Source organism: Myotis lucifugus, unplaced genomic scaffold, assembly GCF_000147115.1.
Source record: "Myotis lucifugus unplaced genomic scaffold, Myoluc2.0 scaffold_33, whole genome shotgun sequence".
NCBI classification, from domain to species: Eukaryota; Metazoa; Chordata; class Mammalia; order Chiroptera; family Vespertilionidae; genus Myotis; species Myotis lucifugus.
In genome coordinates, this window is record NW_005871081.1 from 7,448,691 (window position 1) to 7,500,864 (window position 52,174).

At 35.4% G+C, this 52,174-nt stretch overlaps 1 pseudogene; it reads left to right on the forward strand.

Moving 5' to 3' along the window:
- Positions 1-17,844: 17,844 nt before the first annotated feature.
- Positions 17,845-25,078, forward strand: LOC102441092 (annotated as a pseudogene).
- The last annotated feature ends 27,096 nt before the right edge of the window (positions 25,079-52,174 follow it).

The window sequence follows — 52,174 nt, forward strand, 5'->3', positions numbered from 1 at the left end:
GAGCAAGCAAGCCTCCGTGTTCGCTTCAGTGCATGGCTGCCGGACGCCATCTTGGCTGACAGTTAATTTGCATAAGGATATGCTGATTAGCCAATGGGAAGGGTAGCAGTCGTACGCTAATTACCATGTTTCTCTTTTATTAGTGTAGACTAGAGGCTCGGTGCACAAAAATTTGTGCACTGGACTGGGGGAGGGGATGGTCCCTCAGCTCGTCCTGTGCCCTCTCGCAGTATGGGACCCCTCAGGGGATGACCACCTGCTGGCTTAGGCCCACTCCCCTGGGGATTGGGCCTAAGCTGGCAATCAGACATCCCTCTGGCAGCCCCGGAGCCCTTTAGGGGATGTCCACTTGCCAGTGGAGAGCAGGCCTAAGCTGCAGGCGGACATCATTAGCGCTGCTGAGGAGACAGGAGAGGCTCCCACCACCACCGCTGTGCTGGCAGCCATTAGCCTGGCTTGTGACTGAGCAGAGGGTCCGTTTGCATATTACCCTTTTATTATATAGGATAGAGGCCTGGTGCATGGGTGGGGGCTGGTTGGTTTGCCCTGAAGGGTGTCCTGGATCAGGGTGGGGGTCCCGCTGGGGTGCCTGGCCAGCCTGGGTGAGGGGCTGATGGCTTTTTGCAGTTGGTCACACCCCCTTCAGTGTGGGGGTCCCCACTGGGGTGCCTGGCCAGCCTGGGTGAGGGGCTGATGGCTTTTTGCAGCTGGTCACACCCCCTTCAGGGTGGGGGTCCCCACTGGGGTGCCTGGCCAGCCTGGGTGAGGGGGTGAGGGGCTGAGGGCCGTTTTCAGGCTGGCCAAGCCCCCCAGCAACAGAAGCTCCCAGACTCTCCTTTTTTTCTTTTATTTTTATTCTGGGATTTATTCACCTTCTATAATTGAAACTTTGTAGTTTTGAGAGGAGCTCAGAGCTGACTAGGGCAGGCGGGAAGGAAGCTTGTCTTCCTCCATCATCAGGGGCAACCAAGCCTCCTGCTCACTCCAGCTCCATGGCCACAGCCAGCTGAAAGCAGGTATCTGGGGTTTATTTACCTTCTATAATTGAAACTTTGTTGCTTTGAGTGGAGCTCAGAGCCCGCTGCGGCAGGCAGGAAGCTTGGGTTCATCCATCATTGGGGCAACCAAGCCTCCTGCTTGCTCCAGCTCCGTGGCTGCAGGCCGCCATCTTGGTTGGGTTAATTTGCATATAGTTGCTCTGATCAGCTGGTGGGCATGGCTTACGGCATAGCAAAGGTACCGTCAATTTGCATGTTTGTCTTTTATTAGTATAGATATATATCATATACAATTTAAAAAATCATAAATAGGTATGTATATTTAACCATATTAGACACAATAAATATAATTGAACATATTAAAATCTAGAGGAATAGTGTGATTAACCACACAGAAAAATGTAAAGTTATCTTCATCCTACATTATATATCAAGAAACAAATTTCAATGAATTATATCAGTAAGGGTAAAATTACAATTAAATGCAAATAAAAGATAAGTGCATATCTACTTACTGATGGGAAATATCATTAAAGGACATTCTGAGCAAAAGTCTTAATATAAAGAGAAAGTTGATAATGTTAATAATTTAAACAACATATAAACTTGTTTAAAATGTAAGAATTAAAATTAAATTTGGTACATCATTTTAGTGAATATTATCCAGGGTATTATGTTTAAAATAAAAAGAAATCTGATACACCACCAAGAAAACAAGTATACAATTAGAAAAGCAAGTGAGAAAACAAATAGACAATTTATACATGAACATATTTCTGTTAAATTTCATCTCAATAATATTTTTTAAAACTAAAGTTAATTTTTGTCTCTGAAATAGACATATATTTTAATTCAAATAATCACAATTGGTGTAAAAGAGACATATTTTTGAAGGGGCTAATTTGACCATATTTAGCAATTGTATTAAAAATATTAACTTGGTCACAATTTACCTATGAGCATAATTAGACATGTACAAAAAGAGTAGGAATAGATATTCATCTTCAAAAGGTAGAGTAATATCAGAACCTTTAAAAGAATACAAAATGTGCTCATTATATTTTATGTGTAATGTGATCTAAAAAAGAAAAATGTATATGTGTAAGTGTAAATATGTAGAAGAAAGACTAAGAGGATGTACATCAGAAGAGCAATTGAGACTATTGCTCCCAATCAAGATTGAGTAAAAGAACAGACAAAACAATTAAATATTAAAACAAAATACACGGGTCGGGGGTGGGAAGCTTCAAGTACAAGATACTAGAAAGGACTGATTTCTAAGAAACTGGAAATTGGGAAGAGAACAAGGTGAGCCCTAAGATTGTTCCTACTTACTGCTTGGAGAAAGCTTCCAGGCCACAGGATAAGGAAGCAAAACCCAGTCAGAGCCAGGAGCTGCGGGACCATTAAAATCAGTCAGTTGAAACAGAATCAGAAACAACAGACATAACAATTAGGAGACAATTTAATTTCATAGTGTTTACTACTTTATTCCATTGTTCAAGAAGATAGCTGGTTTGGCTCAGTGGATAGAGCATCGGCCTGTGGACTGAAAGGTCCTGGATTTGATTCCAGTCAAGGGCACATGCCTAGGTTGTGGGCTCAATCACCAGTTTGGGCCATGCAGGAGGCAGCCAATCAATGATTCTCTCTTATCATTGATGTTTCTATCTCTCTCTCCCTCTCCCTTCCACTATGAAATCAATAAAAAAAATTTTTAAATCAAATAGTGGAAAGAATAACTTCAATGGAGTCATGAAGACATAAAAGGAACCCAAATTAAACATTTTTGTAGATTCCATAAGTTTCTTTTTTCTATTAAATTTATTGGGGCAACATTGGTTAATAGGATTACATAGTCTTCAAGTGTACATTTCTATGATACAAGATCTGTATATTGGATTTTATGTCTACCACCCAAAGTCAAACCATCTTCCATCACCATATACACTGAGTGGCCAGATTATTATGACTACCCCATCAGTACAATGAAGTGAATTAGTTATGCAAATAATAATAATAATAATAAAACCTTGAGAGTATTTGCTTAGGAAGTTTTCAATATTCAGTATTTTTGGAAGTGTCAATGAAGTACTGATGGGGTGGTCATAATAATCTGGCACTGAGTGTATTAGGCTGCCCTTATCCCTTAACCCTCTTCCCTCTGGTAACCACCATACCATTGTTGTCTGTGTCTATGAATTTCGGTTTTATATATCACATATGAGTGAAACCTATGGTACTTTGCTGTTTCTGATTGAATTTCTGAGCTAGAAATTACAATGTCTGGGAGGAAAAACACAGTGGATAGGATTGATGGCAGATTAAACATGACAGAGGAAAAGATTAGTGTACATGATGACTCGCTTTGATTGCTGTTGTAACAAATTACTACAGACAGTAATTTGTGCTTATTAAACACACACATCCATTATCTTATAAATCAAAGTATTGGATGGACTGCTTTTCTTCTGAAGGTTCTTGAGAAGAATCTATTTTTTAATTGTTTTTTGTTTGTTTGTTTTGCCTTTTTCAATTTCTAGAAGCTGCTCTCATTTCTTAGTTCATAGCCTCTTCCTTCATCTTCAAATCTAGCAATGGTGTGTCAAGTTCATGTAATGTTCCTATCTATGATCTATTCTTCTGCCTCCTTTTCTGGCTTTTAAAAGTGCATATGTTTAAAATGAGCACCCCAACCCCAGATAAACTAGAATAATCACTCTATTTTAAAATTATCTAAAGTTAAGAGAGAAGAAATATTTCAAATAAATGACCTCAGCTTCCTCTTAAAGAAATGAAAGAGATTACATTAAACCAAAAATAATCAGAAGAAAGAAAATAAAATCAATTGCCACGACCTTCGTGGTGGGTTCAGGATCTAAAAGAGGGGTTGACACACGAATAAAAATACTATACAAGAAATATGAATTTAGAAGACATTGGGGAACAGGTGGAGCCTCTTTCTTGAAGAGACACAGCCGATAGTGGGTCCAGTTTGCTTTTTATTCACTCTGAATACACATTTGCCCTTTAGCAATGCATACAGGCAGATCAAAGGTAAAGTTTGGTAAACAATGCAATGATTATCAGGTCCAGAAATTGCCTCAAGCCATTGCAATCACAGTAGGAGCAAAACTTGTGCTGATATTCAGCCCTCCTGAATTTCAAAGTCCATTGGCCTTCCAATGTCTTTCTTTGATGCTAACTGATGTTTGCTTTAGCTTTCAGCAATCAATCATAGTATAAATTAATAAAAAATAAAATATACAAATGTATATTGTGCGTATTGAATATTAGGTTTACATATTTTTCTACTAGGTATTTTTCATAGAATGAAAGGCATATTCAAATTTTCAGAATTTAACAACTATATTTTTTTTAATCTCCAGGCTAATAGACTTAAAACAAAGATTAGGTTTTAATAGAGGTCAAACAATACTCAATATTGAGATGTAATTATAATTAAAATCTTAAAACCAGTTCTGGGGGAAATAATATTCTTTATCAAGGCCATCTTTCAGAGGTGTGCACAATATAACAACTTCCAGGAATCTATTAATTAATTCCACAAACATGTATCAAGCAACTACTTATTATGAACTTAGTGTAGTGGCACCTGAAGATACAGCAGTGAACCAGAGGAAGTGTGCTTCTGTGTTGCAGTAAAAAAGATATTGTCTGTGGCTACTGCAAATAGTACCTGGACCAAACTTCTCTGGTGCTCTTCTCCATTTCCACCTGTTTTCCTCTTCCTACCCTGCCCCCTCTCCCTCCTCCTCCTACTTCTTCTTAATAAATATCTTTTGATGGAGTTTTTAGAAAGGTTTCCCCTGTATAAGGGGCCACTCTCTGATAACTCAATTATTTTCTCTTACCACACCCTCCTCCTTCTCAGGGCACGGGCCCACAAGGTGCATATGTGCCTGTGTTGAGAGACTATTGCAAATCACCCAAGTTTACTAAGAGAGACTGAATCTGTTTTTCATAGTTCATGCTAGAAAAACACATGATATTTTATTTTCTTCTCTGAGTCCTTTATCTGGTAGATATTTATAATTTACCTAATCTGAGTTCCACTTGGGAACCTCAGAGTTCTGACAATTTTAACAGGTAAAGTTAGATCTTTTTGTTAAGGAGCGTTAAAGGCCATCATTTACATTTACATTTGAGTCCTTTTAAACAAGCCTTTATTACTAAGATAAAAATAACTCAGAGTAGACAATATCTTGGGTGATAACTGAAACCTTACTCTTCTAAAGGAAGATTACTTTGTTTTCTTCTTTTTTATCTTAAGCAGTTTTATTTATGGCATCATGTTCACACTTGTTTATGCTATATATTTTCTAGTAGTTCTAACACCTGCTTCTTTGAAGCATAAGCTGAAGAGACACTTTTATGGTTCCGTGAGCTGTTTTTTGGTTGTTTTCATTTTTTACTGTTTTGTGGACATCGTTTTCCCTCAGAATTACCCAATTAGAGTAACCTCACGAATAAGGTCATTACAGCGTCTGTGTTTTTCAAATGCTTCTCCTGCAAGATTTTCTCGAGAACGCCCAATAAGGGGACCATTGCTGATGACGTGTGAGTTCCCTTTAAGATGAGTTATTTTTACCAAAGACCTCCAGCGTCCTCCTGGTGATGCTCTAGAAAGGAACTTGAGCTTGAAAACATACAGTCACTGTTCAAATGTCTTTGTTGGGCTAATTAGCATAAGCCCCCAGATGTATATTAAATTAATCTAACAAGTTTTGGATGATAGTTCACATCTGTAAGTTCTTTGTTCTACCCCTGTATGGATCACTGGCCTTTCGCTACCTCAGATGTCTCAGTGAAGCAAACTGAAAATAAGATAAAGGTGTCAATGACCACTGCTGACAGAGTGAACCTAGGTGGGACCAGCTGTCCATGCAGTTAGTGTACTCCTGACCTGCTACACATACACCCTCTTGTTCCATCAGTTTACCAATGACCCTTTCCTCATTCAAACAACAGGTCAAAATTCTTATTCCTATCTTTGCTCATTTACAACAGTATGCCCACTCCTTAACATGTACCTCGCTATGGACTGTGGCCTTCAATTTTTATTTTAATATGATGTTTTGATGCTTTGGTTTGTTAAACTTTCATTTATATTTGGACATGCAGTTTCCATGGTTAAATTTTTTTATAAGTAAGCAAGACACTAAAATTACTTTGAATTATATTACAAGCATAAAACATGATAGAAATGTTAAATTAAAAATGAATAACATAAATTTAAGTTTTACCTCAAAAGACCAACTGGAAATTTGAATCATGTAGAAGCATAGGCAGAAATACATGAACTAAAACGGCATAAATTCATCCATGGACCAGTAACAGCCATCGTTCATTAACTTTACTTTCAGCCTCTTTGATCAGAGGATGTAAGAAATGTAAGATTTAGTGAGACATTTAACTCATCCACAAAATCAGTTCTTTGTGGAGTGGAGTTATAAGCAAAAAATAATAAGTGTGTTATTATTTTGAGGACCAATACATTTTGAACAAAATTTGCATCAGTTGAAAAACGTTTGGATTTAGAAAGTGAAATAAATCTATTTAAGACTTCTTAGTTTTCAAAAACTTTTGCTTCTAGTTGTTAATATAAATGGCAAACATAAGACCCATTGGTAGTTGCTTAAAAAAAAAAAACTATGACATGAAAATGCTTCAAAACACTTTCAAAGTCAAACACTTCTCCATAGTTCTAATGTGTAGATACAAATATTTACCTGGACATATATAAGTATCATACAAACATGCTATATAAATGATAACAGTGTTAAAACAATGATGCTAAAATATCTTATAAAATTGAAAATATCCACATTAGAATAAAAATTATAAATATCTGTCATATTTAAATAGTAAGGTTGTTCTTCTTAAAGGATTAAAATATCCTTACATATTTTATTTTGCATATGAACTGTCAGGCTATAAATTGTAAAGTACAAACCAGCAAAAAGTCTAACTGCATTATTAGGACACTAAGCTAGTTTGCATTTAAGATGGAATTTTAATTCTGTATGTTTTATAGGATTATACAGTCTGTGTATATATTTGGCATACACACATATCCATGTACTGAAACAATTATTTAATGATGTCTTAAATCCCAGTAAAAATACGGAAGACACTAGTGGTGGTCAGAGCTAAAACTGACCCAGAGGAGCCAGGATAGGAATTTGTAAAAGATATGACTGTTCCCAAGACCTCCAACTTTGAAAAGAGGAATTAATAGCTATAAAGGATGTGTGACAGCAGAATTTCTCAAACATTTGGCACATTATTTGTCCCAAACCACAAAATGATGTGTAAGCACTTCAGGAAAATCTCAGGAGTAAAAGAAAATGGTTCCTACTTGCTAAAAAAGGGATCTCACAATTTGTCACCTTGGAAAGATTCCATTTCATTTTTCGGTGAAATTTGTTTTTAAGTGTGAAGTGCAGAAATTTCCTTCACACTCCACAGTGCATACACTTCACCTCATATTCACAGAATAATTCACAGGAGGATATATGCCATATATTAAACAGCCAATAGACATGGTGAAAGGGTTTAAAACATTTTCTCATTATAGTTTTATTTATTTTGTATTTGTTTAAAAATAGAGTTCCTTTTACAATAGAAGAATGAGAGCCCTGCTGATACTCATGATATGCTTTTACTTGTCACCATGCAAGACATGGTTCTGTTATTTAGCTACTTCCATACCCCAAATTTAATAATTGTGTAGAACCATATAGCGTGCATTTTCTTGTTAAAGTTTTGAGCCACATTTATACTATTGCTTTAATCTGACTTCTAAAATTTCATTATTGATCTTCTACTTTATTGTACAGATTTATTCCTGTAAGAAAAATCATATTTTAAAGTACATGAATTATTAAAAAATAAGTGAAAAGAGAATACATAGATACACTCATAACTTCATAATATCAATGGTGACTGTGTCAATATGATACTAGTTTCCTAAAATTTAAAAATATCTAGAATATTGATCTCTTCAATTTCTCCACTCTTAGTGCACTAATCATTTATTCCACATTTTAGCACTCTATTGTATAAAGCAGTGTCGGCAAACTCATTAGTCAACAGAGACAAATATCAACAGTACAACGATTGAAATTTCTTTAGAGAGCCAAATTTTTTAAACTTAAACTATATAGGTAGGTACATTGTTATTAACTTAATTAGGGTACGCCTAAGCTGGCCTTTGCTAAAAACGTCCTCAATCTGATTGAGGTATGTTTGCTGAGGTCGACCCCTTCCAACTCTCCCATCCTCACTCGTCTTTTATACTTGTTTCGTCTATCTCCTTTTGTTCATCCTCTCCATATGTCCAAACCATCTCAACATATCTAAAAAATGTTTCATTTTATAATAATAAAGCCACCATCACAAAATAATTACAATTCTTAAATTGATGATAAAAATACCTGTAGGGTTTGCAGCTGGTTGGAAAAATACAGGTAACTTTATGCTTTGAGTAGGTACTTTTGTCACCTGCACGCGATTTGCGGATGCAACTAGCACTAACCACTGCACATGAGACTGCTGACTGACTGGCTCACTCAACTCATGCATGAATCCTGCACGCCTCCCCCGCGCTGCATATGCCGAGGCCGCCTTCTCCGCATCTCCCATCGCCCGACCGATGGACACCCCCCCACTTCTTCTAAGGCCACTTCTTCAAAATAGACTCGCCCAGGCCGAAAACCGACTTCTGCACATGGGCCACGAAGTTTCAATCGCACTGTACGTGCGCACCCGCCCGTGGTATTTTGTGGAAGAACCACACTCAAGGGGCCAAAGAGCTGCATGTGGCTCGCGAGCCGCAGTTTGCTGACCACTGGTATAAAGTATTCTTGCAGTGGGAAATTCAATCTCCCCCTTCATTTTATACTATTCATAGTGTCAAAGACTAGGAGACACAAAGCAATGACTCAGTAATTCTTTTGATTGCCTGATATGATTAATGTAGTGATATTCAGTGGAGCGCCTATGGTATCATTCTTCTTCAAAGATTAGTTTACATAATACTCTTCTTCCACCTATGCATTTCTCTGCTTTTCTTCCATAGGAGCTATCACAGCAAGAGTGGTGTTATTTCTACATTTTACCCTGGTTCATTGATTTATGCCAGCACATTAACTATACAAACAGATTTACACACACATATAAATGAAAACTATTGTAGAAGCATTCAATATATTTGTTTTAGTATTATTCTGCTTGTTAAGTACTCTACCCTATGTATAGCAATATAAAAAGAGTAAGAATGAAGGCTATTTTGAATTAATGAATAATGTTAACAAAATTATGTATGTGACTAGCATAGCTAAATGTAAAAAAATATTTAAGGTCTGAGTAAATTAATTACCAGGGAAAAACCCTCCTTATTTGGGGTTTTTAAAATTTAGTTTGGAGGCAAAGCAAAATCAAATAATGTGTTGTGTTTTTTATTTTCTCTTACTGAGTTTGAACTTATGCTGGGATTTCACTGACTCTCAGGAATTACCCTTGTAGGTCTTCTGGAACAATCCTTATTGAAGGGTCATACAAGTGTAATTTCTAGATAGATGCCCTTGTGTTTAGGCTTTTTAAAAAAAGTTTATGGGAAAGCATCTTTCTAGGCATTTTTCTTAAAGAATCTGTTGCACTACACTTTGTCAAATAGGTGATTGAAGCAAATAACATTTCTATACAACATATAATGTGCGTGCAATGCTATTCCCTATAGCGGTGCCATCATAACCTACAGTGGTGAAAGCGCCTTATCCTGTAATGGTCCAACCAACTGACCATGGAGGAGTTCAGCCAAACAGAACCTAGAAAAGCCCTCCTTTCGCTCTGGCTGCACATGGAGCTGTTTGTAGCAGATATTAAAAGTTGGTGTCTAACTGTAATATTATGGAATTTGAAATAAAATAATAAATTATTTTAGTAAATGCATAATAATAAAATAACCAAGTGATGGCCCTTATAAAATGTTCATGAGTGGGAAAATACTAAATATGTAAAATTTTATTTAAGTTATTCAAAACACACACTAATCACATGTGCATGTATACACACAGTTCATCTTGGAAGTATGCAGTTTTCCTCATTTGTGATTATTCCTTAGGTTCTAACTAGCTATAGATCTGTTTCTGGTAGCAAAAGACATAAAGTTAAGTTGCTTTTAGAATTTTTTTTTAGAATCAAAACATATATGATTTTCAAGGAAAATATATATTATATATATATATATATATAAGCTAATATGCAAAGTGTCCCCAACGGAGTTCGACTGGGAGACCAGGAGTTCAATCACTCGCTATGACATGTGCTGACCACCAGGAGGCAGCACAGAATGAAGGAAGGCCACTGCTGGCAGCCAGAAGGCTCTGACCAACCCTGATTGCCAGCCAGGCCTAGGGACCCTACCCATGCATGAATTTTGTGCACCGAACCTCTAGTTGAATATAAGAGGGAAGAAGTGGATGTCATATCAGCTTACTGTCCAATAGTGTAACACAAAAAAAGCCTCTGAAAATTTTAAGCTACATGAAGAATTTTGCTTTGAAGTCATCGGCATGTCCACTGACATCATCTACATCATCTATATATTTCATAACATTGAAATTTTTCAATGAGAATAAGAGGTGACAAACATATCTCTACTTTTAATAATTACTGCTTAAAATTAAGAAAGGGATCAACAATTAGTAAAACAAAGATGTTTTTAGCACACACTCTTTATTTATTCATAAAAAAATCTAGCAATGAGTTGCCATACTCTAAGATGTGTATGTCATCCTCTATTATTGTAAATTAATTTGAAATAATATTTCTAAGCTACAGCTTCTCTATATTTGTAATCTTGTCCATCAGAGCCTGGCTGTTGCTGATGAGATAATAAATATTATGTGTCTCTAAATGCACCTTTAGGCATTAAACAGAATGGAAAAAGCTCTTTACTGTGTAGCAATTCTTTGATATAATTAGACTAAATTTCCCCAAAATTTTAGAGAAGTGTGGCTCCGTGTGAATGCAAGGAAGAAATAATCTGTGACTGTCACCAAAAAGTATGACAGATACTGAAGAATAAATAGTTCAAAAGCTAAAGAGTATTTTTGTTCTGGAAGAGTACACTTCTTGCTGTGTTTTAAGAAAAAAAATACCATCATTCAGTAATGCCAGAACTGAATAAACAAACTTCAAGAAGCGAGATACACTAAAAGAAGTCTTGTTGCCATGTGCTTTTTATAAGTAATTCAACTACTGAAAACTGTGTTCCAAAGTGAAGAATGCAGTGAGCAGAGTTTTGTGTGTCTGCACTTTGAGTCTATTCTCTGTTAACCTTTCTCTGAAAAGATATGCCAGACATTATTTTCAGACAATTGTTCTCTTCAGAGAAACACTAAGAACAAATAAGCATTTGCACTTGGAGTGTGAAGAACATTTTAATGGCATTAGAAATAATTTTGCTTTGCTAGCTGCAAGGCTAACAAAAATAACTAAAGAAAAATAGTCCAAAGATGTGGTGAAAAGATATTTAGATTTATCACTGAACTTCGTCTGCTATTTCTCAGACCTTTTCTTTCACCAGCTGATAATAAATGTCATGTATCCTTCAGAGTCATGTCACAAAAGAAAAAGTATCTCTTCATTGAGGTGCAAGGTTCTTCATCTTTTCAAAACTGACAGCCATTCCAAATAAAAGGTCAAAGTTCTAAGAAAGTAATCCTTCACGGATGAAAAAAAATTTCCTAAAACTTGGATGTTCTCTTACAATGACAAATTATCATAATACACATAACCAAGATAGATCATATTTTTTCTTCTGAAGTAATCAGTAAAATTAAAAATCACATGTTAGGTAATATTAATTCATCTATTAAGCATATGTTAAAAATGTACTAAGTAGCTCAGTATTTTTTTACTATTTGAGGATATCTACTCTTAAGAAACAATTTTGTAATTGATAATACAAACATACACAAAACAGTACTGTATGAAGTGGAATGTAATTAAATCCTTACTTGGGGACATATTCCACATGGGGACACTGTTATCATGCAATGATATAAAATAAGTGCTCTAAGTTGAGCTATTCTCTGTTCCAATATTTTATCTCTTGCCTGATTCAGACCTTTGCAAATAGACCTTATCTCTATGAGCCTCAGTTTTCTAATCTGTAAAGTCAATATTATTATCATTTATTCATATAAATTCCCTGAGAGATGCAGTATAGTTTATGTCCAGGCAGAAACACTTCCTTTCCCCTCCTTTCTTTCCTTCCTCCTCCCTCCTTCCCTTTCTTTATTCCACGTCCTTTGCTCCCTCTCTTTGGGAAAACAGAAATCTGGAGTAGTATATCTGCAATCATTTCTACTTAGGCTAAATATCTTAAAAAGAATCCTTCCGTTCCTGTTGTGTGCCAATTTTTAAATGAATGTCTATACTTCATGCCTCTGTCCTCTCATTTCCTATCTATATTCACACACTGCCCCCCGACCATTAGTGCTCCAAAATCAAGGAGATTTCCCAGACAGGAAAACCAAAGTCTTCATTTATTGGGTAGGTCTTTACTTCTAATTGAAAGACTTCTAGAAAGCCTGATGAACACCCAATAAATAGTCTCTCAGAAGTGAATTTGTCGCCCGAAAAGACACACACCAAAAACAAAGGTTAAAGGAAGATGTTGATAGACGTGTACTTACTTTGTGGTCACTCCCTGAACCGTGCTCTCATGGAAAATTGAAGGACAATATTGAAAAGAAATGGTGATGCCAGGCATCCTTATTTGATCCCAGAATATTTCCAATGTTTCAACTTTAAGAATCATGTTAGCTATTGGATCCAGATAGGTGTTGGTTATCCGTTTAAGAAATATTCTTTTAATTCCTAGTTAGTTCAGACTTCTTTTGATCTTTTATAAACCATATACGTGACAAATTTTATGGAATCTATTGATCAGATCAAATGTTTTTATCTTTTGATTTATAAATGTGGTAGAATACATTCTGGGCTTTCTAATGTTAATCCATTCTTGAGCCTGTGGATTAACTTAAATTATTCATGAAGATATGTTTTATGTACTGCCAGGTTTTGATTGTTAATACAGTATTTGTTTCAGCTTTTTACATCTATGTTAGTGAATAAGAGCACCATATAATTTTTTTAGAGACCTCACCTGTTTTGGTATCACGTATCTAGTGGCTTTCTGAGATAAACTTAGAATAGTTTTCCCCTTTTTACTAATCTGGAAAAGCCTATTTGATAGAAACAATGCATATCTTAAATGTGTAAAATAATTTACTGTGAAAACACTTAATTCTTTATTATTTCAAAGATCAACATTTTTAGAAATTGAAGTAAAGTTTATATAATAAAATTTAACATTTCAACCATTTTAAGTGAACAGTTCCATAGTATTAATTACATTCACAATGGTGTGCAAACATTACCATCTATCTCCAGAACTTTTTTCATCTTTCCCAACTGAAATTCTGGACACATTGAGCACTAACTGAAGATTACATTTTTAAATGCTGACTATCTATTGGTTTTTGAATATTGTTTTTAAACAGGAGAGCCCTGCTGGGAATGAAGGAGCCATGAAAAAAATAATAGAAGAAATTTTATTTGTACAGTGTTAAGAAGATCACCAGAATTCCTCCACAAGTAACTTTTTTTTTTACCTAAAGTGCAATAACCATTGTAAAACCCTAGGTAAGTAAGGATTCCCCTAAAAGGAACAGTTCCCTCCCCCACCCCAAGACTTCTATATGATATTCTGCCAAAGTGGTCAGTACATATGATTTAGTTTATAATTTGGAAATTAACTTGAGTTAGGAGTAAAATATAGTAATATTCTTGTTGACCTGGTTTAGGGTATTAAAATTCTACCCACTTCTTATGAATTCTAAATATAGATTTCTTTTGAAAGATGTTCTCCCAAAGTCTGAGACAGAACTCTCTCCCAATATGGAAATTGCTACCAGAAATTATAACAGAAATCTTGAACCAGGAAAGGAGTTATTAATCTTCAACTACAATGAGAATAATTTCTTCTATCCAGTATGCAGCCTGATTACTTTGACACCCAAAAGGCTATCACTCAGTGTTGGGAACTTAAATCTTTTAAGCATTCATATCAATCACACCAAGTCTCCAAAATTATTACTGATGTCTTCTCAAACTAGCTCCATCTTTTCTTTGCCTCTATATATCTACTGGACTTAAAATGCTAGACACTCTGTAGGGTTGCAGTGAGGGATTGGAGCCAGCAGTTTGCTGTGTGTATGTTGACACTGAAATGCAACCCTGTCCATTCTCAGCTTCAGGGGAAGAGTCTTCACTCAGAGATGTGTGGGAGATATAAAAATGTATTGCCGAATTTCAGGGCTTTTATTAAAATCTCTTCCTAATATATCTCCATGATGGGGCATTAATGTTAACAAAGTACAAATTGGTAGTTACAGAATAGTCACTGGGATATAAAGTATAGTATAGGGAGTATAGTCAATAATCCTATAGGATAAAAGCCTAATATGCAAATAGACTGAACCACAGAATGACTGGTGGAACAACTGGTCACTATAACATGCACTGACCACCAGGGGGCAGACACTCAACAGAGGGACTGCCCCTAGCCTGCAGGCCCCAGGCCAGCCAAGGCAGGTGCCAGCGGAGGCTCTCTGGTGGCCCCACCATTCGCCCCACAATCAGCCCTGACTGCCAGCCAGGCCTAGGGACCATACCCATGCACGAATTTCATGCACTGGGCCTCTAATATTGTAATAACTATGTATGGTGTCAGATGGGTACTAGATTTATTGAGATGATCACTTAGTAAGTTATATAATGCCTAATAACTGGTTGTTTACCTGAAAGTCAACTCTAATTGAAAAATAAAAATTTATTTTAAATTTTTAAAAAATCATAATGAAAGAAAATATCCTGTTTGAAGTGAATTTACAGAGAATTGGAAAAATCTACATCTGAATATTAGTACCAGATACATTCTAAACACAAAATGATTCTAGTTTTAGCCATTGGTACCATCATTAATGCAAGGACTTTGAAAAGCATACACTTTAGTTTAGAGTCAAAAAAACTTTTTATGTAAAGATCAATATAATAAATATTTGGACCTTTACAGACCATATGGTTCTCTTATAACTACTCAAGTCTGTTGTTGCAATAAAAAAAAGCCATAAAAATATGTCAATGAATGGGCAGGGGTGGGTTTTAATAAGTGGACAGAGGGTCAGATTTAACCCCAAAGCCATAGTTTGCCCACCTCTGCTTTAGCATGAACTTTACTCTCATGTCTTCCCCTACCTCTATGAGGAAGCAAATTAGTAACTCACATATGTCTGTTACTTCCAAACTTCCCAATATTCCTACCAGGTTTACAATTTGAGTTTGATTTAGTTATCTTTGAACAAAATTATGATTCAAGTGACTTATATCAAAGGGAATTTTTTTTATGTCTAACTGGTTAGGCTTTGGGAGATTGATTCTGTTTTGATTTTTAATCTTAGACTATTTATTTATTTGAGTTTTGCCTCAAATATATTCACAAGGCAAAACATTATTGTAGAAGGCTCTGGTCATCCTGGCACATTGTTCCACCTGCCTCTTGAAGATATCAGAGTGTTTGTATGGAGACTATGCATCATTCCAGAGTGTCTTCTTTGGGTGACATATGAGCATTTTTTCTTTCTTTTTTACTGAATTTATTCGGTGACATTAGCTAATAAAATGACACAGGATACAGGTGTACAATTCCATAACACATCATCTGAATATTGCATTGTGTGTTCACCACCCCAAGTCAAGTCTCTTTCCATGACCTCTATACCTTCTTGTACCTCCCGTCCCCACCCTTTTCCTCTGGTAATCCCCATTCTATTATCTGTGTCTAAAAGATTTTTTTTGTGGTTTTTCTTTTCTTGCTTAATCCCCTTACTTTTTCACCCAGCCCCAAAACATATAAGCATTGTTATATAACTTGTTCACAATGAGTACAATGGCACTGGTAGTGTTTTTAAAAATTTAATCCCAATATGGATATTAAATCCAGATGACTCAGCCTATAATTATATGAGGTTATGGTTCCCAAAAAGTGTTCCTGGGGTCCCTGGCATGCTGCAGTTAACTCACAGGGGTATCGAGGAATATGTTAAATTTTCAAAGAAAAAAATGTGATAATATCAGTCTATTTATGTATTTATCTATCTATTTATAACTCTATATTCCTGACTTGTCCTTTTGAACCCTTTATAACAGTCTTAATTAAGGTCAGTAAAAATTTTCTTTATTTGTCTAATTATGGGTTTTCTGTTATACATTTATTTTTCTAATTCTAGAGTTTGTATTACTGAGGCATTAATTATGCCAAAGCTATATACAATATATCTTAATATTTTTCTCTCTTCATTTTCATTTCTTCATCTTTTTGCTCTTTCTAAAATAAATCATTGGGTTACTCCTCTAGATCATTTAAATTATTTGTAACTAGTGCCCCGGTGCATGGATTCATCACATTGTAAGGAAATTAATTAAAAGGAATATTTTAATATCACTATTTGCCCTTTCTCTATAATAGAAGTGTCAGAGATGAAAGAAAAATAGTAAAATGTACATGGAAATAATATATAAATTGATTAATAAACAAACAATAACAACATGATATAAAAACAACAGTGATAAAAACAATGACTGATAAAGTGATTAAACTTATTCTACTATCTCCCTGTATACCACATTAAGAGTAAAAACACTTTCAGAGTGCTTGACTAATTTTCCTTGTGATGAAGTATTTACAACTTTAACTTTAACATCACATGCGCTTTGAACTCGAGAGAAAGCAACATATAACTGACCATGTCTGAAAACAGGTTCAGGTAGGAATATTCCTACTCTGTCTAGAGTTTGTCCTTGTGATTTATTAATAGTCATCGCAAATGCTGGCATCACAGGAAACTGTCTTCGAATTAATTTAAAGGGGAGGCCAGTGTCAGACAGGGACAAATCAATTCTTGGAATCAGAACAACCTCTCTTTCCACAGATCCTGTTAATACTTCAGCTGCAAGAAACACACGCATGCAATTGGCACCAGCAAGAGCTTTATGTGTATTGCTCATGCTCAAGTCAACATTTATTTTTAAATTGCCAGTGCGCATCATATGTACCAACTGTCAGTCAGTCTAACAGTTGGGTGGATGGACATTCGGTCACTTAGCCTTGTATATATATATATATATAGATAGATGATAGATAGATGATAGATGGATAGATAGATAGATAGATAGATAGATAGATAGATAGATAGATACTGCCTAGCTCTTATTATATTTATTTACACAAGCACCTTTGTCTTTGGGAATTTGAGAACAACCTTTCCCAGAGCCTAATCTTCAGTTCTTCTAGGGCCAGAACTTCTGTATGAAAGCAGAATTCCTGGTCAAGGTGAGAATTAAATATTTTGGATGAAATGACATAATCCAATCCATCTAACCTTGTTCGAATAGTCCTCATAAACCACCATTTAAATTCCACCATTGTCCTGTTCCATACATAGGTAGCAGCTCATTGTGAATGCCTTCTTATTGAATCTTATCCTTGTCTCTGTGATTTTTTTAATACCACCCAATAATCTTCATTTTTGTCATTCAAATCCATTTTCAAAAATATTTAGAGTCTCGAGCTCTACCTGGTAGCGAAACGTACACGCTCTGGTTCTTCAGTACCAGCAGCTGTCATGGAAGTCGCTTGATTCCTCTGGGCACATCTGCACCACACACTCCACCATCATAAGCTGCAGTCATGGTGAAGCTCACAAAGGCTGGTAAAAATCAAGCTTGACCCCAAGAAAATGGCTCCTCTTCCAAAGGAGGTAGAAGAAGATAGTGAAGATGGGGAAATGTCAGATGAAAAAGATGAAAGCAGTGGAGAAGAGATTATCATTCCTCAGAAAAAAAGGCATGAAGGCTACCACAATTCCAGGAAAGAAGGTGATGGTTTTCCCAACAAAAAAGCTTGCAGTTGCCACACCAGGCAAGAAAGCAGTTGTCACCCCTGGCAAAAAGGCAGTGGCTATGCCAACCCCTGGCAAAAAAGTAGCAGTTACACCAGCCAACGCTTTAGCCACACCTGGTAAGAAGGGAGGCACACCAGGCAAAGCATTGGTAGCAACCTCTGGTAAGAAGGGAGCAGCCACCTCAGTCAAGGGAGCAAAGAATGGCAAGAATGGCAAGAAGGAAGACAGTGATGAGGAATATGATGATGACAGTGAAGAGGAGGATGATGAGGAGGATGAGGATGATTTGAGCCAGCAGTGATGAAAGCTACTGCTGCTGCCCCTGCCTCAGATGATGAGGATGATGATGAAGATGAGGATGAAGATGAGGATGATGAAGAAGATGATGACTCTGAAGAACCTATAGAGATTGCACCAGCCAAAGGCAAGAAAGCTCCCATAAAAGCTGTTCCTGTGAAGGCCAAGAGCACAGCTGAGGATGAGGATAAAGAGGAGGAGGACGAAGAGGATGATGATGATGATGATGATGATGATGATGATGAAGAGGATGATGATGCAGAAGAGGAGGAGGAGGAAGAGCCTGTCACAGAAGCACCTGGAAATCTTGAAATCGAAAGAAGAAAACGGCCAAATAGAAAGCTGCTCATGAGGCCAAGAAACAGAAAGTGGAAGGCACAGAACCAACTATGACTTTCAATCTCTTGTTGGAAACTTGAACTTCAGCAAGTCTGCTCTTGAATTAAAAACAGGTATCAGTGATGTTTTTGCTAGAAATGATCTTGCTGTTGTGGATGTCAGAATTGGTGTGTCCAGGAAGGTTAGCTATGTAGATTTTGAATCTGCTGAGGACTTGGAAAAAGCCTTAGAACGCACTGATTTAAAAGTCTTTGGCAATGAAATTAAACAAGAAAAAACTAAGGAAGAAGACAGTAAAAAATGATCGAGATGCAAGAACACTATAGGTAAAAATATGCCTTATAAAGTTACTCAGGAGGAATTAAAAGAAGTATTTGAAGATGCTATGCAGATCAGATTAGTCAGCAAGGATGGAAAGAGTAAAGGGATTGCCTATGTTGAATGTAAGACAGAAGCTGATGCAGAGAAAACCTTGTAAGAAAAGCAGGAAACAGAAATTCTCAACCTGTGGGTCGCGAACAATGAAAATACATCCTGCATATCAGATATTTACATTACGATTCATAACAGTAGCAAAGTTACAGTTATGAAGTAGCAACGAAAATAATTTTATGGTTGGATGTAACCATAACATGAGGTACTGTATTAAAGGGTAGCGGCATTAGGAAGGTTGAGAACCACTGATTTAGATAACATTTCAAAGGAGATACCCTGTTGATTTTGACTGGATATTCGTAAAAACTTTTTAAAGAGATGAGTGATAAAGCGAACCCTTATCTGTAAGTTTTGAATTTATATTGTTTCTTCCCATGTACCAAACCATTTTTTTCCTACAAATAGTTTTTTTATGTGTGTGTGTGTGTGTGTGTGTGTGTGTGTGTGTGTGTGTGCTGGAGTATAAAGGGAAGCAGAATGTTTCATCATAATTTTGCTTCAGCAGCTACAGGACAAATTAAAAGTCCTAAACTCTGGCTCCAGAAAAAAAAAAGAAAGAAAACTAAACAAAAAAGGCTCTACAAAAAGAGATGCAAATGAAAGGCAAATAATAATGAATCATTTCTAACACAGAATTGATTTGGAGAAAACAATATAACTTGCAACCACAGTTTTCAACCTACAAAGTATAATGCTACAAATCTATCTAGATAAAAGCTACCAGAGCAACAGAAAAGGAAGGGGCACATTCAGATTTTGTTTTTAATTATAGAAAAATGGTATCAGTTGTGGAAGCAACAATTCATGTTAATACCCCAGCATGTGCCTACTTTCTAAATCTTTTAACTTCTGTAGCTAGTAAACTAGTGATTTTCACTAATGAAAGGGTCAATCTTCAAGAAAGTATCCCTTCCAAACAATATTGAGAAAAACATGATGCTATAAATCCCCCAAAGAACAAATAAATTAGCTCAGGTCCTGGCCAGTTTTGTTTCAGGACTAAAGTATGGGAAGGATGTGGAAGAATGCTGTTACATTCATCAGTTTCATATCAAACTAAATGTTGTCTTGAATGCCTTTACTGTGTGACATGGTATAGATTTGCTTCAGTATTCAAAAGGCATAAATCTTCCATCTGGATTATATTGAAGGTGTGAAAGTTTATAGTTGAAAGACGTGTACTTGGCAAAAACTTAAAATTACAGGAAGCTTTTTGAGTAAGTGAAAGGTGAGAAATTACTACAGTCAAAAGATCTGAATATCTGATTTCTTCATTTTGAATTTTACAGTTTTCTTTACAGCACTCAGAACTTAAATGCGTCTAAAATCACTATCATTTTATATTTATTTTTCAAAAAAATCTTTTGAAATATTTTTCTCACTCATGTAGAAGACTATTTCTTTATAAAAGTGGTACAAAATATACAGAAAATTCGTATTTTACAACTTTTAGCATATTGAGAGTCAAACCAAAAGGAGTGGAGAAAAGAAGATCATAAGAAAAAGCACACTTTAACAGGAATGTATGTCCCCAAAGCTAGATTTCCTTAACTTTCAAAACTTTGAAACAGAATGGCTAAGTTAACAGCACTCTTAGTGCCAGAATTGAAGGGTCCACCTGAAGATAAGCTTTTCTGAGGTCCTTGCACTCATTCGAAGTAGGGTACCAATTCTTGCACACACAATTTGATCCGTCTCTCCAGGCTTCACGCCTGTGCGAGTGTGAGCTCATCCACTTCTGAATGAATGATTCCCAGTCTTTACCTCCAGGCTTCATGGCTCCTTCTGCTTGTTTTTGTAACTCCCCAGTGTACATGTCTGAAGGCACCCACACACATGCAGAGAAATGAACTAGATGTTTGTAAGATTCAAATCTATTCTCTATACCAATCCCTGTGCAGGTAAACGAGTGAGTACCTTGGAAATAATCTTCAATTCTTTTCTTTTTCCAGGCCACCTATTATAAACCCTCCTTCAAAATACACTTTGGGAGATCATTTTAGCTCCCACATATCTCTCACTTTTATCCCATCCTATTTAAAATTATCAACATGCCATTAGTATAAGGACTCATTTTTTACCTTAGTCTCCAGCAATAGCCTGTAAATTGGTCTTTCTGACTTCAGGTCTATATATATACCCACAGTGGCCTTAATGTTGTGCAATTTTAAGAACAAAATCTGATTATACCAATTATTTTTTAAATCCCTGCAGTGTGTCTCCAGTAAACACAAGATTAAAAATGAGCCCAATGAACCCTGGCTGGTGTGGCTCAGTTGGTTGAATGTCATCCCCTGAACCAAAAGATCTTGGGTTTAAATCCCAGTCAGGGCACATGCCCAGGTTGTGGGTTTGATCCCTGGTCAGGGTATGTACTAGAGGCAACCAATATGTGTTTCCCTCTTACCTCTCTCTCTCTCTCTTTCTCTGTCTCTCTCAGTCTCCTCTCTCTAAAATCAATAAATAGATTAAAGAGAAAAGACAAATGCAATGATAAATAACTAGAGGTCGTTATGTGACTACTTATAAACATGTACATAATATTAAAAACTGATTGTATATAATAATAACATTGTCTAATTTGTGCATATAATACAAAAAAATAGCATAAACAAAATAGTTGACAATAGTTTGGAATCTGAGAAAAATAATTAAAATTAAAACTAAGATCCTTTTATTGTTTTGAAATTGAATAGAGTCATTAATTCACTTTAGATTACATTAATCTAACTTATTATGTGAATACATAATAATATCAAAGGGGCCCACTAAAATTAGAGATTATTTGTAAAAATTCCTAATTAACCAAAGAAAGAAAAATATAGTCAGACCTGATAGATCAAAGTTCTCTGAAAAATTAAGGTATGGAAAGTTTTAAAAATAAAGGGTAAAAAAATATCTACCAGGTATATGTTAAACAAGTGTCAGATGATGCAGCTGTATTAATAACAAATCAATTAGAAATAAAATTATAGTAGAAATAAGGTGTGTCTATATAATGATAAAATCTTTTAATAAATAAAATTATAAGTTATTTAAACTTATACACTTTCAATATTATTACCCAAAGATATATTTTTCAAGAATTGAAAGAATTACAAAGATAGTACTATCTGCCATCACAGTGGGAAACTGTCATTTACCTCTCTCTCTAAGATATAACAGGTAGACCATTAAAAAATACTATGAATTACAACAGCATAGTTGTATTAGTCAAGGTCCAATCAAGAGCCAAAATTACATGGCAATTTGAACAAGGACATTTTAATATTAGTAATTACTAGAGGTCCGGTGCATGAAAATTCATGCACTGGAGCGGGGGATCCCTCAACCCAGCCTGCCCCCTCTTACAGTCCAGGAGCCCTCAGGGCAGGAGGTGACCCGGCAATCAGGGGAAGACAATGCTCCCATCACACCTCTGCTGCTGCCACTGCTGGCAGTGCAAGCCTCGGCTGGCCCTGGTTACCTGAGCCTTGGGCAGCCCTAGGCAGCTGGGCAGCTGCCATCCATGGTTTGCCTGTGTCTTGGGCTGGCTCTGGGCAGCTGGGCAGCCGACAGCCAAGGCTTCCTATGCTGCGGGTGGGCAGTCAATTAGCATGTTCCCTCCTTATTGGCCGTGTGCGCAGCCATCTTTGCGACAGCGTGGGGGTTAGTTAGCATATTCCCTCTTTATTAGATAGAATGAATTATAACTGAAAGGTGGCTATGGGTAAAATAAAAATAATAATATCAGATATAAGAGCACCTTCTACCTCTAGGGCTGAGATGGAATACCTATAGAAGAAAAAATTCGGAAACCACCTCTCTACCACCCCACCCTAAGATCCAGATCTTTCCATAACTCTACCAATGTAGCTTAACACCATAAAATTTGGTAGAAGAACAATGTTGGATGGCCACAGGGGAGCTCCACAGGGTGGATTTGGAATGAAGAAGCAATTTTGTCTGACACAACAATCAATCATCCTGATCTAGGTGACCACATGTAGAAAACTGCTCCCAAGGGGGACACACTTATTTTTGGCTCTCACATTATTTCTTAAAATATAATAACAAAAGTTTTATGGATTTGGAAACTAGAAAAAAATATTTTTATAATGTTCATGAGTCAAATAGAAAATTATAAAGAAATTTTAAAATATTTAGATAAATAATAATACAGTAAAATATTAAAATAATATTTAGAATGAACAGATAAAGGAAATATTGTACATCAAAAATTTAGAATGCAGTTTAAAAAGCTCTTAGAGAGATTAGTAGTTCACTTTTTAGAAGAACTAAACCTCAAAATCAGTGAGCTATTCATTTACAATATAAAATAAGAAAATGATTATAGAAATAAATCTATAAGAAATTAGAAAAGATAGAAAATAAAAATAAAGGCAGAAATAAAAAGAAAGTAGAAAAGATAGAAAATAAAAATAAAGGCAGAAATAAATGAAAAGTTAAATAGAGAATGAAATAGAAAACATTGTAAGCTTCAATAAAGTCAAATGTTGGTTCTTTAAAATACAAATCTCTGACAAGCTAATAATATACATATTTAAAAGATGGAGAAAGAGAGATAAGTAATGTTATTAAATAAGTACTGACACTGGAGGACAAGGAAGAGGAGTGAAAGAGAAAAAGAAAGAGGAAGAGGAGGAGACCAGGAGCTGAAGGGGAGAGGAGGAAGAAAAATAGAAAAAACATCAATTATTTGGTGGAGTTTACCTTTCCAAACACCAAGACTTAAGTAGAAAATGAAAGCAGTTGAATAATTTTAAAATAGCACTGGGGATGGAGTAAAAGAGTCCAGAAACTGTAAAAAATGTGAAGGAAAGTTGATTTTGATAGCATAAATTGCAAATTGGTAGGGAGAATGATAGATTATCTATATATATAAAAGCCTAAGCAACCAGTCAACCGGTTGATCAGCAGCAGGAGCAGCGGGGCCTGGATGGCGGAGCAGTGTGGTGCCTGGCCCAGGTTCAGGTTCCTCCCCAGGCCACCTCTGCTTTGCGCACTACTACATCCCTCGGGGGGTGTTGGACTGCAGGTTTCAGCCAATCCCCGCAGGCCGTGTGCGGAGGGACCTGGGCCTCTAGTTTAATACAAATTAAAGAGGTAATTATTCATCTGTAGGGAAAATATTAGATTTAATTAACTTCTGACATAATAAAAATATGAAACCCAAGCGGATTAAATATATAAATATGAAAAGTGTAATTGTGATTTTGAAGTATGGATGATCTTTTAAATGCTATTTGCAAAGCACATTAAAACAAAATGGTTTTCATTTTAGTAAAAAGGGGACCATAAAAAGATGTAAAAGACAAACCATTAATTAATGTTTGGGGGTTGTTGATTGGGTTGCAACCCCCCAAAACTCCAACAAATCAATAATAATAATTTAAAATAAATCTATGAGGGATAATTTCTGGAACTGTATAATAAAAAGCTCCATAAGAACCTCTCCCCAGTGAAAAAACCATAACTAGTTATAATTATTTTTTAATTAACGTTTCTGGAAATTGTCCTACGGCCATAGAACAAATGTTTTAAAATATTCTAGACAATCTGTTAAATTTGAGAAGAGCGAGCTTCTCTGGCACTGGAGCAAGACTCCACTCAGCACCCCAAGTTGAGCCGGACGGAAGCTCCAGTCTGAACAGTTTTGGAAAAAAATATGTGAGCTGCTCTCCCTCCAGCTCTCAGCCCAAAGCTGTAGTCTTTCTCCAGGACAGGTACTCAACCAGCATTTTTATCCCCCGAACTCCATGTGGCAGTGATCATATTCCAGATGAATGTAGCTCCCTCCCTCCACCCAGCCCTACCCAACAGGCAGCAAGCCAAGAACACTGGAGCCTTATCACCCTCATCCCTGCTCCCTGGTAGGTTCAGAGTTCCACATCAGAAGAGGAAAACCAAGAATACCAGAGGCTACTAACCCCCATCCGGAAGAAATAAGGAAATAAAATAAATCTCAACCCCATTTTCATACCATATAAAAAATAAGTTGACATAGGTGATAGACTTAAACATCACTGCTATAGATTAAAATAAAGAAGGAAATCATTGTGAACTTGAGAAGGGCAATGATTTTTCAGATAGAATACCCAAAGCAGAAAGAAAATTTAGCAATTGGACTTCTTTAAAATTTTTAAATTTGCTCTTCAAAAGACAATGTTAACACAATGAAAAGATAGGTACAGACTGGAAAACATTTTTTTTTCAATTCATATGTTTAACAAAGAATGCAGTAAAATAAATCCCTATATCTCAGTTATTACATTTAATTAGAAGATTTGAATGGACATGAGATAAGATACAACTGGACAATATGCACATGAAAATGCTGGCTATTAGTCAACATAAAAATACAAGTTAAAACTACAATGAGATACCTTTCCACATCCATTAGGTTGCCTAGAATTGTGACTTGTTTAAGAATTATGTGTTCATTTTATTATTCTTTCTACATTTCTGTTTTATATTTTTCAAAATTAAAAATATTTAAAATACATAGGTAAACTATGTGTGTAAATTAAGTTGATACTATTATATTGTTAACACAATATTGAACAATATAAATTAAGAAGTGAAATATTTGAAGCAACTTAAAAATAATATTAACCTAGTTTCATTATTACTATATTAATTTATCAATATGGAATTGATATAATCTATTATTGTATGGTTGTACTGGGTGCAAAATATATCCCAAAACTCAAAAATAAGTTCTTGAAAAACAAATAGTGCAGTAAAGTTTTATTCATTATTTATGAAAATTTAACTCATTTACATAAAAAATTAAAGCACAAAATATAAGAGTTTGAGGATACTTAAAATTTTTTTGTTGCTAATCTAAAATCACTACAAAAAATATCTGAAGAAATATATGAAACTTTATTATTAGTGCTTGAGAAAAATTTGATGAGAAATATTATTAGGAAAGGGTCTTGGATTTTGTAAAGATTGTAGTGTATTGTTAATGGGAAACTCTGAAATTTAAGACAATTTTTAAAAATCTCATTTTACTTTGTTAACTTCTTAGTTACTATATGTAACTCTCTCCTAAGAAGGCAGTAAGAGTTTTTAAAAAAGTCATCAAAATATCTTTCAAAATTTTCCTGATGAGCTTTATATTTTCTCTTATACATCGAATAACCAATCACAAAGAAATAAAATCTCTGACAAATTGACAAGTTGGAATTGAAGTAATACAATTTGAAGGAGCTTGTAATTTTATGGGCATTATATATATACATATATATATTCTTAGAAATTATTACATGGTAATAAATACTTAGGAAAAATTATAGTTTTACTTCAACAAATGACCTCTAATGTAGGTTTTAATATTTTTGGCTTTATTAGAAAGACATATTTTAGTACTTAAAGCTGACAGATAATCCAACTGCTAGGACTGAATATATAAAATTAAAGGGAAATTTCGCAAAAGAAATAATGACTGTACTAAAAAACAAAAAAGTGAACTCATAATTTGATTAAGCAGTGGGCCAATATGTTTAACAGGATAATGTGATACCTTAATCTTATAAATTTTAAGGTACATTAATTCAGCCAAAACTAGTGGACTTCAGTTTAAACAAATGAAAATAATGCACATCTGATTCCACTTTAAACTTAACAGAAAGCAACTCAGGTTTATACATAAAATGCATCAAGTTGGTATGCAAAAAGGTCTTTGAAATGAATTTAATATAACAAGCCCTGGGAACCTCGGGTATTAAACATGGAAAAAAAGTTTTTTAAAATCTCATTAAATATTTCTCACTGTGGATCAGAATTTGTTTCTTTTTGATTCTACCTTGAGGTCTTGAAAGAGTGAGCAAGCTAATATGTGAATGACAGGATAATAATAACATTTTTATATCTCCTATCTCCAAGGAACTCAACTTCTTTATAGGTATGATCTCATTAATCCTCACAGCATCCCTGCAAGGTAGGTAGGTGAAAAGAACTATAATAACCACTTTATAAACGAAAATAGTGGGAAATTCAGTTTCATATACATGAAAATGAAAAGTAGTACCTTTTGACATTGAGTATAGTATTTCTATGTACTGGGCTGCTACTTTATAAACTTCAAGATTAGTTTCAAATCATTTTAATCATTAACTCATTAAGCAATGTCTCACTAAAAAATCCACCTATGTTCCACTAAGTTTATATTCTTCATTTTTAATGATATTTAACAAGAATATTTAAATTGTCATCATAAGATTTATCACTAAGCAAAACTGTTGTAAATTAACAAGACCTAAAAGGGTGCATCATGTAAACAGTATATTATCATAAGTGAATACAATTAAAAGAATATTCCAAGAAACAAGACATTTTACCTCACTACACATATAATTTTTCATCTAAAAATAAATGGCATTGCCCAGCAGGTGTGGCACAGTGATTGAGTGTCAACCTATGAACCAGGGGGTCACAGTTTGATTCCTGGTTAGGGCACATGCTCAGGTTGCGGGCTTGAAACCCAATGTGAGGCGTGCAGGAGGCAGCCGATCAATAATTCTCTCTCTTCATTGATGTTTACAGCTCCCTCTCCCTCTCCTTTTCTCTCTGAAGTCAGTAAATATATATTTTAAAAAATAAATAAATGGCATAAGCATTCATATGGCATGTAAAAATATTAAAATATATCAGATATTCTCCAGCTATACCTTTAATTGTTGATTATTAATATAATAAATTTGATGGTGAAAAGTTTGAAAAACACTAAAAAAATTACATAATGAAATTTATCATTACAGACAGCATAAAAATAACTTTTCATAATCCAACAATCCAGAATAAACCATTATATCAGCACGTTAAATTCCAGGTCCACACCTACACATGTGTTTTAACACATATATTATAAGGTACATATTTTACAATTATACTGACAGTTTTAAAACACATTTTATCTAATATTGCAATATTTTCAAGTGCTCAAAAATTCTTTAAAACATTAATTCTAACATCTGTATGGTAGTACATCATGAATGCATAATGATTTATTTAAAACATTTTCTTTGGCAGATAATAGATAGCATCTACTTTTTGTTTCATAAGCAATGCAAGGATGAGTCTCTACAAGCATCAATTTTTTAGTCTACTTTTTATGCTATTTCTGTAGGTTGTTTCTAAACATGAATTGCATAAAAGACATAATCTAACCCCACGTGTCAGTATTCATATCTCCAAGACTGTTCTTAAAAATGTGTATACCTTACATTCCCAGTACTCACCTGACTTTGTCTTCACAGGTATTCATGACTACAAGGTGGGGCAAAAGTAGGTTTGTAGTTGTGAATACATCAAACACAGAGTTTATTCTTGTATTATTATTATTATTAACTATTGTATTATTTTCTATATGAACAACTGTAAACCTACTTTTGCCCCATGGTGTTCCTTTTGTATATATTTTGTAAAGGGAAAATATTATTTCCCTCTCCTTTTTAAATTCTATTCATTTATTTAGTTACTTAGTTGATTAGTCAGTTATTCATGAAGTTAAACCTCACACACCACCCCCTTATTTTCATTAATTACTTGTGAATCCACATTTCTTCTTTATCTTTTTATTTCTTTTCCTCATTTATCTACTGGATGTGTTTTTTAATACATTTTGAAAAGAGTGTTAGCTTATTGAAATAATACATACTCTTTAAAAATATCAGACTGATGAAAAAGGAGACAACAAAGCAATAAAACCTAGCCACCTAGCAATAGCCTGCATGGTGACCAGGTATCTGTGTTCCCATAAACAGGCACATGTGTGGGTAGGGACTCATATTGATAATGAATGAGGAGAATGAGAGCTAGCGAACTCAATAATTTTAAAATGCTAAAATTACATTAGACATGCTGAAAAACATATTAAAGTATAATTGAATTTAAGAAAAGAAGTACAAACTCAACTGATACTGAAGGGGTTTTGAGATTTCATATAGATGTTTCTTCACTAGAGGAGGTACTGTTTCTTTTAAAAAATCTCTTTAAGATTGAGAGAAGAGATTCTGATATCTGCATTGAATTTGAAGTCATTGTGGTTTCATTTCGCCCACATCGTTACAGTTTAAGTACTATGAGACTGATTCCATGCTATATAAATGAGATTTTTAGTAGTGCTCTGTTTCCTTCTTCCCCCCTATCCCCACTGGCCTGTTTTTATTGCCTGTATTATTTCTTCCCTGTCATGTTTGATTGCATTTGCATCCTGTTCAGATATATAATTGGGTTTCTTTATGTAGATGAGTTTAATTCTCAACCTCAGTCATTTTACCACATCTTCTCTTTTCATACTTCTTGAGTTTGATTCCTTTATGGATTTCGTATGGGGTTGCGAAGTTAATTGGCATATAAATAATTTTATGTTTGAAAATATCTTTATACTCGATACTAGGACAACAGCTTGCCTGTGTATAAGGTTTTGGAGTCACACTTCCATTCCCTCAGAATAATGTAGGCTTTTCTGTAGTCTTGTCTCTAGTTCTCGAGACATCTGGGGGCCTGATGTCTTGCACTCTAGGTAAGTTTTCCCCCTAGTTGCCCTCTTGCTTTATCCCTGCAGTTCTTTACCTTATTCTGGATACGTCTCTTTTGACCTCCCTGTATTTGTACTTCCGTGATATCTAGTGTGCCCCTTCAATGATCATATCCAGTTATTTATTCATTTTACATTTGGTCACTTCTTCAGAATTTCAACTTATTCTGTCATGAATTAACATGACACCTGTTTCTATTGTATTTCCCTTGATTCAAATTCATATATATATCTGTAATGGTACCGTTTGGGTTTTGTATCTATTGCCTATTGTTTTATCTTTTCCTCTCATTCTGCCTTTTCATGTTTACATCTCTGCATTTTTATTTTTAATTCAGATGTTTATATAATGCACAGCACAAATGCACAATCTTGTTTCTCAAGCTTCTTTTCGTTTAGAATGTTTTACAAAATATTCTTCCTAATTCTTTATTTTTTTTTTTTACTGTAGTACCTTGCATCATTTTTGTCCCATTTTTTCTTATCCTACTTATATTTAATAGTAACGGCTCTGTCCAGACCTTTGTATTTGATAGTTGAATCATTTCCCCCTGGACTACAATTTGGAGTTAGAAGTGACTTGATCTTTTCCATCCCAGAAGGGTTAATATGACAGGATGACACGCTCAGTGGGATCTGAGGTTGGCTCTCTTCTGAGATGATGGAAAGTCTCCTGCAGGCGGACCTCCTTCGCACAGGCAATTGTGTCTTCCATGCTTCTGGAAAAGTTTTGTTGACCCAATTTAGCTCCTGCTCTGGGAGAAGGAAAAGCCCCTTGCTGCCTACGGTCAAATATCAGAGTGGTATGTGGAATCTTTCACAGTTCAGCACTTTTCCTTACCTCCACCCAGGGTCCACGTACCTACCCCTCAGACTGCTTCTTCCTAACTGCAGAATATAATGAGGAATCTCAGAATTGTATTAACTTGTTTTCTCTGAATAATTTCAGAGGTGGAGACTGGTGGGTTGGGAAAGGATTAGTCAGATATAAGAAGTTCATTAGACCTCCCCCCCCAGAGTCTTTATTTCTCTCTGTTCTTTATTTTTAAAAGTTTATGCAATAAGTCTATTCCCCTTTTCTTATCAGATGTTAAGATTCTGTTTTATTTATTTACCTATCTGTAGTTTATTTCATCTAGTTTTATTGCTGGGTGATTTAATTTTATATTTATTTTAAATTTAATATAATATATATATCAAATACATTTATATATTAATTTAATACTTAATGAAAATTAAAAGAGATGATCAGATGAATGTTCTTTTCTGGAAGATACAATATAATTTAAATTAATTTAATAAAAAATAAAACATAAGTTTATACACTTGAGTTCTTATTGAAATACATATCTAATTCAATCTTAGAAATTATCTCTTAAATATTGCATCTCCCAAATAAGAAATTATTACTATTACCCTCACCTCATTTCCTGATATTTGCTCTTCATAGCATAGTATTATAATGTCAATTTAGTAATACTTACATTGTTTATTAATTATAATATACATAGAGAATAAATGTCAATTCTAAAGCTAGATGGATTCCAAGATAACTATTAGCCACTTTACCTAGTTCCTTTCTGTTCTTTTGGCTATATCTCTTAGTTGGTTGAATTTTGGCATGTTCGATTTTTTTTTTAATCTTCTAGATTGCATACATCTAAGGATTTTTCAGATTTGAAAACTATCATTAATTTTTCTTTTTATTTAAAAACTATAAAATTTGGGGATTATAATGTATCCTAGAATTACTTTAGACAAACCTCTCCTATTATCGTATTATCTGGTCTTGAATATTATATTATGAATTACAAGGGCAGCTTGATATTTTTCCCTATTTAGTGGCATTTCCTCCCTAAATACTTTAGATTATTTTTTTTATCCATTGAATTCACTTCCTTTTTCAGAATCTATTTTGGAGTTGTTTATTGTCAGTTTTTCCTAGGATCTATAGGATTATTTCAATCTGTAATTTCACATGTCTCTGAACTCAGGTATTCTTTTTTCTATTTTATTTTTGAACTAGAGACCCGGTGCACGGATTTGTACACATTGAAAGGAAATTAATTAGAAGGTGGCTGGTGGGGCGGGACGGGCAAGACAGGCCGAACATGCCTGGAGCCAACCTCCTGTGCCCCCACCCCCCAGCTGGCCACATCTGGGGTGGTGCCAGGGCTCGAAGGGCATCTGTGGAGTGAGCGGGGTCCCTCCGGCAGATGGTGTCCCTCGGCCTGACCTGAGGAGATCTGGCCGAAACCCACAGTCCAACATCCCCCACAGGGTCCCAGAGTGCAAGAGGGCACTCTGCAAAGTTGCTTTCACTCGGCAGCTCCTGCGTTGAGCGTCTGCCCCCTGGTGGTCAGTGCATGTCATAGCTACTGCTTAGATGGTCAGACTGTCACTTAGGCTTTTATATAGAGAGAAAATGTTTCTTTTTCGTTTGTTCTGTCACATTTGTAAGGAACAAATGCAATTGATTTGTTGGCTCTCTTATGTTTTCATTTTATATCTATCATCTTATATCATACTAGGGGCCCGGTGCACGAAATTCGTGCATGGGGAAGGAGGGGTCCCTCAGCCCGATCAGCACCCTCTCCAATCTGGGAGCCCTCAGGGGATGTCCTACTGACGGCTTAGACCTGCTCCCCATGGTCCTCTGCTCTCTGCGGACCTGCCTGCTTGAGGCCACCGTAGGCCTGGTGTCTGCTGTCTGTAGGGGACTGCCTGTCCTTCGCCGCTGGGGTCAGGGGCAAGCAGCGCCCTGCTGTCTTCTCTCTGGCTCGCCACCGCAGGGGCAAGCAGGGCCCTGGTGTCTGCTCTCTGTGGGGGCCCTGCAAGGGACTGCTTGCCCCTCGCTGCCACGGCCAGTGGCAAGCAGGGCCCTGCTGTCTGCTCACTTGCTGAAGGGGACATTCCCGCCCCGTTCCTGGCCGCTTGGGTGTGCGCCAGCTTGGAGTGCCTGGGTCCTGGGGATGTTCCCACCCCAAGCCCGGCCGCTTGGCACCTGCAAGCGTAGCCCCGGCATTCCGGACTTCGGCCGCTCTGGCCTATGACGGACCTACAGGCTCAAAGCAGCCTGGCTCCAGAGGACGCCTGGTCCCTGTGACAGGGCTGGTGGCGGTTTCCCCTCCCGCTCCCGGGGCTGTGGCCGGTTTCCCCTCCCGCTCCCGGGGCTGTGGCCGGGTTTCCCCTCCCGCTCCCAAGCGCTGCCCATTCCCCTCCGAGCCACTGCCCCTCCTCGCAGCCGCTGTGGCTGGGCTTGCCCTCCCACCTCCCACCTCCCACCTCTGTAGCCTTGGGTCCGTTTCTGTCCTCGAGGCCTCTACTTAGCTCCCTTCTGTACCTCTTGGCCTCCATGTTGTCCTCAGTCTTCCCTCGCAACTGGTATATGCAAATTAACCGCCATTTTTAGCTTCTATAATTGAAACATTGTATTTTTTGGAGCTGTTGCTTCAGGAGCTCAGAGCCAGGCGGCAGCAGGCGGGGAACCTTGGCTTCCTCCGTCACTGGAGCAAGCAAGCCTTATGTTCCGCTTCAAGCTGCCTGGCTGCCGGCCGCCATCTTGGCTGACAGTTAATTTGCATAGGATATGCTGATTAGCCAATGGGAAGGGTAGCGGTCGTACGCCAATTACCATTTTTCTCTTTTATTAGTGTAGATACTTGTTGTTTTTACTTTCCAGTCTCCTTTCCTCCACCCTGTCCACAATGCATGTAATTAGTTCTTTTTATTGCTTCTTGTATATTTTTTTGTATCTATAATTTCTTTCTTTTATTACCTGAGATCTGTCAGCTTACCTGTCATCTCATTCTGTTTGCTTATAAATCTCTATTTAAGCCTTCATATTTATTACAATTTTACTTTTCTACACTTCTCTCATTTTTATTTTATTGTACTTTATTTTTCTCATCACCATTTATCCCCTCTATCTCTATTCCCTCTTCCACCTCCACCCACTGCTCCACCTACATAATCATCATACTGTTGACCGTTCTCTCTCTCTTTTAAAGATGAGTTGTTGAAAACTTTTCTAATAGAATGGAGAACAATTTTTTTAAAAATGTATGTTTCATTGAAAATTTATTTTCTTATGTAGGTTATTCAGAAAGTGTCTGCTCATGTTTCTGTTCTCCTTTTACATTTTCCTCTCTATTTATACACAGGATCCTTACTAACTTCTTTTACTTTGTGTGTGTGTGTGTGTGTGTGGCTTTCAGTATGGCCATGAGGGGCCTTAAAGTAAATATGCTTCACTTTTCTGTTTGAATAGAAATCTTTCAGTGTTTTCTTTTCTTTGGTTGCATATTATTTGAATTTTATTTTCTCATTGTACTATATTTAATTTGAATTGGAAACATTTTATGTGGGAAGCTATTTTAAATTGTCAAATAACTTTGCAAGAACACTAAATATTTTATAAATTTCCTTAAAAGGTTGAGAAATTCAACATATGAAACACATTTCTCTTATAGTCCTTGTGAAAGTGATTTGAGTTCATTTCTCTTTAATCTTTCCTTTATTCCCTGGAGCAACTACTAAAATTTATGCGAAAATGTTCTTTATTGAAAAATCTTGTTGATATTTTATTATAAGTACTCTAAACCAAAAAAATAACTGATAAGGTTAGTGTTGATGAACTAACTTTATGGAAGGAGCCTGCCAACAAAATTGGAGTACTATTTTTTAGTAGGTATTTTTGAATTTATTGTTACAACAAAATGCTATGAAAGATAAGATCCTTGCATTAGAGCCCTAAGTGACAATTTTAGAGCATAATTACTTTTTTATAAAACAGTATAAAGACAATGTAACTGTCATGTATCTTATAAAAGGAAAATCATGTTAGAAAAAATCAGGTTTGATAAATTCCTTCATTTTTTAAAAGATTTTGTTGTAGTCGATGTATCTTAGATTTTCTTTCCTGAAATCAGTTTATTTTGGTAACATTTTCTCTCACTGAGTTTGTTTTTTTAATTCTGAAATTATTTTCTTAAGCATATGATCAACAATATCTTTATTTTTTAAAAATATATTTTTATTGATTTCAGAGAGAGAGGGAGAGGAAGAGAGTGACAGAAACATCAATGATGAGAGAGAATCATTGATTGGCTGCCTCTTGCCCACCCTGGGGATCGAACCCACAACCTGAGCATGTGGCCTGATTAGGAATTGAACTGTGACCTCCTGGTTCATAGGTTGACGCTCATCCACTGAGCCATGCCGGCCGAGCAACAATATCATCTTTAAACTTTAAAATGTCCCCAGAATATTTACTTTTTAAAAAACATAATATATAAATCATGTCTAAACATAAGTGCTTATTATTTATTGGATTCTATCGATCTGGAGGGAAGACAACAATTGTAACAGTTGTCCTTTAACTCGGCATTGTCTTGAGCAACCAAGAGCTGTTTCAGAGGAAAATGGTGATATGCTCTACCCTGGAGATGTTGGTGCTCCACGATATAATAAAAGAATATGTTCCCGTGTTAATTATGGCTTTAACATAGCTCCAGATGGACATAATACATGATGTGTAAGCCTGGTGCCCTGTGTGTTCGTGCCTCCACCTGGACACTGTTGCTGGAGGGAATCAGAGCCCCTCCGGCAGCAGGTGGGCCATGGCAGGCGTCCAAGATGTAGCTCCTGATACTTTTGCTGCCCTCGGGGGAGATGTGCCGGATCACTCCACGGAAACATTTATGATTTCATTAAAGAATGAATCATCAAGAGTCAATGGGGGCCTGCTAATTGCCATTTAGAGATGTACATTTATTTTAACTATAAATAAAGGTATTTCCATCTCCTTCTGACCTAACCATTTGTGGAAGTTATTAATCCTAACTAAATTTTCTTATTACATTTGCCATTTTTAAAGCTTTCTAGTGTTTTTTCAACTTAAGAAGGATATATATTTCTACTAAGGAATTTCTGAAAATATTTTAAGAAACGTAATATGCCTTTCAATTTTTAGATTTATATAACTTCTCCTGAAACCTCATCCAATGGCTCCGTAGGCTTTTCACTGTTACACTGTCCTTTAAGAATTCTGGAATTCTGACACTGTGCAGAGTTTGCTCTCTAACATGTTTATTACAGCAACACATTTAACTCTTATCTTAATTTACTAGAGGCCCGGAGCACGAAATTCATGCAAGAGTAGGCTTTCCTTCCCCCAGCTGCCAGCACGGGCTTCCCTCTGGCACCCGGGACCCGGGCTTCCCTCACAGCCTGGCTTCGTCCGGAAGGCCGTCCAGAAGGATGTCCGAAAGGACGTCTGGTCTAATTAGCATATTAAGCTTTTATTATTATAGATTGTCCTAGCTTTTATATAAGAAAAAAAACGTTTTTGGCTTCAAGGTTATTGTATATAATAATACTTTTACAGCTATTTCCCAAAGATCTATCACCAATTAATACATAATTATGCAGAAAATCTTCAAAATTATTATAAATAATAGTTTTAGTTGGGGCAAAATGAATATTTGGCTATCAGCCTCTACATATATATTAATTCTCTGTTTAGATAAAACTCAGGAAAATATATTGCTTTGACTAATATTTCCTGGTAATTTTATAAAATGTTTTGACTTAAAACATACAACCTTTTCTGGCTAATTAAAATTCTATAATCCTGGTGATTTTTTTTTCATTCAAATGGAAAATATGATGGATAAATGAACCAGTCTATAAATGCTGCAATGAAATGTCTTCTTGAAAAATAAACTTATGTGGGTAAAGACTATTTTTTTTATGAAAAAATACTACAAATATAGACTTTTCCCGTGTTTATCCACAAATCTATTTTATTGGAATTAATAAAATTTGGAAATATCTTGATACATTTATGATAGTGTTATTGTTGGTCTTACTTAATTATATTAAACAAACATTAAGAAAGCCAAAATTTTACACTATCAATGCCTCTAATCATTCTATGCCTTAACGAATTCACAATAAGCCTTTTCATCCTATAAAATTGATACAAGTCAACTTTCTTATTTTTGGCTTGTGAGAAAATTTCATTTACAGTTATTAAAATTACAACCTTTATTCACACCATCATAATTTTATATGCTTAAAAATCAACAACAAAAAACAAGTTTTAAACAAAAATAAATGTAGACACAATTTTCAAAGAATAAAGCTCCTTTTATATCAGATACATTGGGAAATAACCATCTCGTTTACCACTATTGCTAAAATATAAATACTAGATAGTTATGAAGTTACAGAAGAACTGCAGATAAGCTTTATATTTCTTTACTAATAACTTAGTTGCTTTATAAATTTGCTTTTGAAATGTAGACTCACAGCTGTTAGATTAAAATTCATTATTCTTAATATTTTCCTGAACAGTCTGGCTCCCTTTATTAGGAGAAAGAATATTTTTTATTTCTATTTTATTATTATTCTGAAATAAACTTTTATTTTTTTAATCCTCATGCAGGGATATTTTTCCATTGATTTTTAGAGAGAGTAGGAGAGAAAAAGACAGAAATATTGATGTGAGAGCAACACATCGATTGGTTGCCTCCTGCACGCACCAAGGCCCGGGCCCAGAAGGAGCTTGCAACTGAAGTATGTGCCCTTGACCTGAATCAAAACCAGGACTCTACAGTCCGCAGGCTGACGCTCTATCCACTGAGCCAAACTGGCTAGGGCTGAAGGAAACTTTAAATCACAAGACATGTAAAGCCTGGTGTATAGAAATCATCATTTTTACTAATTCTGGTGAATTGAATATACTCATTCTCTGAAAGTTAACACATAATTCAAGCAAAGATTATCAGAGAATAAGAAACTTATCAAATTAGGGAATTGCAATACAATTAACAGCTAAGTTCCTATAATCCAGAAGTTACTTCAGATTCTCAAGTGTTACAAAGTCATCAGTATGAACACAAATTGTAGCTCTGTAGTTGCAGATGACATGATACATTGCACAAAATGTATACTGTCTGGCTGTGTGTTTTATTTTCAATGATTATACAATATATAGTCAGCATCTATATATTTTTTTCTATTTTGCAAAAATTTCAATTTAGGAAAAAATTAATTTATTATATTTAAATACTATGTAAGAGTTCACACAAAAAAAAATCTCCCTTTTATTTGCATCTCTTCATTAACTGGCCATACCATTATGAGAAAAATAGATTGTTAATATATCTTCGGGCAAAGAGTTTTATAATGTGCCTCTATTCCGGAGAGCCCAATTTCTATGAACTATGTCTATTGAACAGTTAAATGGCGGCAATAAAAATATTATAGTATTCTTTACCACGTTATATAATTCATGTTGATATTTTAAATTAGATATTTTTCTTAGAATATTGATAATGTAGTCTTATATATCAAAGTTCAATTTACATATTTCAAAACCACAAATGTTACAAATCACTTCACAATATTCCTTTATATTTAAAGATTCCTCTTTGGAAATTTGTGATCTAGATGAAATGATGTTGAAAATGAAGTAAAGCTTTGTTGAAACTTCATTTCATAAGTTATTTTAAAGAACTGAGCTTTATAAACCTAGGGAGGAGAGGTTCCTAAACACTTAAAAATAGTACACAAGTTCTATTGATATTGTTCTATTGATGCTTCTGAGTTTCTTTCCTAAAATTTATTTTCTTTTTAACACTAAGCATAAAATTATCTCTTTCTCTTTGAATTATTAATCATTAGAGTCTCAAAGTGTTTTAAATTTTATAAATACTTTATTTCCAAATGAAAAGTTTTATTTTATGTTTCAAAGTGTTCTAATTTCTTTCAGGACTCATGTTAGCTCTAGACAATAAAAATAAGGACATTGTTTTTTACCTATCATACTGATTATATCAGGACTTAAAGAATGGGCAAAGTTGCTTTTGCTAGAAAAATTTCATGCATATAATTGTTTTTTGTAAATATAGCTGACAGCTGATTTGTAAACACTGTTCTTCATTGATTTATGTGTACACATGATGTTTTCTGACAATCTGTTTTATGTTCTACACAATGTTATATTCTGGTATGAATAAAAATATCTATAAGAGCCTGCCCTAAGGGTTTCACTCAATTTGATAAGAAATTCCTAAATGAATATATAAATGCAATTCAATAGACAAAGAGTGAATTTAGAGTTATACCCAATTGCTATGGGCACACAGAAAAGAATATCTGACTCCACAGTGGATCTCTAATGGTTCAATGAGAAAATATCTTTTGATTTGGATTTTCAAGACTGAGTTTGAGTTTAACATGTAAAGAAGATGCTAAAGGAAGTACCACTAGAGAACAAGCAATAATAAACAGGAAGAAATATAGAGAATACCTTTGTCCATTATATGAACAGTGAGAAATATGGATTGTCTGGCTTACAAGAAAATAGTTGGTCCAACATTATGGTGAGAAGAGTCCTGTTGTTTTATGTCAGATGTCATGCTAAAGAATTTGCATTACATTGGAAATATAACACTTAACAGATTTTATATCAAGAAGAGAAATTACCAGATTTTTCTTCAGAGAAAATCAGTCTGGATATAAATGCAAGATGGCTTAGAAGGAGTAAATAAACTGAAAGCAAGTACATAGATAATTACAGAAATCCAGATGAAAAAGAGAAAGATTTGAAACAGTAAGTGGTAATAAGAGTAGAAGGCTTTTAATAGCCTTAGGGAGACATTTTGAAATAGAAACTATTCATAAGAATGTTTGCCATTGTGTTATTCTATAAACTAGAAGTTACATTTAATTCTTGATTCAGCTAATGTGTTTTGGAAAATGTTTTATGGGTATGAAAATACCTTCCCTAGTTTTTTCTATAAGCATCTAGGAGATAATAAAGAGAGGAACAAGGAAAAAAAGAAAAGTAGAGTATCTCATCTGGTGAGACAATGTTCTGCTGTAACTTTGTCTCATATTTTTATATACATATTAGCTCTTGCTATTTAAGATATTCAGTATCCATCCATATTAGATACCTTTTCATCTCATGCCCATTGCAAACATCTAAATTTGTGTTTTATCTAACACTTTTTCACCAGGAGTAGTGAGTCAGATATTGGAAAAACAAATATATTCAATTAACTTGGAAAATTAAAAGCAATAGCCATTCGAACTAACCTGTCATTAGTCACTTGTGATTCATTCATCATCCCGTCATCAAATGAAATGTAAATTGTACTAAACTACAAGAGAAAGAGAAAACTGATTTTTCCTTTAGATGTAGACTGGCTAGAGGTAATGGCAAACTGCTTATAGCTTAAGTTTTCTCTGTTGAGCAGCTAATAGATGATGGCATCGTTAACTCAGATTGAGATTAAATAAAAGATAATTGTTCTTGGGGGCAAGCAAGTTCATTTTAGAGGTTTATTTAGGAAGATGAAAAGCATGTATTTAAGTTGTTTAATAGATAATTGTGTAGATAGATAAATATTATACATATAGATGTACATTTTAAGATAGTTTTTTATTTGTGTCTATGACTAGTCTTCATAAATGCAATTGACACCAAGAGAGTAAGTGCCAAGAGAAATATGCAGAATCAAGGGACAAAAATATTGGGGGTGAAAGCACACACAACAAGAACGCATTTAAATAGGACACATATATAAAGTCAGTTAAAGGGACTGAGAATAAACTGGTCAGAGAAGTGGGAGTAATTGTAAAAAAGAAAAAGGTGTTAAGACCAAGGAAAAAATAATATTAGTAAATGTCTATTGATCTGAGTATTGCTGAAAATCAAAGATTCAATACTACTTTTCTGAGGCAAATGGTGTTGCTTTTGCACATAAAAACTTGATTTCTCTATTTTGTGATATTATAATTAACATACACATTTGTTTAATGAAATTTATATGCAATATTCTTGAGTGGTAATAAATTACAGGCTATATGAATCTATAATATCCTTAATTAATGAAATAACATTTTAACTACCTGATAGCTAACAGCCTGTTTATAATAAAAGGGTATGTGACTAAAAATGAGTTTGTTAACTTCACCAGTAATCAAATCTGAAATATTGTTATGGTGATAATTTTTATAAATCAAACAATAAATGGAATAAACAGGATTAGTGAAACCAAAATGAGGATCTTTGTGGCATTTGATTAACTGCCAGGAAATGACTGATTTTTCAGTAATCAAAATGAAAAAGGCAATCAGGTGGGCTTATAATATTTGCCACCACAGGTTCTGTGATAACTGTTATTTATAATTTAATAGTCTCATGGATAATTAGCATTGTGAATACTCAGCATATATTAATGGTTTACAAGTAAGAATTTACAAGCATGTTACAGCTTCAAAGGATCACAAAACTAGCATAAATTGTGGCAATTTTTTTTAAATAGTGCATCTGTTATGTTAGATCCAGTCCAAAACAGTGATTAAAATAAAAAATTTTAAACCTGGAGAGTATTATGCTAATGTTTTGGGTTGGACGACATCACCAGTAGAGGAAGTTCCAACTTTTTCTTCCAGACAGACAGTAAGAAAAATAAATAAATGCATGCTTGGGACAAATAAAAATATGGAACAAAGCTTCCCCAAACCCTACAAAAAGTAAAAGCCACTTTGGATGAATGTCTAGCAACTCTGAGTAGACATAAAAGGTTCACTTCAGACAACCAACTGTCTTTTTGTGAAGGTCTGATACCCTAAAATTCATGATTTGGAACCTAATCAGGGCCCATTTACAAAACTCACTACTGTCTATCTACACTCTTTTAATGAGAAAAGTACTTCATTGATGTTAAATTTCAAGTTCCAATAATTTTAAATATCTTCTGCATACATACCCTGAATATGGACAAATAATTTAGTGTTTCCTTAAAAGACAGTTTCTTTTTGTTACTTAATTTACTAGAAAACATGACATTTTTAGTATTTTATAATGACATTTGAGCTATTTTATTTTTAAAAAATTAATCAAACTATAACCTGATTTTAAAATCCAGATATTTTATAAATGTTGATGCAAAATCTCTATTTTACTGATTACAATGCAAAAAGTAGGAGAAGCAAATTTTAAATTTGGCTCAGCTCACTGTTGTTAGAGATGGAAAAATAATAATCATTAACTTGCTGCTTGAATTTAATGATAAAATGATTATTGGCAAACTGTGCACATGTAATTCATCATAACTTTTCCAGCATTCTTGTCAGCATGCTATAGTTCCTTATCCCTCTCAATGAACGTAATAATTAGAAACAACTAATTTTAAAAAGCTTTCCTACATATGATTTTTTCTCTCTCAATCTCCCTTGCGGGATTATCAGGAGGCCACTCTGGATTCAGTTCAGTCTTTGGGAAATTAATATTGAGGATTTTGATGTTGGCACATGAAGAAGCAAAACATGCCCTCTGACCCACAACTGAAGCATACGCTTTGGCACCTACACAAGTGGCCCTCAAAGCAGATTTTTAGGAGACAGAAGCTGTAGCAGCAGGAGTGCCAGCATGAAGAGCCTGATGAGCTGCCCTTCAAACTCTGATGCCAACTAGCCAGCCCTGATCCGTCTGAAATAGAAATTCTATAAGAAGAGGCTATTCCCTCATGAACTTTTCAAAAGTTAGAATGAAACCAAAACATCATTGGAGCACAAGTACTGACTAAATAAATATCTTTATTGGTATTTTAGGTTGCTTAGAAGATGAATATAATGAACTAGAGCCCCGGTGCCTGAAATGCGTGCATGGGTAGGATCCCTAGGGGCTGCTGGCTGCTGGCTGGAGCCTCCCTTCCCCCTGCGGCCTGCTGCTGCCGCTGGCAGGGGTGGGGCCAACCAGGGGGAGGAGCCAGCTGGCCCCTTCCCCTGGTCGAACACCTGGTTGAGGGGACAATTTGCATATTAGACTTTTATTATATAGGATAGTATTTGCCCCTAATATGTTTGTGTGTATATATATTTTATATATTGGTATATGAGTGTGTACATACATACATTTCAGACAAACCCTAACCAGTTGTTGTTTTTTATCCCACAGTTTTTCATTTATTTATAGTCAATGGTTTATCCATCTGGCCATCAGGAGAACTTCCATAAACATCATAAACATGAGCATTTGATCATAACATTATTCACATTGCATTTGTGTTCATAGAAGCCTCCCCAATCCCTCTCTTCTTAGTATTTCATGTTTTTTAAGAGAGATTCTATAATTATCTCCTATGTGCCCTAAAGATCTATTACCAAATTTCTCAGGTAATTATAGAGTTTTGAAGCAATTTTTATTTTTTTAAATAAAGAGGATCATTTAACTTCAATATAGAATTTATTTCTAACTTTCATGATGAAACAGCCATGATCAACTCTTTGAAAACAGGATATAATCCTGGGTCAGCCTTCATCACTTTTGTAGCTTAATTCAGTCATCTGTGAACATACACTTCAAAGGCACAGGGAGAACTTGGAGTCAGTTCAGATAGGACAGAATCAGAGAGTTTTACAGCTGGAGGGGAACATGTGTCATCAATGCAATCCCCTAGATACACAGAGAAGAAGATAGATAAATGATTGGAGAGATAGCTAAAGCTAACAGTTTTAAGAAATAATTATTTATTGTGTTTAAAAGGAAGGCAAAAGAGTACCCTACAATTACATATACGTAAATAAAAAAGAAATATAAAGTACCCTACAATTACATATATGTAAATAAAAAAGAAATATAAAGATGCCACTTACCACAAACACAAACAAAAACACGCAATCACACATAATGACACATAATCATGCATAAAAGCAATACATATCTCTTCCTGTCCAAATCAGACAAATAGTAGGATACTATGCCATAAATTTATACATATGCAATAGATAATGTGAGCTGTTGTTCAGACTATCTGAAGAAGTTATTAATGCTGAAATTTTATATTTTAGTGGCAAAAATATTAACTAATATTTAGAGAGCAGTCTTTAGATTTCAAAGCACTTTTTATGTAGCTTATTAAATGACATACAATCCTGTGAGATAGGTATTAACATATGCATTTGCTGTATATGGAAAGTAAAAACCAGAGAAAGTAAAATTAACAAAATCTTATAGTTAGTAAAAGCCCTTGATAATAACATTATTGGTGTAATGCTGCAAGAGATATGCATAACACAAACCCATCTTAAGAAAGGTGGGGTATTAGAAAGCTTTCCATATAATTTAATCTTTAAAAGTTTAAGTTTTCAACCAGTAAACCTCAGTTATTTGAGGAGGACACTCAAGCATACATAGATAATTCATGGGAAATTAGTGTTGTCTGATGGAGGCAACATGCTTTTGGGCACAGTCAGGTTTATAATCAAATTTAGGCTTAGCATTGCATTCTTGGGCCCTATTCCCCATATTTATTTACCTTCATGGAACTTCAGCTATGCCTTCTGTAAATAGTGGGAAATACCTATTTCAAAAGGCTAATGTGAGGCTTATGTGAGATTATGTGTGTAAAAGGCTTTCGGCCAGCATTTCCATAAACACTATTCTATTGTTTTGTGTATTTATGCACAAATCTTCAGTCCCAGATGGACAGGGTTAGGATTCGATTTGGATTTAATATTAGAAACAGAGTTAGGTTTTGTATTATAGCTGAGGATTAAGAAATCTTTATTTTCCCCCGTTAATAATTAGAATATACAATTACTATGTATCCCTTGTGAGTGGCATATAAGATAGACCTTAAAGGCTTCTAACAGTGACTGACACATTAAAGTTGTTAAAAAATATATTGTTTTGAATACTGTTAAATTTTCTAATACTAGTATATAGACATTGTCTAGTACCCAAAAATAGTGTCATTGATTTTCCTCAAAAATTGTCCATAGGTGAATGAGTGATATTCTCCCATATCCAATGAGCTGCAGAAAACATTCCAGTGCTACAGTCTCTGTGCTACTGTTGTTCTATAGGCAGTAATGTGCTATAAAATAATAAATTAATAAGAACTTGATTATGATGTATACACACCCTAAAAATAGCCTAGATTTAGATTATTTAAATTTTATTTCTATTATTTTAAAACTATACATTTTCAAGTACTTGATGGTCATGCCCCAGACAAGGGCAGAGATTAATTGAGCATCTGCTATGAATTAAATATTATGCATTAGCATTAAATTCTCACTTTATCATGTATCAGTGTTTTAAGTGATAAATGGACGTAATGATTGAATAGCTACCTCATAAGGCATGCTCATTTCTTGCTTATGTAAGAGTGCCAGATGGATGTTTAGAATAGAGTGGTAGCTCTCCTCCAGGCTACCATTTTGGGAGTGCTTCTTCTATCTTGAGGTTCTGCAGTCCCCTACTGCTTCATTATCATTTGAATCAATTAGAAGAGAGGAGGATCTCATAGTAAAGCTTTTCATGGCCAAGTCTAGAAGTAGCAAACATCACTTCCACTGGAATTCTTCTGTAAAGAACTTAGTCACATGACCTTACCTAGTACAAGGGATGCTGGGAAATATTTTCCACCTATGCCTTCAAAGAAGGAACACCTTGAGCTCTGAGAATTAAATAATTTGTGGTAATGACAAGGTTTTGGACCCAGGTATATCTGACTCCAAAATTTGAATAGTTCCTGGTTCTCATGTTGTAAAAGATTTGTGTTTCTACCACTCTCAAAATCATTATACTTTTTTCTCCTCTTTTTAATCCTGAGTTACTAAAGAAGACAGAATGAATAACCCTCCTGAATTCAATATCTTTAGCTTTAAAAATTCCTACTATAAACATCTATTTTATATTTGATCTTTTAAGTGTGCAGAGTGGGCTAGAAACGTGCCCACCAACTTCTGTTAAACATGAACATGAGGGTTGTCTAAGACATGAAAGGCTATGGGGGCCCCTTTTCACTCAAGTAAATTCCAACATATCTTGAGAGAAAAAATGCAAATATTCCCTATTTTAAAATAAGCAGAATCCAGCAATTAATTAGAAGTATAATAGTAATATTGAAGAAGCCATGGAAATGCATCTCTCAGCTCTACTGTGAGAGAGTGTGCTGTGATCACCCAGCTAAGACAGCCCAACTGACACCCTCTGGATCTATCACCACATGAAATACTGATGCCACACATCCCTCAGGCTTCTCCAGTCAAAGTGTTAATATGAAGAAATAAACATAGTGAATAAATATTTTAATAAAAAGAGCCAGGAAAATCATTGGTCCTGTCAGATATTAAAATATAAGGCATTAATAATAACAATCATAAAATCAATGATGGGACAAAAATAGACCATCAAACAGAATTCAGAATTTAGAATTTGTTTTAAATCTTAAACAATAAAGGAACTTAGTATAATGTAGTTTGCTTCTAACCTTCTAAAACCATGGAAAAAAAGAGACTAAGTGATCAGAATAACTAGGTAGACATTTGGAGAAAATATAAATTTGGAGCTATATACCATATGACTATTCACCATAATATATTTTCAATGACTAAAGATTTACATATGAAATAAGTAAGCCATGAAGTTCTTAGAAGAAAACATAGATGAATCACATTATAATATTGAAGTGGGAAACATCTAAGTTAAAATTCAAAACCCAAAAGCAATAAGTGAAGAGTTTGATAAATTTAACATAAAAATCAATACTTCTATAATACATAAAGTATACTCAAAATAACTTTTTTTTAAGGGAAGTGGGGAGAAATAGGAAGCAGTGCTCAAACTTACCACAATGACCAAGCTTAGATAGTTTGATTAAGAAACCAACCCAGCCCTGGCTGATGTGGCTAGATTCATTGGGCATTATCCCATGCACCAAAAGTTTGCCAGTTTGATTTCCCTCAAGGGCACATGCCTGGGTTGTGGGCTCAATCTCTAGTAAGGGGCGTGTAGGAGGCAGCCTGTCAATGTTTTGCTTTCACATCCATGTTTCTCTCTCTCCTTCTTACTTCCTCAAACTCTAAAAACAAATAAAATTTTAAACGCAGAATATGGTCTGTACATTTAGAAAATTAAAAGATAAGAAAACAATCTAGGAAAAAGAATACAAGTAGATAGTTCACAAAGAAAACAAAATACAAATAATTATTAAACACATAAAATGATGTTTGGCTTCACATATATTGAGTGAAAATGCCTACTAAAGTTTTATTGAAATATAATTCTTCTACAGACATTTAAGGAAAAAAATTATATTTTGATAACTCACCCTGTGATAAGACTACAGGAAAATAGGCATTTTTATACATTGCTACATTAAGTTATCACCATCCTTCTTGGGGGTGATTCAGTTATGTCATCACTATCAAGTTTGACCCAGCAACCCAGCAATTATATTATGGGAATTTACTGGCACAAATGGGAAATTACACAAGGTTATTTACTGAAGTATCTTTTATATGGGCACAGGATGCAAAAACTCCATCAATAGGAAATGCCCCCTACAGTTACCTCCTTATAATGGAGCTAGAGGCCCGGTGCACGAATTCATGCAGAGGTGGAGTCCCTCTGTGTGGCCTGCAGGGATCAGGCCAAAACCACAGTCCAACACCATCTGCAGCTCCTACCTGTCGCTCCCGCTCATCCCAGCTCCACTGTGCCTACCGTGGGCTCACGCCCAATCAGTCCTGATCAAGAGAGGCTCACTCTGCTGCAGCAGCGCTCGCCAACCATGAGCCCTGCATCTGGCACCCTCCCAAGGGGAGTGGCCTGTGGGATTGGGCTGAAACTGGCTCTCCGACATCCCCTGAGGGGTCCCAGATACAAGAGAGTACAGACCAGTCTGAGAGACCCCACCGGTGCACAACTGGGCTGGGGAGGGACCGCAGGAGGGCTCCAAGGTATGTCCAGCCCATCTCACTCAGTCCCGGTCAGCTGGACCCCAGCAGCAAGCTAACTTACCAGTTGGAGCATCTGCCCCCTGTTGGTCAGTGCACATCATAGCAAGTGGTTGAGCAGCCTTAGCATATCATTAGCATATTATGCTTTGATTGGTTGTTTGGTTATTCTGTCATTCGGTCTATTTGCATATTACCCTTTTATTATATAGGATGGTATATAACTTAAAGAAAAAGAATGATAAAAATTGTATTCAAATGTGGAAATATTTCTAAGATACTTCAAGTGAAGAACAAGATAGAGAGTAATGAGTTTGGTGTACTGCACATCCCATAAGAATGTATAAAATATATTTATAATTATATGAATATATGAATATAGATCTGTATATGTTTATAAGTGAAAAAGAAATTCTGGAAGGAAGCATAAAAAACTGACGATCATGATTACCCTCGTGTGTATATGTGTGGTTGGGGTGGGAAGGCTGTGCAGATGGAGGATGAGAATGAACGAGATACTTTCCCTTCTATACATTTCAAAACTTTTTATTTTTACCTTCAAATTCTTTGATTATCTATTCAATTTTTTTAATCAGAAGAAGAGTGCCAGAGCAAGCAAAGGTTAATATATATAAAAATTCATTTATTCTAAACATGTTTATTCAACAACTGTAGTGTGGCAAGGACTGCACCAGGCAATGGAGAATGAAGAATGACAATTCCAGTATTTAAGCAGCATACAGTAGAGTGAAAGAAGCTGACAAGCAATCATGACCTACATTTAAATCTTCAGTGATTGAAGAAAGGGAGCTGCACCAGTAGCAACAAAAGTCAAGAGGGAGAGAAGCTTTAAGACATAACATCATTGATAGGAGATGCTCTGCAATTTAATGAAATAAAGAATTTGTGTAAATTAAAAATTCCAGCAGGGATCAGAGATTGACACTTAGAAAAAATTCCAAAACTGGATTTTGAGTGTTTTTTGAGTTGATAAGTCTAAGGGAGAAGGCAAAAAGAGAAGGGAACCTAGAAGTAATCATGAACAATGTCCACATTTATTGTGTTTCAGACATTTTCCCTTATCAAAAGTTTCCCTTCAATATTCTGTTTTTGAAAAGTAGTCTCAGTAAAGGTAAGATTGAAGTATTTTTTGGTGTAGCTCAAAAAGTCTTGAAACTCTCTGGAAAAACTTCTAGCTTTTTATAATAATAACTAGAGGTCCAGTGCACAAAATTAGTGCATGTGGGGGTGTCCCTCAGCCCGGCCTGCACCCTCTCTAATCTGAGACCACTCAGTTTAGGTGGGATCGGGCCTAAACCGGCAGTCGGACATCCCTCTCGCGGACATCCCTCTCGCAATCCAGGACTGCTGGCTCCTAACCGCTCACCTGCCTGCCTGCCTGATCACCCCTAACTGTTCCCCTGCTGGTCTGTTTGCCCCTAACTGTTCTCCCCTACCGGCCTGATCGCCCTAACTGCCTCTGCCTCAGTCCTGCCACCGAGGCTTTGTCCAGAAGGATGTCCAGAAGGTCATCCGGAGGATGTCCGGTCTAATTAGCATATTACCCCTTTATTAGCATAGATAATAAAAAGTAAAACTTCACTGTAAGATAAGTACAGCCCACGACATATTTCTGAAGTTGCATGTCTGACATCTGGTGAGATGTCTGGTGCCATTTTATGATTTATGATGTAGGGAATTTGAAGGTTCTTTGGATACAGTATTACTCAGGTTAAAAAGATACTTTGATTCAAATCTATTTTCTTTTATGTTTGATCATTCAGAAAAATCATTTCATGTTGAATATTAATTCTTCCTAGAGCCAGCTGGTAGAACATGATGCTAATGAGGCCAAAGTTGCTGGTTCAATCCCTATACGACTGACAGGTCTCACACAGGGAAAGCTTTTTTGTATGCACTTCTAATCAAGTCCAGCTGTCTTCCAAGTTTGTCATTGGGCACAAAGGGACCCAGGTGAGAGAAGGTGAATTCCTGATGAGGAATTATCTTCCACAAAAAGTAGCAGAAATTTCTAACCCAGTTAATCTTACATCTCGCAACATGACAGACTGTGGGCTCTAGTCACCTATATTTGCCCTTGAGGGTGTTTTTTTATGTAAGATAAGATTATTCAAATAAGTATATCACAAATGACTCACTAAATCAGAATAAAGGAAAAATTCAAGGTGATGTGTACCTGCAATTGAATTCCTCTGATGTCTCCTAGGCACTGTAATTGTCAACCAGAATATGTTGTATTGTTCTTGTTTTAAATCTGAACATAACTTTACCATGCAGACAAAGAAACCCACAAACAAAAATGCATTTTCAGACTCCATCACAAGTTCTGCCAGGCATATAGTTTACAAGTGTAACAATGGCAGCTGTTCCCCTGAGTAAGAACAGCTGGGAAAAACAGAACTAGAGTCATTACCTCTCAGATTATGATCTGCTGGAACAATGCCCAAAACATCCACACTGACACTGAATGACAGCAGTTAGCCCCTGATCACCCTCTATGAGTTTGTGTTTCATTTCACTAAGAGGAATTAACAATATCACATATTCAAAATTAAACAAAATATCTCAGAATTACTCCAATACTTGAGGTGTAAACCTGTTTTATTTTAAATATTTTGAGCTGGTTGTATTCATGATAAATATTAGTCAATCTATTCCATTTAAAGATTACAATCTAAAACAGACTTTGAGGGAGTCAAGAAATAGAGTTAGTACTATTTAAGTTATTGATAAAATAATATAATTCAGTTTTGATAGTTAGATACTTCCAACAGTTTAGAAATAGATGCCTCCAATGTCCAGATGATTAAGGATGGAGAAAGATCTTGTAACATTACACCCTGGGGTACATATTAGCATTATTAATTCAAAAGTTGAGTTAGATTTAAGGAAAATCTTAAGAACAATTTAGAAAAGAGAACAACAAATTGGGTAAATGAAAGGATGTAATTCAAACAAGAGGCAAGGAGTAAAGAGTCATGAATTCAATGAGGATAAAAGCTGGAGATATAATATTGTCATCATGATCTTAGCTCCAGAAATAAAATGAATAAAAGTTTATTTTTTCTTGTTATTATGAACATCAAACAACAATCAACCCAGACATCAATCAAAACTACAAAAGTTAGTTTAATACCTGGATAACTGGCATAAAAGATGCTAGATTCTGAAAGAATTTGATATTGAGAGAAGTGAAATTTATCTGGAAAAGAGAGTCAGAAAGAAAAAACTTGGTAGCATATGTAACCATTATGCATCCTTTTATGCCCTTAGAATTTTATGTTTAACAGAAAAATTTAATTCAAGTACTCCACAAGATTTATGAAGTGACAACAAAATAGATAACATCACAGCTTACTAAGAAAGCTTAAGTTTTAGAATCAGGTAGAACCTATATTTTAGCCAGCAAATCACAATTGCTGAAGTTTATCAATTGTTTCCTATATCCCCAGGGATCTTCTGTAGGCTGTAAATAGATTATTTTCTCAATAAATTCATCCAACCACCCTATTACTTATTATTCTCTTTTTATAGGTGAGGGAAATCACATACAGAGAAGTTGAATAACTTGGCCTAAATCACAAAGATAGTGTCACAAAGATAAATTATGAAATATATAATTTTCCCCAAGTATCACTAGCTGGCTGACTCTAGGAAAGTCTACACTTCTTGTTATCTCACTTTGCTCTTCTGTACAATAGGACTGAAACCTATTTATGAGGTCGAAACCATTGATTTCTGCTGATAGTGGCTCAATGCTGGTTGATATCACTATGAACATTAGAAATCTCTGTGGTGGACTAAAGAAGGAAGAAAGGACCAATACCCTTCCTAATTGTCTAAACTTCCTTGATTGCTCTTAATGGGTAGGTGAGGGGCCCTTGTAAAGCACTGTTTATCATGGTTTTGAAGAGTCCCTATTTGCTTGCAGGGGTCCTCAAACTTTTTAAACAGGGGGCCAGTTCACTGTCCCTCAGACCTTTGGAGGGCCGGACTATAGTTTAAAAAAAAAACTATGAACAAATTCCTATGCACACTGCACATATCTTATTTTGAAGTAAAAAAACAAAATGGGAACAAATACAATATTTGTATTTGCATGTGGCCCGCAGGCCGTAGTTTGAGGACCCCTGGTTGAGTTTCCAGATCTATGCTTCATGCTGTGACTTTTCCCTCCATCCACATTAACAAAAAATTTAAAAAACGTATGTTTTAGGAAGATTAGAGTGTTCAGAAGAGATTATGGCCTATGGCAGGGAGTCCAGTTAGAGGCTTTTTGGTGAAATAAACTTGAAGTTAAAAGGGCCTGAATTAGTCCATGGCAGTGGTAACAAAACAAAAAAAAATGACTTGAAATAAGGTCTCCATGTGAGAGAGCAAGGACTAAAGTATAATTTCAGGACAAACTAGCCAGAGGAGAGATGGGGTAAAGCAATTTTCAGCTTTTAACGTTTTGAATTTAAAGTGAGGGTAGGCCATTAGGTAGAAATCAAGAGTTACAAAATGCTGTAGTGCCACTCAGGGGAGAGAGATCTTAGCTAAAGTTAAGAATTTTATAGCCCCTACATTGAATTCGGGGATTGGCTAGATTTCTAAGGAAGAAAGTGTCTGGAGAAGGGAGGATCATCAGATTGCTAAGAGAAGAACATAATTGTGAAGTGACTTGGAAGCCACAAAGACACTAACAGCACTTATCATGCAGATAT